The sequence below is a fragment of the Tenrec ecaudatus genome, chromosome 2 (genome assembly GCF_050624435.1).
Source record: "Tenrec ecaudatus isolate mTenEca1 chromosome 2, mTenEca1.hap1, whole genome shotgun sequence".
Lineage (NCBI taxonomy): Eukaryota > Metazoa > Chordata > Mammalia > Afrosoricida > Tenrecidae > Tenrec > Tenrec ecaudatus.
This window is the reverse complement of record NC_134531.1, coordinates 153,607,925-153,680,013: the sequence shown is the minus strand read 5'-3', so window position 1 is coordinate 153,680,013 and position 72,089 is coordinate 153,607,925. Positions and strand designations below refer to the sequence as shown.

At 41.7% G+C, this 72,089-nt stretch overlaps 1 protein-coding gene across 1 annotated transcript; it reads left to right on the top strand.

Moving 5' to 3' along the window:
* Positions 1-42,050: 42,050 nt before the first annotated feature.
* On the top strand, positions 42,051-68,461 carry GRXCR2 (glutaredoxin and cysteine rich domain containing 2). Its single transcript, XM_075543145.1, has 3 exons — positions 42,051-42,386; positions 49,803-50,030; positions 68,279-68,461. The coding sequence occupies exons 1-3, from the start codon at positions 42,051-42,053 to the stop codon at positions 68,459-68,461; spliced, it is 747 nt and encodes a 248-aa protein (XP_075399260.1).
* Positions 68,462-72,089: the final 3,628 nt, after the last annotated feature.

Genomic DNA, 72,089 nt, shown 5'->3' with positions numbered 1-72,089 from the left:
AATAATAATTTATAAATTATCAAGGATTCATGAGGGAGGGAGAGGGGAAAATGAGGAGCTGATACCAAGGGCTCAAGTAGAAAGCAAATGTTTTGAAATGATGAGGGCAACAAATGTACAAATGTGCTTGACACAGTGGATGCATGTATGAATTGTGATGAGTTGTATGAGCCCCCAATAAAATGATTTAAAAAAAGAAAAGAAAGTAGATGGTGCTTGGCTATCAATTGGAATGGTGTCTGGGGTCTTAAAGGCTTGTATTCAAACAAGCAGCCGTCTAAGTGGTGACACATCAACTAAGTCTACTTGGAAGAAACATACCAGCCTGTGTGATCCAAAGATGACGACAGCCAAATGCAAATATTATGAAGGGAGCAGTATTAGAGCTAAAATTGTGAACACCCCCTTTGTACAAGGCTATGGAGGACAGTGGGAGTCCAAAATCCATGTGCAGAGCATATAGTCAGCTGAAGCCTCTGGCAGCTCCCCTCTGGCCACAGGTAAGGGACTCAGACAGCTTGACTAGGCGGATTGAACCATGGTGTCACATGATACTTGGTAAGTTGACCACCCTTGACCCAACCTGAATTTGCTCTAGGCTGAAGTATTTCTCACCTGTTCTAGAAGAGAAATTTCTTCTCTGACCTTTTAAATATTGATGGTGGTCTTTTCCTTATTATGCTTTATTGGTATTTTTCTCTTTGTATTATTACTTTCTTCTTGCTGTTTTGTTTTTGTTTCTTATTGTTCCTGTTGGTTTCACGGTTTTCGAATCACAGAAGGAGTGGATGTATAGAGACTATAACTGATGCAATGCTTTATCATGGATGTGGAGAGGGGTGGAGCGTGGGGAGTGTGAGGGTGTTTTGACAGCAAACAATGAAGGCAGCAGAAGGGAGGGAGCGCTAGAATATGGATTGTGATACTGTATATACAACTCTTTTTTAAAAGTGACTTAATCTTCGAAGTGTATGATACGTGAATATTTATTGAGAAAACCACTTACAAAAAAAAAAAAAAGAAAGCAAACTTGACCAATGGTAATCATGGGTGAAGGAGAAAGGGTTGTTGCTTAGGGGGTATTAAGTTTATGTTGATGGTGGTGGAAGAATTTTTAAAAGGATATCAATAATGGTTGTACAACATGAAGAGTATAATCAAGGCACTGAATTATACATGTAGAAGTGGTGGAATTGAAGAATGTTTTGTTGTGTATATTTTTGCCTCAATTAGAAAAAAAATAATTACACAACTAAAAATGAGTACAAGGAAGAAGAATCTGTTCTAGTCAGTAAGGATTGAATGTGGTGAGAATTATACAACTCTTCTTGATATAATTAGATTATTGAATTGTATGCCATGTGGATGAACTGATTAAAACTTATAAACAAACAAACAAACAAATAATCCAAATGCCTTGGATGGTCTTTGCATGTTGGCTTCCTGTATGTACTATGTGCTCATTATTTGCATGGAAACATTATACATGAAACATATGGCAAATGTCATATGGTAGATGTAATGTTCTTCTGTGTCTGACTTCTTTACTCATAATGATATTTTCAAGGCATATTCACATTATAGCATGTATCATGATTCAATTTCTCTTTATGATAGAATAATATTTTATGTTATGTCGGTACCATACTATGTGAATCCACTCATCTGTTTTGTAGCTTGGGTTCAGCTAGTGTTTTGACTGAGATTTCTGTGAAGTTCAAGGGACAAATTCTCTACATGTCTTTGCTAATTGTCTTGCTTCTAGAACACCATTTGGCTGGGTTGCATTAAGCCCAAGGATCAGCCTGAGGTAAAAGAACTAGGCCTTCTCAGGTACTTTCTGAACACATGCGGTTTCTAGGCCTGAACTTGGGTGTGTGGTTTTCTGGATACTCCTTATTCACGGCGCTTTTGATTGCCCTACTTTCTGTAAGCGACTTTCTCCCATGTCGCTACTCTCAGTCTACAGGGTTCTCTTATGCCCTTATGGCAGTCAGCAGCCCCCAGCAGTCACAGCCTTAGGTCACTACCCTTCAGCCTTGCATGAGCTCTGCAATAGGACAAATCAAGATGAACACCTTGCTTCAGTCCTTTAGCAGTCTCCAGACAGAATAGGATAAAGACAAACAATAATTGCCTCATAACGTCTGTTCTGCTCTGTGAGAAGCAGAGAATGAGCTCCCTTTCTGGGAGGGAAGGTCGCTGCTGCTCTTTAAGATGGCGGCCCAGCCGAGAAGGAGGTGGGCCTAAGGCTGGTAGAAACCAAAAGCTTTCCTTCTGTGTATGCCTTTTTATTTTTTTCCTTTGATTCACCCATGACTTCTTTGTTGTGAGTTTTGATTGGGTTTCTGGAGTCCTGGAATTGCTTATTCTTTCACTTTCTAGTTGGGTTGTTGTTATTTTTGGTGGGAGAATGGGAACGTGCACATGGCTATGCTGCCATCTTGCTCTGGACTCCCAGAACCACCAAAATCATACTCAATGGGGGAAAAACTGAAAATATTTTCCCTGAAAATGGGAACTAGATAAGGCTGTCCTCTATTGCCACTTTCAGTCAACATCCTGCTGGAAGTCTTAGCCAGAATAATTGGACAACCAAAAGAAATCAGCAGAATACAACTGGGTAAAGAAGAAGAAATGCGCTCAATATTTGCAGACAATATGGTTTTGTGCATATCACGTAGAGGGAACCCTATTGATTCAACTATAGAAAACAATTGTGAGATTTGGTAAAGTGGCAGGACACCAGATTAACAAACAGAAATCAATTGGATTCCTATATACCAGCAAAGAGAGCTCTGGAGAAGACGTAAAGAAAATAGCACCACTTACAATAGACACACAGAAGATGAAGTACACAGGAAGAAAGCCAATCAAAGAAACAAAAGACTTCTACAAAGAAAACTTCAGAATGCTATTATAGGAAACCAAAAGAGAATAACCCATTCTCGTAGATAGGACGATTTAATATTGTGAAAATGCCAATACTACCTAAAGCAATCTACAAATACAATGCAGTTCTGGTTCAAATCCCAACTCCATTCTTGAATGAAATGGAAAATCTAATTTCCGACTTCATATGGAGAGACAAGAGCCCCAGGATAAGCAACTTTTCAAAAACAATAACCCCTCGCCCCCGCCCAAAGTAAGACGCCTTGGACTATCCATCCTCAAAATCTACTTGTGATAGTTACATAATCTGTTGTCAATTTGATACTCAAGAGTGTGGGGGTGAAGTTTAGCCTGTCAATCATGTCACAGCTTGATGACCTCATTTGGAGGTGCTAAGGAGATAAATAGCTTGTTGGAGGCAGGATACACGCTCACTCCCAGGGAGACATTGCAGCTGACAAGACACAAGGAGCTACGGTAGTGCTCTGAGCTGGAGGAGCCATGTGGAGACCCATGCCAGCACTGAGATGCTTCCACCACCACTGGATCCACAAGTCTTTGCACCCACTGGCCTGTGATCATCCTGCCTTTGGTCATTACATGTGCTGCATGAGTCTGAAGAGAAATTTATAGTTGGTACCAGACATATGGGCTAATATTGGACTTATGGACTTGCTCTGGACTGGGCTGGGATGTTTTCTTACTGTACAATTACTATGGTACATGAAGTTTTCTCATACACATATAAGTCTCCCAGGATTTGTTTTTCTAATCTACATGGACTAACACACTCCTATAAGGGCCACAGTAACCGAAACAGCCTGGTACTGGCACAATGATAGATACACAGACTAATGGCACAGGAAAGAAAATGCAGAATAAAAGCATCCACCAACAAATAACTAATTTTTGATGAAAAAAATTACACGGAAAAGAGAAACCATCTTCAACAATGGTGGTGGAAAAGTGGATCCCCATCTGCAGAAGAAGGAAACAGGACCCACACCTTACCTCATGCACAAAATAACCTCAAGATGGATTATGAACCCAAATGAAAACCCCAGGCATGTAAGGATCATCAATGAGAACATTGTGATATATCTAAGAGCCCATGGCAGGACACATGTGGACTAGCAAACATAATAAAGGAAACATACCCAGCGGAAGACAAACTAGATGACTGGGACCTACCAAACTTAAAACACTTATTCACATCAAAAGACTTTACTTTAAGAGTAAAATGCGAGCCCACACATTGGTGAAAAATCTTTAGCAATGACAATGGACAAGGGACTCATATTAAAATATATAGAATTCGGCAGCACCTCAATAAGAAAAAAACAAATAATCCAATGAAAAAGTGGTCAAAGTATATCAACAGACAATTCCCAAAGAATGGCACTCAAATGACTAACAAACACACCAAGAAATGATTGAGATCACGAACTGTCTGGGAGATACAAATCAAAAAACACCGAGATATCACCCGACACCCACAATACTAACACAATGCAGAAAAACAGAGCACAGCAAATGCTGAAGAGGTCGCAGAGCGATTGGAACTCGGATACACTGCTCACGGGCCTGAAACTACAAGCCTGTGGAAAGCAATACCTAAAACAATGGGGAATAGACTAGAAATATCACACGATCTGGCAATTCTTTTGCTGGGCATATACCCCAAAGACATAAGAGACGGAACACGAACAGATGCATGCTCTTCCATGTTCACAAAGCAGGAAATTGGAAAGAGCCCAAATGTCCATCAGTAGAAGAATGGATAAAGAAACAATGGTACACATGGGTGGAATAGATGCCTCTTTAAAAACCAGTAATGTAACCATGAAACACCTCATGACATGGATAGTCCTGGAAGCCTTTATGCTGGATGATGGCAACCAATCACAAAAGGACAAATATTGTCGGAGAACACTGCTGGAAGGGTGAATACGAAGGAAAGAGCAGGCTTCTGCTCCCAGATCCTGTAATCTTCTTATCCAGTCTCCCAACCACCTAGAGAGTCCGCCTAGTGCCCGTGAGCCATACATCACCAACTTTAATTATACCTCTTAAACCACTTCGACAGCACAGACCTCACCTCCGCTGGGTCAGCTGCTTAAGATGAGAGGAGAGGCAAAAACCATTGATTTGCTTCCACACACTATTGTGCTAAGGTCACCCCAAATCAAGACAGTCCCACCTGAGTGAGAAGTGAACCTTTCTGGAAAGGCAAGCAGAGACCACGGAGCGGGATGAGTATGCTTGGGAGGTGATTGCACTTCTGTTGGTGGATAAACTGGGTGGAGGGAACTCCCATAAGGAAAAATGCTTCACAAGACTTATAGAGAATCCAAAGGGAGCCTAGCATCTGTACTATGTTCAGTACAGATTGGACAGCTGGACCTAGTTTCTGTTCAGCCCATGGTGACCCAGGCCTTGTGCTATAGGCCACTGTGACTTTGCACTATTCTGTCTTGTGCTATAGATGACTTTGTCTTTTTGAGGTGTGCACTATCCTTCAAAAGCCACAGCAGAGGATTAAATGTGGAAGTCCCACTAAGTTAGCTAGGCTTTACCTCAAACTCACCTGTATCAAATTTTAAAAACCGATGTACTTCTTTGGACTGAAGGTGAAATGCCCCTGTGTGAGAAGAGGCAGATGACTGCTGTCCCAAGGTTATGGAATTGGTGGTCATTTGAATTGGCTGTAGAGCTCCTGTTTGAGGGTGCCCAATGAATGGTGGCCCAGGATTACCACATATTTACTGTTTTAACACCATCTTTGCTTTCTTATAGTAAGCATTAGTCTGACAGGTAGCATTTTCTCCTATGAGTGAGTGTTATTGAAAATTTTGTCCTATAACCGACCCTATTTTTAAAAACATTTTATTAGGAACTCATACAATTCTTATCACAATCCACACATATACATACATCAATTGTATAAAGCACATCTGTACATTCTTTGCCCCAATCATTTTTGAAGCATTTGCTCTCCACTTAAGCCCTTTGCATCAGGTCCTCTTTTTTCCCCTCCTTCCCTGCTCCCCCCTCCCTCATGAGTCCTTGATAATTTATAAATTATTATTTTGTCATATCTTGCCCTATCCGGTGTCTCCCTTCACCCCCTTTTCTGTTGTCTGTCCCCCAAGGAGAAGGTCACACCTTGTAATTGGTCCCCCCTTTTCAACCCACTCACCCTCTACTCTCCCAGTATTGCCTCTCACACCCTTGGTCCTGAAGGTATCATCCACCCTGAATTCCCTGTGCCTCCAGCTCCTATATTCCCCAATGTACAACCTCTGCTCTATCCAGACTTGCAAGGTAGAATTTGGATCATGGTAGTGGGGGGGGGGGGGTGAGGAAGCATTTAGGAACTGGAGGAAAGCTGTATTCTTCATCGGTACTACATCGCACCCTGCCTGACATCTCCTTCCCTAGACCCCTCTGTGAGGGGATCTCCAGTGGCTGACAAATGGGCTTTGGTCTCCACTCTGCACTTCCCCCTTCATTCAATATGGTAAGATTTTTTTTGATGATGCCTTATACTGATCCCTTCGACACCTTGTGATCGCACAGGCTGGTATGCTTCTTCCATGTGGACTCTGTTGCTTCTGAGCTAGATGGCCGCTTGTTCACTTTCAAATCTTTAAGATCCCAGACACTATCTCTTTTAATAGTCAGGCACCATCAGCTTTCTTCGCCACATTTACTTGTTCACCCGCTTTGGCTTCAGCAGTTGTGCTCGGGGGGTGAGCATCATAAAATGCCAATTTAATAGAAGAAAGTATTCATGCATTGAGGGAGTGCTTGAGTAGAGGGCCAAGGTCCTTCCGCCACCTTAATATAAACCTACAAATACAGACACATAGATCTATTTCCCCATTCTCATATATATATATTTGCATGTACATGTCTTTGTCTAGACCTCTATAAATGCCCTTTGCTTCCTAGCTCTTTCCTCTATTTCCCTTGACTATCCTCCTGCCCCACTATCATGCTCCATCCCCACCTGGGTTACAGCTATACCTCTTCTTTACGTTACCTTACCCTTGACCATTCCCTACCAGGCCTGCCACTCCCCCCTCACCACCAATTTGGATCCCATCCAACCCCTATTTTTAAAGTAAATAGTGTCCAGTCACTTTAGAGTTTAATCTGTACAAGTCAAGAATTCATGTTTCAAGGTCAGAAAAGCTAGCTGATATTGTATAATTTCTTTCCTTCAATAGTGTTTTACATTCTATACCATTGGCTAAATTAATGACACTATCAATATAGTTACCTTATACCCCAAGGAGATGATTTATAATGTTATCTATCATAAAGTGATACTGATGGACCTAAAATGAACCAGATATATAAATATATCTGGGCTTGCCCTTAATTCTAGCCCCAATCTAAGAACAATTAGTCCTTATGACATGGCCCTACTCAAAACTCACCCTCCCAAAGACATCACGTAAGATACACATGCTGTAACAAAGTGAATTGAAGGAACCAACTGACGCCCTGTTTTTAGAAAGATGTCATAAATGCTTGTCTTAAAACAAGCAGCAATCTAAGTGAAATATCAACTAAACCCATGTGGAAGAAGACCACCAGCCTGTGTGATCCAAGGATTCTTACTAATAAAGTCCAAATCAGAAGGAGAGAATCATATCAGAGCTGGAATTGTGAACGCCTGGCATGCAGAAGGCTATGGATAACAGCGGAAGCGTAAAATCCATTTGTCGGGTCCCTACATGGCTTAAGCCACCAGTGAATCCCCTCAGAACATAGTGCAGGGATGTGAGTACCCTCGTTACCAGACAGAGAGCGTTTTAAAGTTGACCATGTCGAGTGTACTTGTTGGTGCCATCGAGCCAGTTCCAACCCATGGTGACCCTATGCACAATAGGCCAAAACACTGCCTTGTCCTGTGCCATCCTCATAATTGTTCTTATGGTTGAGTAGATGCAGTTAGCTAAAATTTAACATCTTATAATCTGATCTCCCTTTTGACCCATTTTAAATTTGTTGCAGTTTTTAATATTTTAAGCTTTCTTTTTGAATGAGGTTTTTCTGTTTTGACTAGTCATTGTTGTTGGGTTTATTTTGGTATGATTTTCTGCATGTGAATCCAGGATAGGTAAATCTGTAGTGAAAGTAGAGATTAATAATTATCAAGGGGCATGGCAGGGGAGGGTGGAGGGGACTAGTCATTGGATTTCGTTTTTGTTTGCTTACTGTTTGTATTTTGTAAGATTTTCTGCATATGAATCTAGGAAAGGGTAACTGTGGTGATAGCAGGGATTAGTAATCACCTAGGGCCATGGGAAGAGAGGGTGGGAGAAATGGGGAGCTCACGAGGAGTAAAAGAAGACGATTATGGTGATAGTTATACAACTCTTCTTAATATGATTGAACTATTAAATTGTGTGATATCTGAGTATATGACAATAAAACTATTTTAAAAGGGAAGAAACTGAAGAAAAAGAAAAAAGACTATTGTGGCAGTTACATAATCAACTATCAACTTGAGTGAAGGGGTAGAGTCTAACCTGTCAATCATGACGCCTCTGTGGGGACATGGCCTTCTCCTGAGGATTCTGGGGACTCTTGTCTTCCTCCAAGGAGAGGGGACACACACCCTCTCTGCTTGACTTTCCTGTTGACTAGCCACGTGGAACTATGGTGATGGCAGCCAGAGCTCTGGAGCTGGAAGAGTCACATGGAGACCATGCCAGCGCTGAGATGCTTCCACCATCACTGGATCCACAAAATTTTCCACCCACTGGCCTGTGATCTTTCTGCATTTGGCATCATTGCATGTGTCGCATAAGTCTGAAGAGGACTTTATAGACTGATATCACATATATGGGCTAGTATGAGAATTAGGGACTTGATCGGGACTGGGCTGGGATGTTTTCTTAATATACAATTACTCTTGGATAGAAAGCTCTTTCTTACACAGATATGAGTGTCTGTGAATTTGTTTCTCTAGTCCACCGAGACTAACACAGCCATGCAGTCACTACCAAAAAGAACTAGTCAACATTCAGCCATTTCAAGAAGTAGTATATGAGCAAGAACCAACGATATTGAAGAAAGAAGTTCAAGTTGCACTGAAAGCATTGACAAAAAATAAGGCTTATGCCTCAGGGGGATGATTTATAATGGTATCTGTCATAGGCTCCAGGAATTGATGGAATACCAATTTTAATGTTTCAACAAATTGATGAAGGATTGGAAGTACTCATCTAGGCCAGAAAAATTTGAAGACAGCTACTTGGACAACTGGCAGGAAGAGATCCATATTTGTACACATTCCAAAGAAAGGCGATTCAATAGAATGCACAAATTATAGAACAATATAATTGTTATCACATGCAAATAACATTTTTGCCGAAGTGCACATTTAACAATGTTATGATGACAGCAGCAATGTGTTATAAAACTACTTTCTAATACAGAATTTTCCCACTCTTTTCTGTTTATGAGATAAGCCAAAACCATATCTTGGATTATATATGGCATCATGCAATCTCTGTGACTGGACTGTCCTCATGGTTATCATCCATATTTGTGTTGTGCCAATGGCTAGATTCATCTATACCAAATCCAGAGCTAAATTATTTGGGGCTGACTAGGTTGGAAACAAAGCAATATACAGTTGACTGACGGCGAGTACAGCACCACTCCCTCACATCGTTTGCACCATTAGTTTTGAACCCTAGACATGTATTCCGGTTATAGAACCTAGTTTGTTTTCCATCAGACACTTTTGGCATTGCTATTACCATTTCATTTTATCTGGATAAAAAATAATGTCACTTAAAATTTTGGGGTCTGCCTTAGCAAGTAAATGTGAATAATTTCTAAAACAAGTCCAACCTATAGAATAAAATTTACAGTTGAATTTAGGCATTAACACAAAATTTTATGCTTTAAAATCAGTACATATCAAATCAATTTGAAATATGTAATTTTGTTCTTATGGTTAAAGTCAAAAGAAATAGTACTTACAAAATAGTTGGAAATAATTAGATTTTTTGTTGTATATTTGTTGATAGGTCCTTCACAAGTCTCCACAAGTGCTTTTCATCTTTAAATAAGACCTAAAAGATGTGTGTACTCACGTTCCATCCTTTAGTGCTGCATTTTAACAGCAAATTGGGTCACTGCTGGTACCTAGTGCAGGTGGGAGGGATTCCGTGATACAAACACAGAGGCATGTTCAATTGGAAGATATGATTTTGTTTGCGTTGTATAGAACCAGCTATGTAATGAGTCATGAGATTATTGTGCTACCGCTGGTACATTCCTTTGTGGCCAATGAAGAAGAACTGAATGTTAGATTATACCTGATCCGTTCAAAATGAAATGAAAAATATAATTTTTATTGCATACAAAATGGATAAAATGTGCATTTTATTTTGTAAAATATAATTATTATTATATAAAATTCATAAAAGGCTCATTTTACTTAAATTAAACTCCCATATTCAGCTATATATACATAATTGATGTATCAAAGCTCCACTTGTTGAGAAAGCTTATTTTGCCAATTATAACAACAACAATCAATTTCTTAAAAGAAAATCAGTCTGAAGTAAAATGGGAAATGGAAATACATTTACATATTTTTAATTATGAAATATTCATTTAATTAATATCACCAAGGAATTGTACAACTTTTGTATGTGGACATACATACCCTAAAAAAACATAAATGTAATGTTCTGATAAATGCCCTTTGTTGCTTTCTTGGAAGACAGATTTATAAACACACTGTTGCAAAATATATTTTGCATAATAAATAAATATTGAATTTTGGATCTACTTAATGTTCATCTCACTGAGTCAATGTTGACACATAGCAACCCTCCTGTGGGTTTCTGAGACTGGAACTCTTCTTGGGAGTATAAAGCAGGATTTCTCCTGCAGAGCTGGTGGTTTCAAACTGCTGACCAGGAGGCTCACAACCCAATGAATAACCACTATGCTACCAGAGGCCCTGATCTTAATATTCATAGAACTTAATTTATTAGCACATATAAACTAATATCAAGAACCACATCATGTACAACAGACAATAAAAAACTTACCTGGTATGTATTGTTAGAATTTTTTGTTAGAAAAATACTTGTATTTCCAGTATTTTTTATGTTTGCTAAGTTTATATTACACTAAATTATTATCCACATTAGTATTATATTGAATGTATACTCATTTGCATTTGTGTATATATCAAATATATTTTAAAGATAGAGCAATAAATATTATTATTTGCAAAACTTAGAACATATCTTGATGGTTAACTGCTGTATACTAAGAAAGGATATTTTAAAGCAATAGTAACTTGATGGCTTTGCCATGGTTGACTTGGTGGAGTTCCTCCACTTTTGCATGTCACGTATGACTGAAATTTGCATTGGCTGCTTAGGAGGATGTATTTAAGAGCATACGCCTGTGTTTGTATTATGGCAAAAAGCTGGGTCAGCAGATGTGGGTGTTTAAGATGGTTCTCTCAAAATGGAACAGGGACTTTAAAATTTATCTATGTATATCAACATAATTTACCTTTGACTAGTAATTACTCATATTGTATGCAAGCAAGGTTTTCTTTTTGGGGGGAGGGGTTCATCTGCTTTTTATTTTTAATTTTTTTTTACATTTTCTTAGGGGCTCATACAACTCTTATCACAATCCATACATATACATACATTGTGGGGAGAGGTCAAACGCTTACAGACATCCTCCCCAGGGTAGTTAGTCACCAGACTACAGGGTAGGCCTCTAGGGCAGTTAGTCAACCAGACTATATGGCAGGCCTCACTCCCTGCTACTAGGGAAAATAAACTATTCCTCCTTGAGGCCTGTGGCCAAGCGTTCTCACCCTACCAATAATGATCAGGGAACAGGCCAAACTGACTCTGTGACATCCAAAGTTAAGTTATATGCCCATCTTATCAAATGTATACCCCCAATTCCTCCTCTTACTGTTGCATGTATGTCCCTAGACCACCCCTTCTCATTACTGTATTACCTATGGCACAACCCCTCCCTGTGACGTATGTACTCACCTGTGATTAGGGGACTTACACATCCCTAGAGAATATAAAAAGCTTGGGCTAACATTAAAGAAAAACTCTCCCTCCACGTGGACCATCATGCGGGGCTGAGGTGAGCATGCTACCATGAAACGTGTCTCACTCCCATTTATTTCAATACTTTTATCTCTCATGCTCTCTATGACTTTACTATGATCTTTACTTATTATCACCGTACAATTGCGCCTACCAGACCCGTAATGATGTGTTAGGGGCTGGCTTCCCCTGACAATACATCAACTGTATAAAGCACATCCGTACATTCTTTGCCCTAATCATTTTCAAAGCATTTGGCAAGCAAGGTTTTCTACATCATCCACTTATATAGGAAGTTGGCCAGACCCCCAAGGTAACTTCCTTTTAATTCAATAATTAATTACATAAGGGGGCTGTATTACACCTTGCTCTTCTTACAACTGATTGCCTAATAGCAGATACCATTATGGAGTTGGTTACATTTTGTTAGGTCACATCATGGGGGATTAGTCGTCTATAACTGTCAAATCCCACTACATGTCTGTCAAATCATTTATGTGTTGCCATAAGGCTAGAAGGTTTTCCATCAATATTTCAAATACTGGCAGTGTCACCTAAAGTGAACAAGTTTCAGGTGGAGTTTCCTGAATAAAAATAGACTATGAGAAGCAATTGACTATCCATTCCAGAGGAATTAGCCATGGAATACCTATGGACAGAATTGAAACATTGTCAGATACTGAAAACTGCATGAAAAGAAGCAAAACCACGTCAGCAATAGTACCAGCAGAGAGCCCCTGAAGTTGGAAGGCACTGAAAAGATGACTGAGAAAGAGCTGCCTTCTCACAGTAGAGTCAACCATAAGGACACAATGGAATAAAATCTGTGGGAGGAAAGCCGCCAGGACCTTCATTTGCTGATCTGACAGGATTCAAAATAAGAAAACAGTCACATGCATCAATTAATAATCAGAATCTGGAATAGATAAAGTATAAATCTTGAAAAGTAGAAGTATAAAATAAAATAGAATGTATAAAAATTGATATTCTATGCATTAGTGAGCTGAAATGGACTGGTATTGACCATTTTGAACCACAAAATCATATAGATTACTATGCTGTGAATGAAACAATCAAGGGAATTTCAAGAGCTATCTTAAAGTACAATGTTGTCTGTAATAAAAGTCTATCAGATACAAGGAAACCTAATCAATACAACTATTATTCAAATTTATGCACCAATCACAAAAATTAATGTTGACTCTTTCTTCACAAAAATAAGCTAACTGATTGCTAACTACAACAAAAAATTAGTGATGAAGAAATTGAAGAATTCCACCAAGGTCTTCAGTCTGATATTGATCCAACATGCAATCAAGGTATATTGATATTATTGGTGACGGAACGTAAAAGCCAGAAACAAAGAGGAAGGAACAGTGGGTGGAAAATATGGTCTTGGTGATAGAAATGAAGCTGGAGAGTACATGATAGACCAACAACTTTATCACTGCAAATACCCCTTTTTCAACAACATAAAAAGTGACTATACACATGGACTTCTCAGATGGATTACACAGAAGTTAGATAGACTACATCTCTAGGAAGAGATGAAGGGGAAGCTCAATGTCAGGAGCTGAAACCAGACCATGGACTGACTGTGGAACACACTATCATTCACTCATATATAAGTTCAGGTTGAAGTTGAAGCAAATGAAAGCAAGTGCACAGGAGCCAAAATACTACCATAAGTATACCCCACCTGAATTTTAAGAACATCTCAAAACATATTTGATGCATTAAACACTAATGAAAGAAACCCTGATGATCTATGGAATCATACATAAAGCTAACTGTCATTAAAAAGACAGGAAATAAATAAAATATCAAAATGCATGTCCACATCAAAGAGACTCTGAAACTTGCTCTTAAATGTAGAGCAGCTAAGGCAAATGGAACTAAACAGAAAATTTCAAAGGGTGGCTTGAGAAGATAAAGTCAAATATTATTATAAAATGTGCAAAGACCTAGAATTAGAAAATCAAAAAGGAAGAATACATTGAGCATATTTTAAACTGGAAGAACTCAAGAAAAAATTCAAACCTCAAGTTGCAATATTGAAAGATTTTATGGGAAGAATGTTGAATGATACAGAAAGCAACAAAGAAGATGGGAAGATTACAGAGTCACTGTACCATAAAAAAAATAGTCAACATTTCATTATATCAGGAGGTAACATCTGAGCAAGATCCAATGATGCTGAAGGAAGAAATTCAAGCTGCAATGAAAGCATTAGCCAAAAATAAGGGTCCAGGAATTGATGGAACACCAATAGAAATGTTTCAACAAGCTGACTGGAAGAGATCTATAATTTGTACCCATTTCAAAGAAAGGTGACATAACAGAATGCCCAAATATAGAACAATATAACTGCTATCACATGCAAGTAAAATTTTGCTCAACATCATCCAACAACAGTTGCAGCAGTACATTGACAGGGAGCTTCCAGAAGTTCAGGCTGGGTCCCAGGAGGTAGTTAGAATAAGTAAGGGATGTCATTGTTGATATCAGATGGATCTTGGCTCAAAGCAGAGAATACCAGAAAGATGTCTACTCGTGTTTCATTAACTATGCGAAGGCCTTCTCCTGCATGGATCACAACAGCCTGTGGACAGTCTTGAGAAGAATGGGGACTCTAGAGCACTTCATTGTGCTCATGCAAAATCTGTACAAAGATCAAGAGGCTGGGAGGAGGGCAAGATGGTGACTGAGTAACACATACCAGAGGAACTCCTCAGAGAGCAATACAGGAGAGCTGCTGAGAGGGATTATCCACTCTTCCAGGTCACAGGGGAAACATTGTAAAGATAAGTAGACTCCACCACCGTGACTGATTGGGGCTTAACTTTAGCCCTGCCACAGTGACAGCCAGCTCCGGGCTACCTCGGCTGGCCCAAGGGCTTAACTTCAACACAGCCTCAACTGCCACCACATTGGGCCTGTTTTTAAACCCCTCCACCCCACAGTTGGGTGGTCCGGCGCTCTTTTCTTTTTTGCTTTCACTTCTCTCTTTCCAAATACAGTCATGGCTGGCTCTCTCTCTCTCTCTTTTTTTAATCTCGCCACAGTTGGCCTCCAGGGCACTCCCCACTGCCTAGGGGTCATCCTACATAGCACTCCATATGACAGAGTGAACTTCCATCCTTCCTCTGAAATGTTCCATCCCACCTAAGGCAGCCCTGCCTGCTCTCTGTGGCACTCCACGTGGCTTGGGGAACTTTTGTCCGCCCTATGGGGTACTCTACTTGGCTGGGGGAACTTGTGTTCACCTTCCATGGCGCTCCACAGAGCTGGGGCAAATTCTACCCTCCGCCCACCCACCAGGGGTGATTTCCACTGCTTAAGGCAGCCATGCCAGCCCCTCCCCACCCCATGGCTCTCCATGTGGCTGGGGAAACATTACCTGCTGTGGGAAAACCTGCCTGCCCTACACAAAACTCCACACTGCTGCAGGAACCTCCACCCACCCTCTGTGGTGCTCCATTCCTCTATGTAAACCTCCCCTGTCCTTCCCAGTGCTCTACACCACTGGGGGAACCTCTGCCTGCCCTCTATAGAGCTCCAGGCCACAGTGGGCACCTTCACATTCCCTCCGAGGCACTCCATGACACAGTGGGCCATGCCTCCGAGGCTTCCTGTGACATCAACCAGCACAGCGCCACCCTCACAGCCCACAAGGATCCATCCTGCATCCCCTGAGAGGGTCATCCAATTTTCCTTCTAAATAAAAGAATACTGGTTGGCTAGGGAAAGAGTGAAATCCCAGTGGGATAAAGTTGTGGCCGAATCCCCAGTGCACTTGGCGACAGGGAGTCCCCAGAAGCATTCCTATAAGCCTCCCTAAAAGAGTGCAGTGTTCTTTGACTCTCTGGAAAATGGTGCCAAGCTCCTCTAAAATGACACGCAGACAGAAAACAGTCCAGTAACCTCAATGAAAAAAAAAAAGGAGAAACAAAATGCAATGTTGGAGGCAGTCCTGAACCTAACGGCATGCATAAAACCGGTGTTGATCTACCACAGAAGAAATCTTCAGAATGCTGCTTAGAGTCATACAGGATTTGAGGGAAGCAATACAGAAAAAAGGATGAAATGATAGAAAAGAAAACGGCCATGCCCCAAAAGGAAATACAAGAGTTAAGGGACAAGGTAACAAAAGCAAATAACAAGTTAACAGATGTCACCGACAGACTACAAGAACTGGAGAACCATACTAATGACCTTGAGGACAATGAGGCAGACTTTGTGGTAGTTACATAGTTTGTTGTTAGTTTGAGACTTATGAGTGCAGGAGTGGAGGTTAGCCTGTCAATCAGGTCACAGTTTGGTGATCTCATTTGAAGGCGCTAAGGAGATAAACAGCTTGTTGGAGGTAGGACACATGCTTACTCTCTGGGAGAAACTGCAGTGAGAAGACACATGGAGCTATGCTAGTGCCCTAAACTTGAGGAGTCACATGGAGGCCCTGCCAGTGCTGAGATGCATAAACCACCACTGGATCCATAAGACCTCCCATCCACTGGCTTGTGATCTTCCTGCATTTGGCTTCATTGAATGTGTTGTGTGAGTCTGAAGAGGTCTTTATAGATTGGTACCAGACATATGGGCTAATATTGGACTTGTGGACTTGATCTGAACTGGACTGAGATGTTTTCTCAATACTCAACTGCTCTTGTATATAAAACTCTTTCTCATACACATGAGTGCTATATGCACTGGACAAGATCACAAAAGAAGAGATCAAAAAGGTAGTACCCATCACAATAGCTAAGTACAAATTGAAATATCTAGGAATATACCTAACCCCCAAACAAAAGATTTATACGAGGAAAACTACAGAACACTATTACAAGATATCAAAAGTTAACTCCACAAATGGAAGAATATCCCATGCTTGTGGATTGGAAGACTCAATACGGTAAAGATGTGAATCACACCCAAGGCACTATGTAAGTTTAATGCTCTCCCATTACAAATATCAACATATTTCTTCGAAGAATTGGAAAAACTGACTACCAACTTCACACAGAGAGGGAAGAAACCCATAATTAGCAGAGAACTCCTCTAAGAGAAGGACAAAGTAGGAGGGCTTGGGTTACTTGACTTTAACACCTATTATACAGCTGCAGTGGTCCAAACAGCATGGTAGTGGTATAATGACAGGTACTCAGACCAGTGAAAAAGTACAGAAAATCAAGAAATAAAAACATCAGTATACATGATCTTTGATAAGGGCCCCAAAATATCAAATGGGAAGCAAACACCCTCTTCAAAAAGTGGTGCTGGAAAAAATGGATGGCCACCTAAAGAAAAGTAAAGCAAAACCCTCACCTCACTGCATATACAAGAATAAACTCAAGGTGGATCATAGACCTTGAGGTAAAACCCCCAAAGTATTAGGGCCATCAACGAGGGAATTGGGACAAACCTAAAACCTTTGGCACAGGGATTACATAGGCTAGCAAAAATAGGGAAGGTCACAAATACAGAGGAAGCATAGATTGACAAGTGGGATATACTGAAGATACAACACCTATGTACATCAAAAGACTTCACCAAGAGAGGAATAAGTGAGCCTACAGACTGGGAAACCATCTTTAGCAATGACACATCAGACAAAAGACTTATTACTTAAATCTACAATACTTTGCCAGCCTACAATAATAAAAAAAACCCCAAAAGACCAAATAGCTCACTGAGGAGGTGGGCAAAAGACCTGAACAGAAGTTTCACCAGGGCAGAAATCTAAATGGCCAATAAACATATGAGAAAATGTTTTTGATCATTAGCCATAAGGGAAATGCAAATTAAAACAACTATGAGATGCCACCTAACACCCTCAAAGATAGCCCAATTAAAAAAATCAGAAAGGAACAAGTGTTTGAGGGGGTATGGTGAGAAAGGAACTCTCATCCACTGCTGGGATGTGCAACCACTATGAAAATTGATCTGGCGATATCTAAAACCAATGGAAATTGAGCAGGCCCCCTACTGGGCATATACCCAGAAGAAGTAAGAAACAAACCACCGCCAGACATCTGTGCTCCCATGTTCATCGCAGTGCACTTCCCAATTGTGAAGAATTGGAAACATGTAAATTCCCATCAATTGACGATTGGACTAAAAAAATTGCATGTTATTTGCATGCAATTGAGTACTATGTAACCCTAAAAGGCAGTGATGAATGCAAGAAGCATTATCACCTCATGGGAACACTTGGAAGAATTTATGCTAAGTGAAGTTGGCCAAGCACACATGAGTCCACGGAGTTAAGCTCAAAAACTACAATGCACATGGAGGATAAGCTACTTCATGTATAATTCCCGGGTTGAAGTCCAGGCACTATGGCAGGGGCCAGACTCACCCCAGGGATGCATATGGAACCCAATTAAAAAAGGAGAGGAAAGGAGGGAAAAAAAGACTAGGGTGTTGAGGGAATAGGGTACTAATCCACCCACGGGGAGGGTATTGTTTATGTCCCCCCCCCAGGAAGTGGGGAGAAGGACCAGACATCATCTTAGAGTGCCAAGTCTTGAGGGCAACATATTGGCACGGAGCAGCGAACTAACAGAAATAATGATAGGGATAGACCCAAGCCAAACTATGTGGACTCCCCACCCTTCCCAGAAGAATGTAGCACAGAGGACAACACTGAAACTATAGCCCAGGGAGAGTGACAAGTCTGTCCAGCCACGGGCTCAAACTAAGAGAAAGAGAGACTGGACCTCATCATGGTCCTCCAACACCTGAGGATGACATCCCTGCTCAGAGCAGCCAATGCAGGGCTGGTCCCACCATGAGAAACAACATCACCTCAATGACCCACAATGATTTGGGGGACAGTACTGGAGACACTGTGTGAAAAGTATGAGCGGTGTGCGCCCCTCCCCCACTCAGTGGGACAAAACATGAAAGGAGTGCAACAGGGCAGTAAGGGAAGCAAAGCAATGAAGTTCCTAAGACATTCAGAAATAGACTTCTGACTCTGGGGACAGGGCTTGGCACCTCATGAGACCCGATTGGAAAAAATTCATAAGGGTCACCAGACAAGCCTGGAATGCTTTATAGGCTTTTTTTGTTAGTTTGTTTTGTTTCTCACCCCCCTCCATCGTTTCTTTCACTATGTTTATCTATATAAAATAGGTAGGCAAGAAAATAATCCCAATGATAAAACAACAGACTGGTGGTTACAGAGGGACATGGGAGAGGAGGTTGCAGGGCAGGAGAGCAGGGAACCAACAAACCCAGGGACAAGGGAAAAACAAGAGATCTAAAATTGATGGTGAGTTGGGCATAGAATGCCTGGTGGGGTTTGATGAAGTACAGTGTATCTGAGAGGAATTACTGCGAGCTGAATGGAGGGTGAGAATGATAGTGGGACAGGAAGAAGGTAAGAGGAAATAGAGGAGGCAAAAGCTATTTATAGAAGTATAGGTATAGGCATGTATATATCTAAGTATATTAATTTATAATGATAGAGTCATAGGTCAATGCACATATTTTTATATATTAAGTATTAAGAAAGAGATGGACTTTGGGCCTCTCGCCAAGGCTCCCCTAAACGCAAGAACACTTTGTTCTAATAACCTGACACTCAAACCATAAAACGAGATAAGGAGGGACACTATATAATGCTCAAGGGAATGGTAGACAAAGAACAACTGAGCATTGTAAACATCTATTCCCTGAATGAGAGACTCGCTGAATACGTCAACCAAACAATCCAAAAGATGCAAAAAGAAATCACAGCCTCAACAATTATAGTGGGTGACTTCAATACACCACTCTCTGAGAAAGATAGATCACAGGAAAAGAAACTCAACAAGGAGGCTAGAGATATAAACACTACAATTAGACAATTTGACCTAATAGATATTTACAGAACTTCTCATCCAAATATAAATAAATTCACATTCTTCTCAAGCTCACATGGCATAAATTCAAAGATAGACCACAGGCTGGGGAATAAGGTGAATCTACACAAATTTAAGCATATTGCTTTCCTACAGACTTCTCCCTCTGACCAATGTTCCATAAGGCTGGAAATCAACAAAAGGAAGACGAAGAAAACAAGAGCAAACAATTGGAGGATGAATAACTCTCTATTGCAAAAGGAGTGCGTACTGGCACAGTTAAGAGATGAAATTAGGAAATTTCTAAAAACCAACGAGAATGAGCACACGACACAACAAAACTTATGGGACACAGCAAAGGCAGTTATCAGAGGAAGTTTCATAGCAATACATGCACACCTGAGAAAGGAAGAGAGACTCATGATTGAATGCTGGCACAAAATTTACAACAATTAGAACAGAGTTAGCAGGACAATCCTACTAATAGCAAAAGAAAAGAAATTATAAAAATCAGGGCTGAGATTCAGGAGAGGGAAAATAAGAAAACTATGGAAAAATTAATGCTGCTAAAAGTTGGTTCTTTGAAAGGATAAACAGAATCGACAGACCACTGGAAAACCTTACCAAAGAAAGGAGGGAACAAATTTCAATAGCAAGAATAAGGTATGAAAGAGGGGACATTACAACAGACCCTAATGAAATCAAAAGGATAGTTACACAGTACTACGAAACAATCCCTCCCTAGACTATCCTCGATGGACGTCAAGAATCTCAACAGACCCATAGCAATAGAAGAAATAGATACGGTTATCAAGGGATTACCAATAACAACAAAAAAAAATCCCCTGACCAGATGGCTTCATTGGAGGATTCTACCAAGCATTTAGGGAAGAACTAACACCAATCCTCCACAAACTCTTCCAGAACATAGAAAAAGATGGTAAACTCCCAAACTCCTTCTATGAAGCTGGTATAACTCTGATAACCAAAAACGGACAAGGATCCCACAAGAACCGAGAACTACAGACCTATATCCCTAATGATTGCCCCTGCTCTGATCCTGCCATGAGACAGGGAGCTAAGGTGGTGCAACAGAACAGCAAGGGAATGGAGCGGCGAGGTCCCCAGGGAATGCTGAAGGTGGACTCTTTGAGCCAGGGCGTGGTGACCCAACAGACTGGACTAGAAAACACTCCTAAAGGCCAACAAACAATCCTTGAACTAACTACAAGCTTTTCTTTCTTGTTGTGTTTTTTGTCATTGGTTTATTGTTGTTTTGTTGTATATGATTGCTTGGTTTTGCTCTGTCTGTTTTTGTGCATGTTAGTATCTCCGCAGGTCTGTCTAAATAAGATAGCCTGGATGAACAATCTGGAGAAAAAAATGGGACCGACAGTTCCAGGGGGACATGGGAAAGAGGGAGATGTGGGGAATGGTAGTAGTGTTAACAAACCCAGGGACAAGGGAACAACAAGTGATCCAAATCAGTGGTGAGGAGGGTGTGGGAGGCCTGGTAGGGCATGATCAAGGGTAATGTAACCAAGAGGAATTGTTCAAACCGGGTGGGGACTGAGTATGATGGGGGTACAGGAGGAAAGGCAAAGGAAATAGAAGAAAGAGCTGGGAGGAAAAGGGCATTTATAAATTCTAGATAAAGACATGTACATATGCAAATATATTTATATATGAGGATGGGGAAATAGATCTATGTGCATATATTTATAGGTTTAATATTAAGGTAGCAGATGGACATTGGGCCTCCACACAAGTACTCCCTCAATGCAAGAATACTTTCTCCTATTTAATTGACATTCTATGGTGCTCACCTTCCCGACACAACCTCTGAAGACAATGCGGGTGAATAAGCAAATGTGGTGAAGAAAGCTGATGGTGCCTAGCTATCAAAAGATATAGCATCTGGGGTCTTAAAGGCTTGAAGGTAAACAAGCGACCATCTAGCTCAGAAGCAACAAAGCCCACAAGGAAGAAGCACACCAGTCTGTGTAATCACGAGGTGTTGAAGGGATCAGGTATCAGGCATCATCAGAACAAAAAATCTTATCATAGTGAATGAGGGGGTGAGTGTGGGGTGGAGACCCAAAGCCCATTTTTAGGCCACTGGACATCCCCTTACAGAAGGGTCTTGGGGAGGAAACTAGCCAGTCAGGGTGTGATGTAGCAACGATGAAAAATACAACTTTCCTCTAGTTCCTAAATGCTTCCTCTGCCCCCACTATCATGATTTCAATTCTACCTTACAAATCTGGCTAGACCAGAGGATGTACACTGGTACAGATAGGAACTGGAAGCACAGGGAATCCAGGGCATATGATACCTTCAGGAGCAGTGGTTTGAGTGGTGATACTGTGAGAGTAGAGGGAGGGTGGGTTGGAAAGGGGGAACCGACTACAAGGATCTACATGTGACCTCCTCCCTGGGGAATGGACAACAGAAAATTGGGTGAAGGGAGACGTTGGACATGGCAAGATATGACAAAATAATAATGGGTAAATTATCAAGTGTTCATGAAGGAGTGGGTAGCAGGGAGAGAGGGGAAAAATGAGGGCCTGATGCCAGAGCTTAAGTGAAGAGCAAATGTTTTGAGAATGATGAGGGCAATGAATATACAAGTGTGCTTTACACAATTGATGTATGTATGGATTGTGATAAGAGTTGTATGAGCCCCTAATTAAATGATTAAAAAAATAAACCTGGCACTCTTTGATACTCACCTTTCCCAACACAATCGCTGAAGACAAAATGTGTGCATAAACAAATGAGAAGAAAGCGGATGGTTCCCCGCTATCAAAAGACATAGCATCTGGGGTCTTAAAGGCTTGAAGTTATATAAGCAGTCATACAGTAGGGAAGTAACAAAGCCCACAATGAAGAAGCACACCAGCCTGTGTGATGATGAGGTGTTAATGGTATCGGGTATCAGGTAACAAAAGATCGAAAACACACAATTATATCGATGTGTAGACAGTTGGACATCGTCTTACAGAGAGGTCACAAGGAAGGGATGATTCACCCAGGGTGCGGTATAGAACCGATGAAACACTCAGTATTCCTCTAGTTCCTGAATACTTCCTTCCCCCACTATCATGACCAGTTCTTTCTGTCTTACAAATCTGGTACAGATGAGAGCTCTCAACACATGGAATCCAGGACAAATAAAACCCTCGGGAGTAGTGATTCTAAGAGGGTGGGGGATGAGAGGGGAGGAGGAAAGGGGAACTGATCACAAGGTGGACATACCCTCCCACCCCCTAGGGGGACGAATAATAGTAATGTGTGTGAAGGGAGACAATGGACTGTGTAAGATATGAAATAACAATAATAATATATAATTGATGAAGGATTCACAAGGGTAGGAGGGTGGAGAAGGGAGGGAGATAAAGAGGAGCTGATACTAAGGACTCAAGTAGAAAGCAAATATTTTGGAAATGTTGATGGCAACATATGTACAAGTGTGCTTAATACAATTGATTTCTGGATTGTTATAAGATCTTTAAGAGTCCCCCAATAAAATGATCAATTAAAATAAAAAAAGATCTAGAGGCAGTTGGGAGAATGGAACAAGGGAATACTGCATGGTTTAAAAGCAAGAAAGTGTGTGTCAGAGTTGTATCCTCTTACCAGACTTATTCAGTTTATATACTGTACAAATAATCAGAGAAACTGCTTATATGAACAAAAATGTGGCATCAGGATCGGAGGAAGGCTTCTTTTTAACTTGTGATATGCAGATGACACAACCTTGCTCTCTTTAAGGGAGGAGGATTTGAAACACTTGTTGATGAAAACTGAAGATTTCAGCCTTCTGTATGGATTATGACTCAATGTGAAGAAGACCAACATCCTCACAACTAGACCAAGAGGTAACATCATGAAAAATGAAAAGAGCATTGAAGTTGTCAATGACCTTGTCTTGCTTGCAACTACAATCAATGCTCATGAAAGCAGCAGTCAAGAGATCAATTGTCTCATTGGGCTCGGTAAATCTTCTGTGTAAGGCCTCTTGAAGTTATTATCATTTTAAAATAATTTTATTGGGGCTCATACAACTCTTATCACAATTCGTACATACATCAATTGAGAAGTTATTGAAAATCCAAAAATTTACTTTGAGACTTAAAGTGTGCCTGACCCGAGCTATGGTATATTTCGTTGCCTCATAGGCATTTAGAAGTTGGGCATTGAATAAGGAAGACAGAAGAAGAATGGCTGCATTTGAATTGTGGAGCTGGAGAGGAATACAGTAGCATGAACTGTTAAAAGGATAAACTGATCTGTCTTGGTTAAGTATGGTCAAAGTATTCCTTAGAGGCAAGAATGGTGAGACTTCCTATTATGTACTTTGAACATGGTGCCAGGAGAGACAGTCCCCGGAGGAAGACACCATGCTGGTAAAGTAGAGGAAACGTGAAAGAGAGGACGGCTCTCAAGGAGATGAACTGACATAGCGGCTCCAACGGTGGGCTCAAGCATAGGAACCATTGGTGAGACGGGGCAGTGTTTTGTTCTGCTGTGCATAGGGTCTCTATGGATGGGAATGGACTCGATGGCAAAGAAGAAAAACCCATGTCAAGGTATTCTCAATTGCATGTGAAAGTTGATCTTGATTAAGAAGCCCAAAGAAAACTTAATCTCTTTGAGCTGTGTTGTTGGCAAAAATATTGAAGGCACTATGGACTGCCAAAGAGCCAACAGCTCTGTCTTGAAGGAAGTACAACAAGTGTTTGCTCCTTTGTGGCAAGGACGGTTAGACTTTGTCTCCAGGTTTGGGATGTGTTGTCAGGAGAGAGCAGTCCCTGGAGAAGGACATCATGCTGGGTAAAGTGGAGGGGTGGTGACAAAGGGAAAGGCTCTCCGGGAGCTGGATTGACACAGCGGCCGCCACGATGGGATCCAATGGCAGAGTAGTGGTGAGGCTGGTGCAGACCTGGACAGCGTTCTGTTTCATTTTCCATGGGAGCACTATCAGTCAGAGCAAGAACCATGGGCTTAGTACATATCAACTGAACAAAGGAATGACTTCTTCGTCATAATCAGCAGGATTGAATTTTTAAATTAGTAAGGTATATTTTTCTGTATTTCATGGAGTGATCTTCAATATGTATTTTTAAGTATTTAAAACAAATTGAGTTGTAAATATTCCTCTGCAAACACATACACACATATATGTCCATTTGTATATGAGGGTGTTTCAGAAACTTCTTGGGAAAAATGTTCATGGTAAAAATGAAATGAAAAGATAAGATCCCAGGAACTTTTTGAAGGTCCCTTTCTATTAATACATATACAATGGTGGAGATAGAAAAAAATACATATACAACATAAAATGTAATTTCAGTTATGCTAAACAAGGAACAGAACTATTTATTTTTAACCACATACCTATGTATATAAATGCATAACATGTTGGAAGAGCATCTTCCATACGTGAAATACTGATTCTTTTAAAAGAGGGATGAAGCAGAACTTTGGGCTTATTCTTCGTGTTTTTAATTTATGAACACTATGTGTATATAGTACTTGTATAAGATTTTCTTTAAACTTTCTAAGTTGGTGTAAATACTGAAAAGAAAAATGAAATAGGTGGCTGGAAAATTGAACACACCTAGTGTATTGTCTTAGGTGCTCTGACCTGGGGCAAGCTGCTACCTGGGCATCTGGATAGGTCAGGGTTCCAGCATGACGGCCAGCGAATTATTCTTGTGCTCTTTTGTCTCACCCCATCTCCCAGGACCCACCCCTTCCCCAACTAGACCGTCAGTTCCTTGGCAGCAGGGTTGTTGTGCTTGCGAGGTCCCTGCAGTAGCCTCGTCTCCCTGAAAAGCAGGTTCAAAGTACACGTTCGATAATTCAAGCAGCTCTTTCTGGTTCTCTCCCTGTACATCTTCGGCTCAGTCAGCCTGAGTTCACTCTCCTCCCTGCAGGTGGCAGTCTTTAGGCTTGAACAAGCATGCTTCTTACCAGACCTGTTTACCTGTGCTGTCTATGTGATTCCAATGTCCAGTGACCTGATAGGACAGAATAGAACATACTCCCCATTGGGGTTTTTAATACTGTAATCTTCACAGAATCCAGATGCTACATCTTTCTCCCACGGAGCAATTGGCGGTTTCGAACAGTCACCTTTTGGTTACCTTAAACACGGCACCACTAGGGTTCCACGCTGCCTCCTACTTTGGTTCTCAATTCCCGAGACAATGCATCCTTTCAGTAACACACACTTTTCACACCCCTTTACTACTGTGGTATAAAATTATTAGATTAAATAATCTACCTAACATATAATGTCAAAAATGTCTGCCGTGCCATACAGAGAAATAAAAGAAAAATAATTGAGAATACAATACGGTGTATTTTAATAGGCAAGTGCTTGGATGTGATGTTCTTAGAAGATACCATGGAGTAGTCGATGAGAGGAAGATGTTACAGTATTGGAAACACACAGGGGCAGTTCTAGCCTGTCCTGTAGGGTGCCCCGAGTTGGGAAGGACTCAATGACTGTGACTGAGATGGGGTCATCAGATACTGGACATGTGGCAGCTAATGAGAAGTGACTTTTCAGAAAGAACAACTCTTAGTAGAGTTCTGAACAAAACGAAGTACTAACTTCCCTTGGTGTAGTTTGTACTTCCTGGTTTCCTCCAAATTTATCGTGTACTAACTAGATTTCTTAAACTCTCCCTCCTGTCTGACATACAAGTAAGAAATAGCATGGTTCTAGACACATGTCATTATAAACAGATGCTTTTCTCATATTAGACACTGAGCCATGGGACAATTTATTGGGCAAGATTGTTCTTTATAGCGTATGATGGTAAATAGTGCTCATTTCCTTCCTCCTGAATGTTGTTGTGTTCATTCATAGTGACTAACAGTATTAATAGAATGCTTCCACTAATTTCCATAAATCCCTCTAGGGGGCAGAACTACACCCATAAAAAGCTGTCACCACAGCCCTGACATGCTGTCCAAAGGATAGTCACAAGTTTCAGGTGGCCCGTGAGCCTTGAAACCGGACGAGTGCAATCAAAGGAGCAACATTGCAATTTAATTTTCATATAAAATTAAAGCTCATGCTAATTTAGCTATTGGAAAACTTTATGTGTGTAACAACTTTAGGATGTTAATCTCCTTTGTCAACAGTACATTTTATAAAGTCTGACTACAGATAATGCATTTCCAATGAAACAGGTTGCAGTGCACTTGACGTGTGAAATACAAACAAGATTGTAAAGCTTTACCAAGGGGCGGGGAAAAGTATCTTATGAAATTTTTTTTCCGTTGGATTACCATGTTGAAGGATAAAGCTTTGGAGGTATTACTCGTTTAAGTAACATACCCAAACCAAACCCACTGCCATCAAGGTGATTCTGACTCATATCAGCCCCGTAGGAGAACTGCTCCACAGGGCTTCCAAGACAGTTCATCTTTACCAGAGTTAACAGCCCAATTCTGAATGTATGTTGCCACTAGGGCTTCTTTAAATAGGATACCCACCCCACTGCCATCCAGTTGATTTCAACTCACAGTGATTCTATGTACAGTTTTCTAGACTATGTATCTTTATGGAAGCAGATAGCCTCCTCTTTCTCCCTTGGTGAGCTTGAACTTGTGACTTTGCACTAATGCCTAAGAAACAGCACTACCATGGTTTCTTTGAAATACATATATATTCAAATTAATTTAACATTTTATTTTTAACTTTTTGTATGTGACTATTAGAAAAATTTAAGTTACGTATGTGGTCAGCATGATATTTTGATTGGACAGCACAGGGATGGAGAAAAGTCAGGATCCTTTCTCAGCGCCGATGGCCTCACTTTCGTTGCAAGGGATGCGCAGTGAGTCTGACGTGAAGAGGAGTTAGAAAGCCTGGTCCTTTATTTTCTGGTGGGCAAGCCCGGGATCCCAGTATCTTTGAATGATAGTCATCCCGAGTGATTATTACTTTTTAATGAAGTCCCAGATTGTGGCCTCTGGTTCCTGGCATGGTCGATGCTTTTCCACTAAGCTCACCGTCCACTGGGTCCCCTGGGAACCTTCCCTTCCCATTCTGACGTGAGGGGTTGGGCCTGTGATTCAAAGGCCCATGCCAACTCTGCTCAGAGGCAAGGAGTCAAAGGCGCTTCGAAGTGCAAGGCTGATGGCCTATCTCTCCATCCTGGTGATTTCCAGATAGAGCATGTAGCTCAGTTTCATAGCGAGCGGCGAGGCCTCCGCTGAGGCAGAGCTTAGTGAGCCAGCTGCGCGGGTGGCTAAGGGACATTGCGGTTACAGAGAGGCTCACTGACCAGTCAGTCACAAGTCCATTATTATGGGTTTTAGATTCGGTAAAATCATTTTCTATCCAACTTTTTAAAAGATTCATCTTTCTTTATCCGAATGGTCATTTTCATATTGTAAGATCTAGGCCTTAGCGGTAAGAAGCGGGAGCTTTAGCATCCGTCCTGTGTTGTTCTGAGCCGGAGCGATCTATGTACAACAGAACAAACATATCTCCCGGTCCTACGCCATGCTCACAATTGTTCTTATGTTTCAGCTCATTGTTCAGCCATTGTGTTCATCATTGCACCGATGCTCCACCTCTTCTTTGCTGCCACTCCACTTTGCCAAGCGTGATGTCCTCCGCGAGGCCCTGCTCTCTCCGAGTTCCCTGGCCAAAGGACGTGAGATGAACTTTCTCCAGGCAGGAGCATTCTGGCTGCACTTCTTCCAACGCAGGTCTGTTCGTTTCGCCATCAGTGGTAATTTCAGTATTCTGTATAATACCATAGTTCAAATGCATTAACTTTTCTTCAGGCTTTCTTATTCAATGTACAACTTTCACATGCACGTGAGGAAATTGAAAATATCATGTCTTGGGTCAGGTGTACCTTAGTCCTCAAAATAGCATCCTTGCTTATTAACACCTTAAAGAGGTCTTGTGCAGCAGATTTCCCTAATTCAGTGCACCGTTTGATATTTTTACCTGCTGCTTCCATGAGCATGGATTGTGGATTCAAGCAAGAAAAAATATTTGGCAACTTCAGTTTCTTCTCCATTTATCATTTATCACCTATTGATCCAGTTGTGACCTATTGACCTAGTTGGGATCACCTATTGGTCCAGTTGTGAGGATTTTGGTTTTCTTTACATTGATCTTCATCAGCAAATGCTCTAAGTACTCCTCATTTAAAAGTAAGCAAAGTTGTGCCATCTGCACATCTCAGGTGGTTAATAAGCCTTCCTCCCATCCTGATACCAATTTTACTTGCATGTAATATCAATGATATTGTTCTAAAATTTGAGCATTCTGTAGAGTCGCCTTCTTTGGAATGGGTAAAAATGTGGATCTCTTCCAATCATTTGGCCAAATTGCTCTCATCCAAGTTTCCTGGCATAGATGAGTGAGCGTTTGCAGTGTTTCAGCAACTTGCTGAAGCATTTCAGTTGGTATTCTGTCAATTCACAAGGCCTGGTTTTTGGCTAATGAATTCAGTGCAGCTTAAACATTTTCCTTCAGCAACATTGGTACTTGCTTATACACTACCTTCTGAAATTGCCAACTAGTGCTTTTTGGTAAAATGACTCTATGTATTATTTCCATCTTCTTTTGATACTTCCTGTACCATTCAATAATTTGTCCAAAGAATCTTTAAAAAATACTTTTATTGGGGGCTTGTACAATGCTTATCATAATCCATACATCCATCCATTGTGTCAAGCACATTTGTACATCTGTTGCCATCATCATTCTCAAAACGTTTACTTTCTACTTGAGCCCTTGATATTAGCTTCTCATTTTCCCCCTCCCTCCCCACTCTTCCCTCCCTCAGAAACACTTGATAATTTATAAATTATTATTATTATTTTAAGCAAAAGGGAAGAAATTTATTGGAGCCCATTTGGGAAACCCTAGCAGGGCCCAGTATACCCTACTGTGTAGGCATGCCCAGCAAAGGGTCATACCATTCACTGTAGCCTCATGTCCCAGAGGGACTCCCCTTGAGCCAAGCCCCAAGGTCCCATGAATGGCTGGAGGTAGGGATGATAATTTATAAATTATTATTACCTAGATGGCCACTTGTTTATCTTCAAGCCTTTAAGACCCCAGATGCTATATCTTTTGATAGCCGGGCACCATCAGCTTTCTTTGCCACATTTGCTTATGCACACATTTGTCTTCAGTGATCGTGTTAGTAAGGTGTGCATCATGGAATGCCAATTTAATAGAACAAAGTGTTCTTGCATTGAGGAAGTACTTGAGTGGAGGTCCAATGTCCATCCGCTGCCTTAATACTAAACCTATAAATATATGCACGTAGATCTATTTCCCCACCATCCTATATAAATATATTTACATATATACATTCCTGTATTTAGACCTTTATAAATACCTTTTGTCTCCTAGTTCTTTCCTTTATTTCCTTTGACTTTCCTCTTGTCACACTATCATGCTTAGCCTTCATTTGGGTTTCAGTAATTTTTCTGTTATATTGCCCTTGCAGAATCCCTACCAGGCCTCTCACACCCTCTGTACTACTAATTTTGGATCACTTGTTGCTCCCTGTCCATAGAATCTTTCAATATTGCAACTCAAGACTTAAATATTTTCTTTAGTTCTTTCAATTTCAGATATGCTGAGTGTGTTCTTTTTGGTTTTCTAACTGTGGATCTTTGCACATTTCATGATGATATTTGATTTTGTCTTCTCAAGTTACCCTTTGAAATTTTCCGTTCACTTCTTTGACTTCGCTATTTCTGAATTTGCCTTACAAACACAAACAAGCACATCCACTGCCACTGAGTCAATACGGACTTGTAGCACCCCCCCGTGGGTTTGAGATGAGAGCATAATTGTTGATGGGAGTGGAAAATCCAGTCTTCCTCCTGAGGAGCTGTTGGTGGTTTCAAGCCATTGACCATGTGCATCGCAGACTAAAGCTTAACCACTCTCCCACCAGGGCTCCTTCCATTTGCTTTAGCTGCTCCACAATGAAGAATAAGTTTCATAATCTCTTTGATCCAGACATTCACTTTGATCTTTTCTTTCTTTCCTGTCTTTTTAATGACTCTTTGCTTTCTTTCTTTGTGATAAAATCATTTTATTGGGAGCTCTTACAGATATTTTAACAATCCATAATTCAATTAGATCAACATAGTTGTGCAATTGCTGCCACCATCATTTTCAAAACATTTTCTTCCTTTTTGAACTCTTCGATATCAGGTGCCCTTTATTCAACCCTTCCATCCTCCACCCTAATCCCCTCCACAGCCTGTTTGCTTTCTTTACGTGTGATGTTTTGATGTAATTTCAAAGCTCACCAGGTCTTCTGTCGTTAGTTTAATACATCAAATCTCTTTTGCGATGTTCTCAAAATTTGGGTGGGATATGCTTAAGGTAGTATGTTGACTCTTGTGGACTTATTTTCATTTTCTTCCACTTCACCTGAACTTTCATATGAGCAACTGATGGTCTGCTCCAGTCAGCCCCTGGCCTGGTTTAGCTGCTGACATTGAGCCTTTCCATCATCTTTTCCCACAGATGTAGTCATGTTGATTTCTGTGCAATTCATCTGTGATAAGGAGTTGTTAGTCTTGAGAAATTCTATCATGTGATCTCCAGCTTCACTTCTATCACACAGACCATATTTTCCAGTTATAATTTCTTCCTCTTTATTTCCATCTTTTGCATCCCAATAATTATCAATGCATGTTGATTGTATGTTTGATCAATTTCAGAATAAAGAAGTTAGTAGAATTCTTCAGTTTCCTCATTACTAGCTTTTGTGGCTGGTGCATCAATTTGAATAATAGTTTTATTGACTAGATTTCTTTTATGCAGATAGACAATATAATACACTGACAACTTTGTACTTTAAGTTATTAAAATGTTTTCTTTGACACTGATTGCAATACCATTCCTCTTGATTATTGCATTCCTGGTATAGTGAACATTTTGATTTTCTGATTCAAAATGGTCAATACCAGTCAATTTCAGCTCACTAATGTCTAGTATATTGATATTTATGTATTCAATTTAATTTTGAAGAATTGCACATTTTTTCTAGATTCACAATTTAAACGTTCCAAGTTCAGATTATTAGTGGATTTTTGCAGCTCTTTATTATAGTTTGGGTTCATGCCCCACTAGCAAACACATGTCTCGATGGCTTGACTACAGCGGCGTTTACTCCATCCATGTGATTATGGTCAACTCTACTTTGAGAAGGCTTCTTCCTCAGTCATATTTTGAGTGCCTTCCAATCTGAGAGGTTATCTTCTGGCACTATCTCTGACAGTGTTTTGTTTCTATTCATTAGGTTTTTGTTAACTGACATTGTTTTTGTGCTATCCATAGGACTTTCATTGGCTAATTCTTTGAAATAGATAGTCCGTTCCGATTAAGAACAGACTACAGTCTGTTCTTAAACTGGAAACTCTGCTGAAACCTGCTCACTTTGGGACACGCTTAGTGGTATTTGAAAATCAGTGGCATAGCTCTCAGTGTTATAGCAACACACAAACAGCCACAATATGACAAACTGAGAAATAACTGGTGGAGAATCAGGCCTAGGTTAGAATAATGAGTAGTATTTTATAGATCTGGGACTCTGGATAAGTGACTTAATCTTCCTGAACTTCACTTTCCAGCTTTCTAACTGTGAAATACCAATGTCATATATGTTGTTTTGGCCACTATGTACCTTGAGTGCCATCTTCCAGAACAACAATGAACAATATTCTGTTGTGATCCATAGTGTTTTCATGGACAGTTTTTTGGAAGTGGATTATCAGGTCTTTCTTCCTACACTCACTCAACCTGGAAGTTCTGCAGAAACTTATGCACCCTGGGTGGCTGTATTTGCTGTGATGCTAAAAGTTAGGGTGGCATCACTTCCGGCATCACAACAGGAGACAGACCACCAGAGGAGAACAAACTGACAGAAGACTGACAGATTGCATATACTTGTAAAACTGCCCAGTAACCAGTTGCTGTTTTCATAAAGTTGGCAAGGGTGGGAGGTGTACAGAATGTATAAGCAGGAACACATCTGAGAACAACATCTCCCTGACTATTCTACTCAGAATACTGTTTCCATAAAATATAACCCAAAACATAAAGAGCTTGTGGTATACTTTTTGGAAAAGAAATCCTGGTGGCACAGTGGTTAAGCATTGACAGCTGAACTAAAGGTAAACAGTTTAAGTTCCCCAGAAAGACTAGACTTTCTGTTCCTCTAAGATTTATAACTTTGGAAACTCCCCGAACAGTTCTGTAGGGTTGTTGTGAGTCAGAATCTATTTGAAGGCATTGGGTTTTATTTTGGAAATGGAATTGCTACTGGTGGAGATTCAACTAAGTACATTAGTTTTCATATGTCAAATGTTCTATAGCAAGATCCTATACTAAGGACGCAAATTTACCTTTGCTTAACCCAGAATTTCCAAGGTTTATTTTCTTAGGGCTATATTTTCTTTGAGAAGTAACTATTAGCTCTCTGGTCCATACTTTGGGTAATAATGTCATGGGAGAGAATGTCTTACCTTTTAAACAGAGTCAGTACCACCCTTGGGGTTGACTTTCCTCCTTATCAGATTGTTGTGTCCATGGCAGGGTGGGAGGATATCAAGTGGGACAGGCCACCAAACTCTTGCCCATGTAATCAAAGCTTATAAAAAAAATCCACTCCAAAGGAAACTTAAACAACTTTGAGAAAAAATTAAAATGGTGATAATGACATATGGTAAACTCTTGAAGCATTGCCTTGAAAATTCATTTTCTTGATAGTGGTAGAACACAAGAAGCCTAAAAACTTTGATTTTATTTTTCATGCTTTCTTAAAAAATAAAGTCCAATGAATGCAAAATTCTTTATGAATGATTAATGGTTTAAGTGTACACATGTGCACAAATACAGAGTGTAATGCTTCAGCAAATTAGAAAGATATGTTTAATTTATAAGCTTTACTCTGATTAGAAATGATAGATGTGGAAAGATTACTAAAGGATAATGTTCATAATCAATTTGCGATAATTGCACATTTCTTCCATCACAACACATATCTAATATAATCTCCCAAATCCCAAAGTTCACATAAAAAATAAAGTCCAGTAAATGATATCAGACAGGACAGGATGAAAACGTTTTATGCCTAAGAAGATACAGAATACTCTAGGGTCTAAATCAAAATTCATACAGGCAAATATAGGTATCTGCAAACATTTTTATAAGAATTGTTTGCCCATGATTTTTATTGCAAACATCCTAAACATAAAAATTGGAAAGAATAGTAAAGTGGACATCCATAAAGAATTGGTACTTGATTAAGGGCAATGTAGCCAAGATCAATTACTGAAACCCAAATGAAGGTGGTACATGACAGTGGGACAAGAGGAAAGTACAGGAAATTGAGGAAAGAATTAGGAGGCAAAGGATATTTATAGAGGTCTAAATAAAGGCATATACAAAGGTAAATACATTTATATATAATGATAGGGAAACAGATCTATGTACATATATATTTATTTGTTAAGTAGTAAGGCAGCAGATGGACATTGGCCTCCATTCAAGTATTCCCTCAATTTAACAACATTTTGTTTTAATAACCCGGCATTCTGTGATGCTCATCTTCCCAACAGTATCGCTGAAGACAAAGTGTGTGCATAGCAAATGTGGTGAAGAAAACTGATGGTGCCTGGCTATCAAAAGATATAGCATCTGGGGTCTTAAAGGCTTGAAGATAAACAAGCGGCCATCTAGCTCAGAATCAACAAAGCCCACATGGAAGAAGCACACCAGCCTGTGTGATCATGAGGTGTCAAAGGGATTAGGTATCAGGCATCAAATACCCAAAACAAAAAATCACATTGATGTGAATGAGAGGGAGCATAGAGTGGAGACCCAACGCCCGTCGGTAGACAATTGGACATCCCCTTATCGAACGGCTACAAGGACGAGCCAAGCCAGCCAGGATGCAGCACAGCACCAATGAAACACACCACTTTCCACTAGCTCCTTCCTGCCCACTGTCATGACCCCGATTCTACGTTACAAATTCACTGGATCAGAGCATGTGCACTGCTACAGACAAGAGCTCACAACACAGGGAATCCAGGACAGGTAAACCCCTTAAGACCAATAATGAGACTAGCGATATCAGGACGGCAAGGGGAAGGGGGGCGGGGGGAGAAAGGAGGAACTGATCACAATGATCAACATATGCCTCCGCCTCCCTCTCAGGGTGATGGACAACAGAAAAGTGGGTGAAGGGAGACAGTGGTCAGTGTAAGACATGAAAAATAATAAAAAAATTTGAGGGATCATGAGGCAGGGAGGGAAGATGAAGGATGAGCTGATATCAAGAGCTCAAGTAGAAAGAAAATGTTTTTAAAATGATAATGGTACCCATAGTGCTAGGGGGACAACACTGGAGACACAGTGCGGGAATTATGCTCAATCTAACCCCACCACACTGAGGCGAAACACTAAGGGCATACAACAGAACAACAAGGGGAGCAGAACAGCAAAGTCTCCAGGCAATACCCAAAATAGACTTTGAGGCCAGGGCGTGGCACCCCATCAGACATGACAAAAAACACTCCTAAAGATCAACAAACAGACCTGGAACTAATGATAGGCTTTTCTTTTTTGCTGTTGGTTTTTGTTGTTGTTGTTTTGTTGCTTTGTTTTGCTCTGCCTTGTTTTTGTGCATATTATTATCTAGATAAGATAGGCAGGATAAACAATCTGGAAGAGATAAAAACGGGACCTATGGTTGGTGGGAGGGCCATGGGGGATGGGGGAGCTTGGGGAAAGGAAGTGGGTGTTAATGAACCAAGGGACAAGGGAACAACAAGTGTTCTAAAATCGGTGATGAGGAGGGTGTGGGAGGCCTGGTAGGGCTTGATCAAGGGCAATGCAACCTCGAGGAATTACTGAAACCCAAATGAAGGGTGAACACGATAGTGGGACAAGAGGAAAGTAAAAGGAAATAGAGGAAAGGACTAGGAGGCAAATAGCACTTATAGAGGTCTGAATACAGGCATGTACATATGTAACTATATTTATATATGAGGATGGGGAAATAGATCTATGTGCATATATTTATAGGTTTAGTATTAAGGTAGCAGATGGACATTGGGCCTCTACTCAATGCAAGAATACTTTTTCTATTAACCAGGCATTCCATAATGCTCACCTTCCCAACACGATCACTGAAGACAAAGGTGGTGAAGAAAGCTGATGGTGTCTGGCTATTAAAAGATATAGCATCTGGGGTCTTAAAGGCTTGAAGATAAACAAGCAAGCATCTAGCTCAGAAGCAACAAAGCCCACATGGAATAAGCACACCAGCCTGTGTGATAATGAGGTGTCGAAGGGATCAGATATCAGGCATTGAATGCCCAGAACAAAAAATCATATCAACATGAATGAGAGGGAGTGCGAAATGGAGACCCAAAGCCTATCTGTAGGCAACTGGACTTCCAATTACAGAAGGGTCAAGGGGAGGAGATGAGCCAGTCAGGGTGCAGTATAGCACGGATGAAACATACAACTTTCCTCTAGTTCTTTAATGTTTTCTCTCGCCCACTATCATGATCCCAATACTACCTTACAAATTTGGCTAGACCAGAGCATGTCCATGGGTACAAATAAGAGCTGGAAACACAGGGAATCCAGGACAGATAAACCCCTCTGGATCAATATCGAGAGTAGCCATACCAGGAGGGTAAGGGGAAGATGGGGGGAGATAGGTGAAACCGATCCCGGTTATCTACCTATAACCCCCTCCCAGGATAGATAACAGAAAAGTGGGTGAAGGGAGGCATCTGTCAGTGTAAGACATGAAAAATATTTTAAAATAAATTATCAAGAGTTCATGAAGGAGAGAGGGAGGGTCAGGAAGGTAGGGGGAAAATGAGAAGCTGATACCAAGGCCTCAAGTAGAAAGAAAATGTTTTGAAAATGATGATGGCAACAAATGTACCAATGTGCTTGAAACAATGAATGGATGTATGGATTGTGATAAGAGTTGTATGCGCCCCCAATAAAATGATTAAAAAAATGATGATGGCAATATATGGTAATGTATGGATTGTGATAAGAGCTCTAAGAGTCCCCAATAAAATGATTAAAAATAAAGAATTGGTCATTTTTTCCATTTCTTTATCTTTATATCTATGTTTCTATATAGACACATATTGAGATATGCATCAATATTGGGAGGGAAAATATTTTAATAATAAATTATAAACACCAAGATATTCACCTTAAATGCTTCAGAATACATCCTCTACAAAAAGACATTCTCCTACATAATTATATATCATATCATGGCTAAAAAACTCAACATTCTCTAATTATATCTGCCACTAACATTTTAATGTAGGACAGTAAGTCAAAAAGTATTGCTACAAATGATAGAAACCTTTATTAAACAGCAATATTATCAAACTTTGAGGCTGCTGTTTCTTACCATACCCTTTATCTAGGTCTATAAACTTCTGAAAGCAGTGTTTCCATCTCTCCAACCCTTCCCCGAAGAATTCTGCACTTTGATTTGCACCATGTCAAAATGGCCATTTTGGCATCCTTGGTCATTCAAATTATGGTTTTTTTCCCCAATGTTCTTTGAGTTTTGGAAACAAAAAAGGGCGAGAGGAAGAGACCCGATTTGGGCTGCAGGGTGGGTGAGGTGAGCTATTCTGTGAAATTCTTGGCGTCTGGCCCTCGTTACACTTGAAGACTGAATAGGTGCATTGTCATGAAAAGTTCTTTGGCACAATTTTCCTGACCTTTTCTCTCATGCAGTTTTCCATTTTCTTAACACTAACTTCGCATAAGTCCCCGTAGTTGTCCTGTGTCTTTTGAGAAACTTTATCAAGATTACCCCTTGAGAACCCCCCAAAGCAGCCACCAGAAAACTTTTCTGCTTTGAATTTAACTGGTTCTGCAGGTCCCTTTAGAAGACACTGCTTGTAGAAGTCTCTGTTTAGAAGGCACCCTGTGTTAGATAGGGTTCTCTAGAAAAACAAAACCAGGACATTTATGATTTTGTACACATTCATATAGCTAGATAACATAAGAGGTAAACAGTTAATCTATAGAGCAGGGCAAATGGCTCAGTGCAACTTACTTCCGGGACATAGCTAATACACTGACAGTCCTTCAAGTCTTGAGGATTGCTGGGTAGTACTCTGTATAGCAATTCAGGCTATCTGGCCACAGGCAGCAAACAGCAAGGCAGGTCACCAACAGCCAGCCAGATGACAGGGTCCAACAGTCCCTAGCTCAAGCGATGTATATTCCAGTAGCGTGGTGAAGCAGGTTTTGAAGGAACCTCAAACTACAGTGACACAGTCCACGGGTTAGGTGTCCCACAGGTAGTGCAGCTTGCAAACTGAGGCAGAGAACAAGCAAGGCAGCTGTGCACTGTCCCAATCATCAAAGAGCAAGAGACTAGAAAGGCGAGGCTTGCTGAGCCATTTATTTCTCCACTCTTCAATTAATCCCACATGTGTTTATTGGCCAGGTTGGCAAATAAACCTATCACACATCCAAAAGAGACTAATACACAGAAGCATGAGAGAATATGTCGGTAGGCACCCACTGATTGCACACAAATACTTCAACCTTTTGTTTGGCATAAGCCTGGGTATGCATAAACTAGAGCCCTAGTGGCAAGAGTTTTATTGCCTTACCTAAGCATTTACTTTCTTTGCTTACACATTTTAAAAAATGTAGTATATTTTATATTACAGAAAACATTTTGTGCTAACCTTTTCCACTTAATTTGTACCATAAGCATTTTCATATTATTTCAAATTTTGTAAACTTTATAAAAGGACTGCACAATATTTCATTTTGTGGAATTCATACTGTTTAAGTGGTTTTCAATTTTTTTTCCTATTGCAAGTAATATTATAGGGAACATCTTTATATAAATCTTTGTCTCCATTTTAAATTATCTCCTTAAGAAATATTCGTAGAAGAAAAATGATTAGGTTGAAAGAAATGGAATTTCTGATTACAAAAGTAGATAACTCGGCATAGACAATTAAAATATAATGAATTTAGGAATAGGAAAAAAAATCATTCCGAGTGTCCCACCCAGAGGCAACTGATGTTAACCCTTAGACATAGTCATATCTTTTTCCATTTTATGCAGGTATTTTCTTGCTTAGCAATGTTCTGGGATATGAACATTTTGAAACCTTTTGATAATGTAGTCAACATTGCTTTCAACTTTGTAATTTATCTTCCTTATAGAAGTCTAGGAGTTGCGGCTATGCCGGGAACAATAACATCTAAAAGTTAGCATGCATGCATTGCTGCTTCTAAACCTCCCATGGTTTTGATCTGGATTACTGAAAATCTACCTGCGAACATAGAGGAGGGCAGCAAAACGTCTTTGAACAGATGTTACTTGGAAAACTCATAGGCAGCTTTTATTTCTTTATACAATTTAAGATTCCTTTTCATAGGCAGGACCCAATTCAGTTTAAAGTTGTGACTGTAGTTCGTAATTCTAACGTCATATCGTCACGTAGCAGTAACACGATTATTTAGAGTCTGGTTTAAGTCAACCCTTCTGCAAGGCCATGCTTGTTAATAAAGGAGTCCTGGCAGATGAGGAGGAGCACACATTATTAAGCAATTACCTATTAGCTGAAAGGTTGGAAGTTCAACCTCACCTAGAAGATCCTTGAAACACACATCTGGCAATCTGCTTCCGAAAGTGACAGCCTTTCTACTCTGCATGCATGGGTCCTATAGAACGGATGGGAAACACCAACAGCAACAGTAATGCGTGTCAATGGTGCTCATTTCTTAGGCAGTTGAAAATATTTATTTGACAAGTAGTTGTGAAACTCAGTTTACTCGCCTTGTAGATAAAAGTAGATCCACTGGATATTTACTAATAACTTGTTTCCTGAGATGAATATAAGAAAATATTCTCCTATTTAGGGCTTCCCAATATTTTTCCATGTCATGGCACATGTAGAAAATGATACTATGCTTCCTGTGCATTGGAATAAATGAATGAGCAGCTGGGAGGCTCTAGACCATATTTGGCTGCCCTAAAAGCTAAGGGATCAGGCCGTATAATCCATTCTTGGCACTTCGTGGGCAACTCTACATCCTAAGAAGCCCAGTTAAATGTGTCATCTGATGTTATAATGTTTTTTAAAATTCTGCTTCCTTAGATTACCCCCTTAGATTACCCCCATCTTTCCTGTACAAGCACACAGGGACCTTATAACGATGAAAACCTACTAAAGAGATGTAGGTGTTTTTTCCTTTATTGCTTGTCACAAAATCTGCTCAATTCCCATAGCCAAGGTTTAAATTACATCTCTCGCCTGGAAGTAATTTGTTCCACAATATTGAGAGTGCTGCTGTGCACGAGACATTGTGACAGACACTGGGGACGGAGAAATGGCAAAGAAAGCCCTGCTTGTCATGTTGCCAGTTTAATGGAGGGGAGGGATGCGTTTAATGGCAAAGAAAGGGACACACACTTGAATGGCAGTGGGTTCACAGCTGCCCTTCATTCTCCCAAGGAGCCTTCCATCATTGTCTCCTTAGATGTGGCGATAGTCATCAAATGGCTGGTCCGAGAGTCTCAGTGCACAGTCGTCATTTCATTGGATTAGTCCTGCCTTGGTTTTCAGGACCGATTTCGTTGTGTCCCACACCTCATGTCTCTCTGATATTAATCCTAATCTGATATTAATCCTCACTGTGTTGGGCACTTACTAGGTCTTGTGCACAATAGAACATTTGTATGCATGTTGGAGGAAAGGAGACAGTAGTGCTTACAAATAAAATCTTAAGTATCAAATAGATGCAAAGTCTAATTACTCTGGGTAATCATGAGCAAGAGTTCAAGATACCACGCTGATGACTAAGTGCACCTGACCCAAGCCTCCTATGCAAGGAAATCTGGACAGTGAGAATGGCAGACTTAAGGAGAATTCATAGGTTTGAATTGTGGTGTTAGTGAAAAATATTGCACATGGACTGCCAGAAGGATGAACAAATCTGTCTTGGAAGAAGTATAGCCAAGAACGCCTGAGGATCAAGGATGATGAGATTTTGTCTTGTTTCCATTGGATGTATCATCAGGAAAGTTCAATTGCTAGGAGCGGTCATGCTTGGGAAAATGGAAGGTCAGTGGAAATGAGGGAAAGCCTTCACGGGATGGTTGGCACAGTGGCTGCAACATCAGAGGGCAGCACAGGAGAGATTAATGTTTCATTCTGTCATACATGAGCTTGCCATGAGTCAGAGCTGATGGGACAAAAACTACCAACAACATAAGGGCCTGAATGCAGGACCCTTGTCCTCCTCCTGCTCCAAGCAGAAATTCTAGGTATCAAGTTCTAGAAACAGGGTTTGAAAATGTTTGGCTTAATGAAATGATAATGGGTTTGGAATCAGACAGATCCGTGTTTGAGTCTTCCCGTTACGATGCTATAATAAACTCCAAACCAAGTTTATTGCCGTCAAGTTAATTCTGACTCACAGCGACTCCAGGACAAGGACACACTGTTCTTGTGGGTTTCTGAGACCATCGACCTCTACCAGAGTAAAAAGTCTTATCTTTCTCCCACAGAGGGGTTGGTGATTTTGAACTACCGACCTCGAGGTTAGCAGTTCAGTGAATGGACAGGACAAATGTGGGAAAGCCTCAGTTTGCTCCTCTGTAAAATGGAGATAATTGCTCTTTGTACAGTTAGTGGGAAGTAAAATAATGCATGTAACAAAAATCCCTGGGACATATTCAGTGTTCAATAAATCATAGCTATTATTAGCACCAATCTCAAAACACTTTCTAACTGATGATCTGATTTCCATTGAATCCATACTTTCTCAGTCTGAATAATGCCAGCCATGTTTAGGTTAAGGAAATTACTAAGACTGGGATCAGGGAAGGGTTCAATCTTGTCTTACTTACGCTTCATCCACCCCATAAGCCCACAATCGCCTACCTCTTCATGTGGGTCTATCAATATTTAACGTGCGGGTGTCAGTTGCTGTAAGCTGAGCATACTCCAGCATCAACTTGAATTAATTATATGCACGAGGAGAGAGAATAAAATGCCCTTTTTCTCAGAGTCCCAGGCTTCTCTGGCGACACTGGCTTCTGGAAGCGACAGGGTGATAGACCAGATGATGGAGGACCCCGAGAAGAAGCTGACCAAGAAGAGTGACAGCAAGCCCCGGAAAGTGCGCTTTCAAATCTCCTCCTCGTACAGTGGCCGAGTGCTGAAGCAAGTCTTCGAGGATGGGCAGGAACTGGAGTCGCCAAAGGGGGAGTACCCTCACAGCTTTCTCCAAGAGTCCCTGGAGCCAATGGATGGTGTTTATGGGTCTGGGGAGGCCCCCAAGCCACGGCTGTACACCCCTAGGCTGACAGCTCAGAGGATCAGCGTGTTCAGGGAGGGCAGTGCTTATACTCTGGCGGGCAGCCAGCCTCTCTTCAACGATTACAAGATGAATGACCACAAGGTTGGTATTATGCATGGAAAATAAGCTTTGTGGGTAGCACTTCCTAAAGAGGTGTTTACCTGTGGTCGTTAGCTGCAGTCGAACGGGTGCCTGACGCTGATGAAAACTAGAAGAAATACTGCCCTGTGCCCTGGCATCCCCTCGCTCTTTGAGGACTGACTGCTGTGACCCATGGGTTTTTGCCCGCTGGCTTTCCACAGTATATCACTAAGCCTTCTTCTAAACCCGTTGCCATTAAGTCAATTCTGGCTCACGGCAATCCCACGTTCGTTTAGAGAAATACTTAAATGCTTTAGATTTGTATCTTGCTCAGACTCAGGTACCATGCAGAGCTATAGATGTCAGCAAATAGGAAGCTGGTATGAGAATAATATTTCTGAAACCAGAGTAAAATACTCATTGCGAGCTTTTGGAACGTGCCGTGAGCATATATGGTATTTAAGTGCCAGCCAGGGTGATGCACTGTTATTGGGTCTTTGGCTGGTCCACTATGTCAGTGAATCGAGAGGACGTCGTTTCCAGGCTGCTCGGCTGCCGTTTTCGAAAATCATGTGGCGATGGATCCTTTTGTTTCTTGAAAGAGCTAAGTGTTTAAAGGTGCACATTTTATTCCAACCAATTATTCTGGGATGGGTTATCCAGCTTGTGGTTTGACATACTATCCCCCCTTTCCCCCCTCCCTTTATAGTTCCCTCCTGCTGCCTGCTTTACAAAAATGCTTGCTTACGTATTTTGCCCTTCTACTGCTTATTAATATGAACACTAGTTGCAGTCCTGGGAAGAGATGGTGAAAAACAAATCAACCAGAGGAAATGGGACTTGGGGAAGAAGTCTGAGCTAATGGCGAAATTGAAGCAAGCGTTATTTGTGAGTTTCAATTATATACTCCCTATACCATGAATAATCAAAAAGCCCATGCATGGTTTTATTTTAAGAGAGAGCAATATGGGAAATGTTCACTGATTTTCAAAAACACACACGAGATAGGTATATGCACTGTTTCTGGTGGGCCCTTGAGTATCTTTTCAATTTTTTTAAGATTAAATACAATTATACAACATCCTAGGTTATTAATGAATAGCACACCAGGATATGTTTTCATCTTTAAAATGTGAAATTCAGATAATTACTCTCTAATCATTTTCATTGTTAGTTTCCTAAGGGAACAGGTAATATAGTACATCCACTGGAGACAAATGTATTGGCCTTGCTGGCATTGGTAAAAGTGTAATTATGGGTATGGACACATTTATCAAATATAATACTGGGAATCTCGTTGGTATTAAAAGGAGCTGGAATTAACGCCCTCCTCCCCATATTAGAATGCCCTGGTAGCACCCTAGGGTAAGTGCTAACTACAAGGTCAGCCATTTAAAGCCACCAGTTGCTCTGTGGGGAGGCCTTCTGCCTTGCTAAGCACTTTCACACACCCCCTCAAAACGCTTTTACCACAACCCTAGGGAGAGAAGCAAACTACAGTCATTCCCATTTTTCAGATTAAGATTCAGTGGCAAGCTGTTGAAGGATGGACCCAATCTTAGCGGGTCAGTAATGCAGAAGAACGGAGTGGCTGCATAGTGAGATCTAACTGCGAAGCTAGCAGCTTGAAGTCACCAGTTGCTCAACTAGAGAGAGAAGGAGCTTTCTACTCCTGTAAAGAGTTACAGGGGTGGTTCTCCTCTGTCCTGTAGGGTCTTCACCAGTGTCCATCAGCTCGATGGCAACGAGTTTGGGTTTTTTTCAATACAGAGTTAGAGTAAGAATCTAGGGTTTCTGATTTCCTGTGCTTTTTGCCCTGTGGCTCGCTCTGTTTATTGCATGATGATCATAATGATATTAATACCATAAAATCAAAATCAAACACTGCAATTGAGTGGATTTGGATTCATAGCTGCCCTGTAGGACAGAGTAGACCCGCCCCTATGGCTTTCCGAGTCTACCAACCTTGACAGGGGCAGAAAACCGCATCTTTCTCCCACAGAGGGAAATGCTGATCTGGGTTAGCAATAAACCCACTCGCACCACCAGGCTCTGGTGAAAATGCTATCTGCCATGTATTGTATGTTTTATTCTTGACTGTGCCTTACATCGACAGTACTTCTTTTTGTGTATATCTAATTTGTAGGTACAGCATTTACAAAGATGTTGTTCATCCCAGCCTTGTACCAGGCCATTGCAGATACCTCAACCTTTGAAAGTGTGTGCCCAGTTTGGCATTACATAAGTGTAGAGTTCCACATATTAGGGAAACTCTTTGTATAATGCCAGACACACGAATCTGGCCATATGACTCAGTTGGTCAAAACATAGTATTTATACTTGAGGCCAAGTTCAAGGTTTGATTTCTCATGGATCTGGTAATGCTTGCTTTCTTTGTTGCCTGATCAAATGCCGTGTCCTAATCTTAGGGAACTTCCCCAACCTTAGCCAGGGTGGATTCTGGGAATTTCACCCAATGATTATGAAAAGCAAAGCAAAAAGGAGCTTGGAGGTCATAATTTTGCAATCGCACGTCACTCATTGCTGTAGAGTCCATTTTGACTGACAGTGACCCTATAGGACAGACGAGAACTTCCCTACAGGGTTTCCAAGGCTGTCGTTTTTATGGAGCAGACGGCCTCTTTTCCTCACCAAGCAACTGCGGGGTTTGACTCGCTTCTTTCTGGTCAGTAGCCAAGGTATTAGCCACTGTTTCCCCTTGGGATCCTTACTTGTGAAATTACCTCTGGTAAATAAGGACTACTTTTCTGAGTGTGAAAATAGTTGACTCTTGACTATGAACCTAAAGGTTAGTGGTTCAATTCCCCCCTGCAACACCACAGAAGAAAAGCCTGGCCATCTGCTTCTGGCACGATTGGAGCCCGGACTCTCTGTGGGGTGTGCTGCTCCATCACACGATGTTGCCATTAGTTGGAATTGACTTGACGATAACGGTTTGATTTGGTTTAATTATTGACAATGGGGGCATGATGCGTGGCAGTTCGGTGCATTGATTAGAAGTGAAGGATCTGATGTCAGACAACCCTGAGCTTCATGTCCCATTCTACTTAGTTATTGCGTGAGCTTACCAAAGTCACGGAACCTTTCTGAGCTTCTGTGTCATCATTTGTAAACAAATAATAATCAAAAACCTCCTTAAGGGGGTTGATGTGATGAAATAGATAGTCAACAGAACACAGCCCTTGGCACTGTGCCTGGCAAATTATGAGTGCTTAGTGATCCTAGCTGCCATTTTCATCATAATTAAATCCTTACCAAAGAATGTTTGAATGTGTTGAGTAGAGAAAATGGTTACAAGTATGTACATCACTTCAAGAAAGTGAAATTCAAGTTATAAGATTTGTAGTATAGGGGAAGGAAATAGGAAAGAAGGCAACGTGCTAAGCACTCATATTATGCATACATTTCATGTAATTCTATCTACACAACAATTTATGATAGTTTCATAAATTGGAAAATGGAAGCTCACAGAGGTGAAATAGCCTGAAAATATCACAGAGCTGGCAAACAATGTTTGAATAAAATTGGAGTTTGGTCTGCTGACTCTAAAGGCCATTTGGTCCCTCGTAACCAGTTAAATGAGCCCTGCTAGCACAGTGGCTTGTGTGTTGGGCTGCTAACTGCAGACTCTGCAGCTCGAAACCACCAGCCTCCCCAAGGGAGAAAGACAAGGCTTTCTATTCCCGTAAAGAGTTACAGTCTTGGCAAAACACATGGGCAGGACTACCCTATCTTGTTGGGCTGACCATGAGTTGGTATCAGCTCGATGGGAGTGAGTTTGGTTTGGGGTTGGAGGCAGTGATACATTTCTGTTTAAAAGCAAAGCATTTCAGTGGTGCCTGAAGAGCTGTCTGTCTTCAGGCATGTTGCTACCACGGTCACTGCCTTATCTCCAAATGCTCAGTCGGATGTGTCTGCACACGACACTGTGAAAGGAAATGAAACATCCCTGGCTCCATCCCGGCACTCTATAATGTAAGAGTGGTGTTTTTCCCGGGCAATCAGATGTAACCAGATAATGTGAACTTTGGTTACACAAGAGTTTCCTTAGGCACAAGGAAGAACTTGGCTGTCAGGGTTACTGAAACTTAAACACTCCTTATAGTGATTTGAGCCCCTCTCTCCTTGGAGAGCATTCAACATGAATGTTCTATCCTGGGCCTCTTAGACACTGGCCTGTTAGAGACGAAGGCGTGGAGCAGGGGGTAATGGCTTCTGTTAGCATATTGAGCGTTCTGCAGAAAAGCTTCCTAGTAACTGAACCTCTTTGGCCCTTACTGGGAGCAGAAATGGAACCTTCCAAAAGTACCACCATCCTTATCTTCTGAGAGTCAGAAACTGATAGTCCAGAGTGTGAAATAGGAATCCGGTGTGCAGAAGACAATAGGAAATGGAAGCTGCCACATGATCCCTTGAAGAGAGGGAGAGAAAACGGGGACGGAGAGGAAGCCTGGGGCTTAGGAATGATTATGGAACTCTCCGTGGGGACTGGGTGGAAGGGAATCAAAATGCGGAAGCTCCGCCCACACAAGGAGGGCCTGAATGAGTGCACAGAAGTTCACACAGGAAGCGGCTTACCTATGTAAAGCACATGACTAGATCTAAGCAGGTTTTACACAGGTCTGTATAGCTTTATAAGGCGTCCTCGAGGCATAATAGCGATTTTCTGAGCCGCTAACTGAAAGGTCGGCGGTGTCGCGGGTCAGGCATTGAACGGTGAACTGCAAGCTCTGCAGTTGGAAAACACCAGCCTCCTCAAGGGGTAAGAATGGTTTTCTGCTCCCGTGAAGACTGATGGCCTCGGAAACCCAAAGGAGCAGCTCTACTCTGTCCTAGGCTTGCTATGAGTCAGAGTCGACTTGAAGGCAGTGAGTTCATTGTGGTTCTGCTAAGGAGCACTGACGGCACTCCCAGATAAGTATTGGACTACTAATGGCAAGGTCTGTGGTTCAAACTTCCCAGCTGCTCCACTGGAGAAAGATAGAGCTACCTTCTCTCGCAAACCCTATATTTTGTCACTATGAGTCTGCATTGATGGCGGAAGTTTTATTTAGTTAGTTATTTCTAGTGGCTCAGCAGGGGACATGCTTTTGCAAATATTTCTGCCTAGAAAACTCTCGGGGGGCAGTTTTCCATTGTCACAGGGTGTTGTGAATTGAAGCAGACTCCACAGTACCTAGCAACAATACATAGTTGTACAAACAGCGCAACTGTATGCTGAGGCTTTTGCTTGTATAACCCGAGCGTGTGTACACTACTGAAGAACAGTTTTAAATAAGAAAACCTGTAACAATATCTACCATCTTCATAGCAACTTCAGATTTTTCCAATGCGGCTTTGTATATTCATCTTAATATATCCTCCCCTAGAAGTTGATGTGGTTTCTTTCCGAGATGAGAGTCAAAATCTTAAAACACAGGACCATGGTCCAACCAACATGGAAGATGGCAGAGTGCTGTGGTAGTGTCTGAGACCTGGGGTTACAGGTACTACTTCTGAAATTGCTGGGTGGCACAAGTGGTTCCCCGCTTGCCTAGAAAACAAAAGATTGGTACCTTGGGATGTCTTGAATGAAAGGCCTAGTGTTGTACTTTTGAAAGGTACAGTAATGAGAACCTCGTGGGGTGCAAGTGTTCTCTGTAACATGTGGTTTGAATCAATATCAGTTCAATGACAACTGATTGGGTCTTGGGGTTTGGGGGATGCTAGACCCTCCCTGAGGGGGGAGTGGGTTAGCAGAGGACATTCCATAGCAGCCAGTATGGAAATACCTTGATAATTGGAATTAATAGCTGTGGTAATATCTGCCAGGTGGATGTCCATCTGTTTGTAGATGAGCAAACCGAGATTCTGAGAGATGAAGGGACTATCTTACTTCTCACACAAAGTAAGCAGTTGATTCAGGATCCAGTGCGGTTTTTCTCTAAGTGGTCCTTACCCTGTGTAGAAATATGCGTTCTTAGTCAATGAAACCGTAACTACCTACTACCTATGCTGCCCTGCTCTATCGTAAACCACTGCCATCGGGTTAATTCGCACTCTTAGAGACTCAACAGGACAGAGTAGAACTGCCCTTTTCGCGTTTCCTACACTAAATCTATACGGGAGAAGATAGTCTAATCTTTCTCCACAGGACAGCTGGTGGGTTAGAACTTGCTGGTAATAGGCCCATGTGTAACTCCGTGTGCCCCCAGAATTCCTCACCTGTATTGTAGCACTCCGCCCATTTATTTTGTACATATACAAAACAATTTAGTGTCACATGATAAATAAATGAGGGTATGGGTTCTCTGTAACCATGCTTTAAAATATATTTATTAAAATAAAAATCCATCTGATTTGAAAACCCAGGGTGGGGAACACGGTACAAACGGATATATGAGGGGGTATCCCCAAAAAACAAAATTAGTTTTTCAAAGCTGTGTATTTAATTTTAAAAAAATCTAAACAACCGTATCACCTTCAAAGTACTCTTCATTATGCTGAATACATTTGTCAAATCTGTGATTCCATTCTTGGAAACATTTTTCAAACTCACTTGTTCGGGTGGCTGACAGCACCTCCCTTGTTTTTTTCTTCACCTCTTCTACATCATCAAATCGCTGCCCTTCCATGTTCCTCTGCATTAGTGGAAACAAAAAGAAGTCACATAGAGTGAGGTCAGGTGCATGGGGAAAGAGAGTCATGCTGTTTTTTGCCCAAAACTGGTGCACTTAGATGGCTGTGTGAGCAGGTGCATTGTCATGGTGGTAAAGCCAATACCCCATATGCCACAACTCAGGCCTTTTTGTTGCACATGGTTGTGCTATCTGTTCAGAACCTTTAAGTAGAAAGCTTGATGAACAGTCTGAACAAACCCCAACTCCACTACAAGTCGACATGACAGACATCCAGAACGAACTTTGCCATCAATTGACATTTCACCTCTTTTGAAATGATGAAGCCTCTCGTACACTTGAGTTTTCCTCATAACGCTGTCCTTATAAGCTGTGTTCAACATCACAGCAGATTCTGCAGCATTTTCCCTAAGCAGGAAACAAAATTTCACAGCTACATGCTGTTCTTCAGGGATGTTGGGGAAATTCTGTGAGATAATGTTTGCACAATGCTGGACCCACAAATTATGCTTAAAAATTGTATCTAGTCTTATTATAATAAAAAAATACAAAGCTGTTGTCTACTATTATAAAACTAAATAACAAAGAATTATAATAATATAATACAATAATAACAAGCATAACAGAGGTTCTAAGCCCAGTGTGAAATTGCCATACTTTTTAATGTAGCTACACGTTATTTTCCATTGGTCATGGTGGAAATGGTTGCTCTCCTGTTTACTGGGTTGTCTGGCAGATTCTGCAGCCTGTACTTGGTAGTTGGTGGTGAAGGTTCAATGCTCATTTTCTATTTCTCTAGCCCCCACCGATTATAGATTTTGGAAAGATAATCATCTACACGAATAACCTGAAAATCATCCGGACTCCGATGGACAAGAGAGACTTCGTGAGGAAGATCCTCCAGAAGGAAGAGGAGGCTGAGGAAGAGTCTCTGACGAACAAAGAGGAGAGCTATAGAAACAGCACCCAGAGCCCGGGGCCTTTGCCAGAGATGGAAAGCCCCTTCCCCCAGTCCCCGTATGCACAGGTGGGTCCCAGGGGCCTCAGTGCCCCTGGCAGGGCTGGTCTGGCAGCAGCGGGGCTCCAGGTGATTTGGGTTGTGGCTTCCTTAACTTAAAAACAAAGGAATAGGAATGCTCAGAATGCTGAGGTGTTAAAGATGTTGAGAAAATTGCAGGTTTAGTGCATTTAGTGAGGCTTTAGAAGAGTAACAATTTAAATAATTTTATTGGGGGTTGGTACAGCTCTTATCACAATCCATACATAAATCCATCGTGTCAAGCACATTTGTACATATGTTGCCATCATCCTTTTCAAAACATTTTCTTTTTTTTGCTTGAGCCCTTGCTATCAATTCATTTCCCCCCTACACTACCCTCCCTTGTTCATGAGCTCTTGATAATTTATATATATATTTCTTTTTATAATCATTTTCTCGGGGGGACTCTTACAACTCTTATCACAATCCATACATTCATTGTGTCAAGCACATTTGTACATTTGTGGTCATTATCATTCTCAAAACATTTGCTTTCTACTTGAGTTCTTGGTATCAGCTCCTCATTTTTCCCTTCCTTCCCCGCCACCCCCCTCATGAATCCTTGATAATTTATAAATTATTATTATCATTTTGTCATGTCTTACATGATGTCTCCCTTCACTCACTTGTTTGTTGTCCATCCACTAGGGAGTGGGGTATATGTAGATCCTTGTGATTAGTTGCCCCTTTCTCCCCCACCTTCCCCTTACCCCCTTGGTATTGCTACTCATATCATTGGTCCTTAGGGGTGTATCTGTCCTGGATTCCCTGTGTTTCCAGCTCTTATCTGTACCAATGTACATCCTCTCGTCTGGCTGGATTTGTAAGATAGAATTGGGATCATGATATTGGGGTCGGGGGAGGAAGCATTAAAGAATTAGAGGAAAGTTGTATGTTTCATCGGTGCTATACTGCACCATGACCCTTCTGTAAGAGGATGTACAGTTGCCTACAGATGGACTTTGGGTCTCCACTCTACACTCCCCCTCATTCACAATGATATGGTATTTTCTTCTTTGATTTCTGATATCTGATCCTATCGACACCTCATGATCACACAGGCTAGTATACTTCATCCATGTAGGTTTTGTTGCTTTTCAGCTAGATGGCCACGTGTTTATCTTCAAGTTTTTAAGACTCCAGATGCTATATCTTTTAATAGTCAGGCACCATAAGTGTTCTTCACGACATTTGCTTATGCACCTGCTTTGTCTTCAGCAATTGTGTTGGGAAGGGGAGCATCATGGAATGCCAGGTTAATAGAAAAAAAGTGTTCTTGCATTGAGGGAGTACTAAACCTATAAATATATACACATAGATCTATTTCCCCATGCTCATATATAAATATATTTACATATGTACATGCCTGTATTTAGACCTCTATAAGTACTCTTTGACTCCTAGCTCTTTCCTCTATTCCCTTTTACTTTCCCTCTTGTCCCACTATCATGCTCAGCCTTCATTTGGATTTCAGTAATTCCTCTAGGTTACATTGCCCTTGATCAAGCCCTACCAGGCCTCCTACACTCCCCTCACCATCAATTTTGGATCACTTGTTGCTCCTTTGTCCCTTGGTTTGTTAACACCCACTTCCTTTCCCCAGCATCCCCTCTCCCATGTCCCACCGGAACTGTTGATCCTGTTGTTTTCTCCTCCAGATTGTTTATCCTGCCTATCTTATCTAGATGGACCTGCAGAGATAATAATATACACATACAAAAAAGACAGAGCAAAATAAAACAACAAAAGAAAAAACAACACCAAAAAAACAATGACGAAAAAGAGAAAAGCCTTTAAACAGTTCCAGGTTTGTTTGTTGATCTTTAGGAGTATTTTCCTGTCGAGTCTGATGGAGTGCCATGCCCTGGTCCCAAAGTCTATTTTTGGTATTCCCTGGGGACTTCATAGCTCTGCTCCTCTTGCTGTTCTGTTGCACGCTCTTAGTATTTTGCCTCAGTGTGTTGGGGTCAGATTGGGCAGAATTCCCACACTGTGTCTCTAGTGTTGTCTCCTGTAGGACCATGGGTCAGTGAGAGATGTCATGTCTCATAGTGGGGCCGGCCATATGGTCCTCTCTGTGCATTGGCTGCTTGCTCTGCAGGGATATCGTCCTCGGGGCCTGGTGGGCCAGGAAGTGTTCCCCTCTCTCTTCCTCCCTCTTCTTTTGCTCCCGTGTGCTCTGATCAAACATATCCCTCTCCCTGAGCTGGAGCTTTAATGCTGTCTTCCAAAGTACATTTTTTTGGGGGCCGGTGGGAGTTCTTTCTACATAGTTGGGATTGGGGAAGGCCCCTTAGACCTCTCTATTGGTTCCCTGGAAATGCTGGACATTTTTAATCTTTTATTTTGTGGTTGTTGAGAAGATGCAGAGCAGAGCATGCGCCGATTCCACCCTGAACACATGTTTCTGCAGGGACATGGATTGCATTGTGCCGTGTGCAGCTGCTTGCTCCCGCCTCCTTCCACTTGTCCCTCCACCAGTGACTTAAGCTCCCTGGCCCTCGAGTGTCCTTTCTCATCTTTTGGCTGTTGTCAGTTTGATTCCCCCCTAGATGGATCTTAGAAGAGCACAGGGCTCGAGGCTGATATTCTTTAGCAAGTAAGCCAAAACGATTGTTTGCTTTTTGAGAACATATGGGGGAATTTTTTTGGTGTGAGGTTTAAAGCTTAGCTCGTGCATAGTTTTGCCTTTATTTGTTTGGGGGGAATGACTTCTTTAGCCCTGATGAGATATGCATGGTTTTCATGTTGCAGTGAGGCTTGTGAACAGTTTGAGTGAAGGAAACAAAACAAAACCCCAGCCCGCTCTGCCCTTTCTTTCTGTTAGAGTTCTCCTCCACCCATCCTTCTCAGGAGGAAGCCCCCGTAAAACCACAGGGCTGTTTCGTAGGGGTTAGCTTGGTTAACCTCTGCAAAATCACCTGCCAGGCACAAGTAAAGGGAGCCGGCGCACCACCATCACCCTTACTGAGTTCTTGCTGAACCCCCGAGCCTCCACCTCGGCTCTTTGCCTCGCCCCACCCTCGTCCAGAGACTACCTCCTGATCTAAGGAGGGCACCCCTGTCCACTCCTGTATTACAAATGAGTATAACAATTTCTTCCTCAAATATTATGAAAGTTTGATTTCTTGCTTATTTTTACCCCCCCCACCCCCACCCCATTTTCTTGGGAGCTAATACGGATATCATATCATTCCACAGTTCAGCCACATCAAGCAGAACCACAATCAGTCTCAAAATAGTCTTTTCCTTCTTCAACTCCTTGGTAACCACTCCCTTTTATCCCGCCCCTCCCTCATTGTGCCCCCCCCCCCCCGGGACCATTATTCTACTTGCTGTCTCTATAGGTTCATCAATCTTGGGTTCATATACTGAAAAAGAGAAAAATATATAACAAAGATCCAAGAGGGTCACCCCAATGAGAAAATACAACTGAGAGAAACCCCAATATGAGAATAATACACAACACACAACATTTGGAAAATTTTGAAAACCAGATCAGGCCCAGTGTGCATTAGAGGGGAAATCAACTGACAAGGTTTTAACCATTCAAGTCAAGTTGATCATTTTGATCTCCTATAGTCATCTCTCCAAGGCACTCTGTTTGGTAACCAGTTTCTTCCCATTACCTCCATTACGGATAGAGGGAAATCACTGGAGGCTCATTTCCTATTAGACCCCACCAATGTATCTTGGGCTCCCACTGTTGTCCATAGCCTCCTGCAAACCTGATTCTCACAATGTAGGCTCTGATACTACTCCCTCCTTTGGCTTTGGCTTATATGATTTACAATCATTGATTTTGGTGTGCCTCTTCCATGTGGATTTAGCTGACATCTCACTTAGATGGCTGCTCATTTGGAAACAAACCTTTTAAGGCCCAGGTATTATATTATCTGATAGCGGGGGACCGTCTCATTTCTTCACTGCATTTTTCTATAACACCCTTATTATCTTCCGGGCTCCCTTCCTGAGGGCGAGTATTGAACAGGGTCATGATGTAAGCATGGATTTTTCTTAAATTGGAGCTAGGATTTAATGTAAGCCCCAAACCCATTTCTGGATCTAGGTTTTTTTAAATCTGCTTTTGGCTCGCTTTAGAGACCTCCTTGTTAATTTATGGTATAGAGTCTTATTGATCATGATCTTGGAGTATAAATATCTTCTGTTATACTATCATTGATTAGCCCCTCATACTAATTTTTAAAACACTGCTGAGAGAGGTATATTAAGTCAGTGCAGGCTAACTCTATAGTACAACCCTTGAATTGTTCACTTGTACAGAATAAATCCTTTAGTGTCAGGGTGCTGTTCACACAAACAATCAGAATTGGTTTTCAGGGAGATTTTACAGTAATATTCACTGAGAATGTCAGTCACAGGTTTCCTGGAATAAGATATATTTTAATACAGTACATAGGGCATTGATGTAGTAAGTCAATGAATATCTGCCTACCAATAGTTCAATAATACTGGTTTAGCTGTCTTCTGCTTCTTCAAACACTATGAATTTTCAGTCTTAAATTCTCAGCTTACAAGTGTGTTTGAAGCCGACTCCAGTTTACCTAGTGGAGTTTCTGCATCAGATCTCTCTGGTGTGGCCTTTTGAGTCTCTATTGTTCCTTGAAGATCCAGGATTCAATGTCCCAGTGTTCTGTGGTATTTGACCTGGGTCCCCAGGATGTACCCAGAAAATCACACCAAGAGGCTTCTTCAGTGCATATAACCAGGGAGACTCCTCACTTAGGGTCCTTAGAAGTAATTTTATTCATTTTTCTCCCCAGTTGGAGGTTGGTCTTCCTCCTTTTTCTACCAACAGCCATGCACTTGTTTTCTCCCAGGTGTGTCTGCTCCCTTTCCCCTCTTGACTTTCCCATCAGATCCCTCATCCTTTGACAGAGATGTCTACCTGTCCGAAGGGACCTCATCATAACTTTGCATGGCAGCCACTAAGTAGTCTACACCCGCTCCCTCTATCTTGACAATTTGATCCCAGCTGATATGACAAGCCCTCTGCCAAAGTGACCTTCAAGATACATCCCTAGAGGAGATGGTGATGATTCATTGCCACCAGTCAGGCTCTGGACCAGGCTGTCTAGCTACCCTGGCCAGTAGACTGGATGCCCTTCATCTGGCTTATTTTTAGATAAAAGTCCATATAAATACGAGCGCTCAGACACTCCTATACACTTCCCCACTTTATGCCCCTCAGAAGTGTGTCTTCCCCACCTTGGAACCCGTTGCTCAGATGGCCCACTCTGTCGAGGAAAAGTGCTGCCCTTTGTTCGGTCACAGTGCAGGAGCCAGGGCAGAGGACGCAATTCTGATGAATTTAAGCTAAGAGATTAAAGTGAGGTGATTAAAAGCTTGAGTTTCCGCAGGATGAATTCTATCTCTTGGGATTTGAAGAGCTCTGTGGGACTAGCTTTCATCTCCTGTGGGTTGTTGGGGGCAAAAGGGCTTCCTTCTACGTGAGAGATAGCTCCACCCTGGAAGGTGATGGCCTGGCTTTGAGTGAGGGCCTTAAGATGCCTATTATCTCATCTTTCTCATTTAATAAATGCACCTGCTTCTGGACAACTTCTGAGCAATCCAGTCCCCCGCCCCCTTTTTGGTTCTTTTGCCCCTACTCTGGAACACTGGCAACCTGAATCCCAGCAAAAAGCTCCCAAAAGTCTGCTCACAGCCATTCACTCTGGTCTCACATGCTAAGATATTTTTGAGAGGCAAATCTAATTGTATACCATCTCCTCTCCTTGAGCTTTTAATGGCCTCCCATTGCTTGGGATAAAGTTAAAACGCCTACTTGTTCAGGTGTTGACCCCTGCTGGCTTTAACACATCTCTCTCTTCACTCACTGCATCCAGGTGCACTGCCCACTTTTCTCATCCTTCATGGGTCCCTTGCCCTTTCCTGCCAAAGACAAAGCTCTCTGTCTAGAAAGATCAACAAGTTCTTGCCTCTGTGCCTCTAGCCTCAGTGGAAACTTCTGCCACAGCACCAGAAGACTGCTAGAGAATTCTGATTGAGATTTCTCACCGTTGCAGACTTATATTCATTTGTGTGCTTACTTGGCTAGTGTTTGCCTCCATCTCTACTAGGGGTTGGGTCACCTTTAGAGCAGCTTATGTTGTGTGAAACCTTGTTTCAATATAATAGGCATATATTTGATGTGTTAATTAAATGCTTATGGAAGGAACGTTGAAATTTGTGGGCAATGAGTCTGCTGGTAGGAACCCTTCTGTCTTGGCTTCTCCTGCTTTCTGTAAAGCACTCTTAAGAGCCTTGCAGGGCAGCAGGCAGCACAGATCAGACATTTTGATCCAAAATGCTACCTTCCCACTTTGAGATTCTTTAATTCTTTTATTTCTCATACCATGGTGAGACTTCTATAAGCATGCATTTTTCAGATGAGGACTAGACCTAGTAAAATGCAGGTCACACTGCAGACCTGAATGAAAAGCAACAGTGGGCCTGACATGATAATTATCTTTACATTCAATTCACAGGGAGCTGCTGGGTTTTTTTGGCTGTGATGCTGTAAACTAGGACAGAGGTGTGCACTAAAAGTTTACCGTAAAAGGTTTTACTTCCCTTGCCTGTCCTTTGAACTCTACTTTAAATTGCTATTTGTTTGCCCATGCAGTAAATGCCTGGACACATTTTACTCTAAAAGAGAGGGCCAGGGAACATCAAGGAGCCCCTCCTGACCACAAGGCTCTTTGTTCTGTTATATGGAACAGGGAAGCGGCAGGAACCTTGATGAAAGAGCAGGGCCAGGAATAAAGCCAGGCCCCACCTGAGCCTTTATATTAACTATAAACGAGAAGGAGAGGAATAATTGGCGCCGCAGTGAACCGTGGAAGGGCAAGGCACCCTGGCTCTGTCCTCCATGGATTTCATCTGGGACTCGTCAGGCTTTGGTGATCTTTTCTTTGGAACAAGAGTAACAACAACAGTAAGGGTGACCTAAAAACAACCCAATTTACTGTCATTCAATGATTCAGACTCATAATGACCCTATAGCAGGGTAGAACCTCCCCTTTGGCTTGCCAAGACTTACATCTTTATAGGAGTAGACAGCCTCATCTTTCTACCATGAAGTAACTGGTAGCTTTGGAACCACTGACCTTGCACTTAGCAGTTAAATGTATAACCCACTATTCCACTGGGTTCCTAAATCAAACACATTATTGTCAAGTTGATACCAACTATATATGGTTGACTAGACTATAAACCTTTCCAGGAGCAGAAAGCATCATCTTTGATAGTTTCCATTATTGGAGAGTTTATGAAACCCAGTCACCATGCCCAGAGGTGTGCATATAGCAGTTCGGTTAACCCTCAAAAGGATCCTGTAAAGTTGTTGTTAGGTGCCACCCAGTTGGTTCCGACTCATAACAACCCCACGCACAACAGAAGGAAATGCCACACAGTCCTGCGCTATTCTCACCACTGTTCCTACACGTGAGCCTATTATTGCAGCCACGATATCAATCCATCTCCTTGAGGCCTTTCCTCTTTTTCTCTGCCCCTTCAGTTTACCAAGCACAATGCCCTTCTTATAGGACCGATCTTCCCTGACAGTATGGCTGAAGTACGCAACACAAGTCTTGCCATCCTTGCTTCTAAAGAGCACTCTGGCTGTACTTCTTCCAAGACAGATTTGCTTGTCTGTTTAGTATTCCGTAGTACTTTCACTTTTCTTTCCCAGCACCACAATTGACATGTCTTCATAAGGACCCTGTGAGTATATGTGATCCATAGTCCCACCCTGAAGTTGAGGAAGCTGAGGCACAGAGAGGGTAAATAATTCTGTAGTGGTCACTAGAGCCAGTACTCAATCCCGTCCTACTGAACTTCCAATTCCCTAACCATAATCACTCCACTCTATACCGTATACACTCAAGTATATGCTGACCTGAATATCAGTCATGGCACCCAAGTTTACCACAAAAACTGCATTAAAAAGTGCTGAAAAACTTGGCTTATACACAAGATATACCATCTTTAGAATTCCATAAACCTTTTGAGTCTGCAAAGACATCTAAGGTTCTGATCTCTGGTTACTGAACTTGTAAGAGATGGAGGAATGGGTCTTTTGGATTCTAGATCTTAAGCAATGCTTTGTAATTATGCTCTATGTCCTTTTACTAAATGAGAACATGTAAAAATCCTTACCATGGAAGACGAGAGGCATATGCCATGAGTGGATTGCACAGACTTATTTGTTGCTACAGAATCATTTCTGACCTAGCAGGACCCTGTAGCACAGTCCTACAGGACCACCAAGGTTGTAACCCTTGGGAAGCAGATAGGTCCATCTTTCTCCAGCCGAGTGGCCGCTGGGCTAACAGTCGGATTCTTAACCGTGGTGCCATTGTGCCTCCTTATTGATTGGATAAAGAGTGTCGGTGGCACCATGGGTTAGATAGGGGGCTGCTACCTTCAAGTCAGGGGTTTAAACCCACTAGCGGCTCTGTGGGAGACAGATGAGGCTGTCTGCTCCTGTAAAGATTTATAGTTTCAAAACCCTAGATCGGGTCTCTGTGAGTCAGAATGGACTCCATGGCAGGGAGGTTGGTTTGGCTTTCGTAAATATTTATTGGCTTAATTGAACATAATTTGTAATTCATGAGAATTACAAAGATCATGTTGAAGATGAGTGCTTGGAGAAATGGTGATAATCCAGGGCCAGAATGGAACTACCATTGAAACCCCTACTAATGTAGGCTGTGACCATGTGCATTGGATGTGATTTGACTGCAGATTTGTTCTCCTCCCCCGCAGCAGGCTCACCACATCACTTTGTTAACCTCTCAACATCTCACTCAGCATTTCATGCAACTGGAATTTTGTATCACATGTGTAGCAGAATGGTAGGATTTTGCTGTTTTCTTTGTCAACATTGATTTATATTATTAACATTTCACTGGGATCAAGCACAAAGCATACAACAGAACAAATATGGGAGAAAATTTGACCATGGCAATTTGCTTTAAGAATATTTTGGCAAACAGATTTATTTGAAATATTTTAAGGGAAGAATACATTAAAATATGTCAGCCACCAATGAAATTTTAACAAAAGTTTATATACCCATAATTTGAGTTTTTTCCATTTGGGAAATCACTTCCATTCCCTAAATCTAGAATAAATAAAACACTTCTTTGGCATTTTGCAGCAGGATGGAGTGATTTTTCAGAAAAAAGTATGCTTCCCTTTGCAGAGATTATTTTTAGTCTTGGGTTGTGAATGGAAGCTGTGTCCACTGAGGGAGTTGCCCTGTGAACTTCGGCTGTGTTCTTAGTGCCTAGAATTTAAGAACAGGAAGGGCTCCCCAGATACCATGATCTTATTGGTTTATTCACTCAGCTAGTCTGTGAATAAGAAATATTGGACCAGGCATTACACTCAATGATGGAGAAGCACAGTAAATCGGCAGTGGCCAAAAAATGCTTCCTATTTCATCAGCAGGCACTTTCCACAGAGCATGAGACTCACCTTGAGGTGGCAGCCTCCTGTTGAGCTGCCATCTGGCAAAAAGCAGAAGCTGACTGGCTCAGGAGTGAGCAAAGGTCATTGGAGACCAGGTGCAGAGTGACCTAAGGGCAAGAGCTTGATGAAAGAAGTGATTAATGATTGCAATCAGCTAAGGACATAGGTTTTATCTGGAATGCAAGTGTTCAGTAAGAGTTCGCAGGCATGAGTTCATTCATGTTCTTGCTCAACCAATGTTTCTCAAGAGCCTTCTCTGTGCCAGGTACTAGTGTATGTCACTTGTTGGGTCGGGCATCAGTGGGAAGAACAAGTGCTGAGACCAGAGGCAGGGGTCTATGCCACAGTTGGAGGGTGTCCAAACTTGGATTTGGGTTGTGGGGATGAAGGAAACTGGATGGATTTGAGGGATGTTTGGAAATGGAAATCGACAGTCTTGTTGGACCAATCTGGTATTGATCTGGTATTGCCCCGGATGTCTTGGAAAGGTTCACGGTCTACACACAGTGCAAGCATTGCTAATTTCCTTGAGCTGGATTAGAGGGAGATCAAGAACGTAGACAAGAGCCATTTCTGGAGAATGGCAGTAGAGGACTGGAGGCTCATTGTCAGTGCTTAGAAGTAAACTAACTCATAGGGAGAGTATCATATGTCAGTTGATATGTTAAGTATTTATATAGACCCCTCATTTAATATTATAGACACCGGCAGAAGGAACACGTTCTTCCCTGTTTCATCATAAAGAAATTCATATATGAATTCAAATTGGATGGAAGGTTAAGAGATTGTCCATGGGGCACAACTGACGTCAGAGGCAGGCCAGTTCTAGGCTACTGAATCCTGAGTTCAGAGCTCTTAATTGCTGAATTTTACCACAGTTTTCAAAAGAGCCCTAGTGGAGCAATAGTGAATTACACAGCTGCTAACCAAAAGGTTAGTGGTTCAAACCCACCTAGCAGGTCCGTGGAGAAAGATCTGACAATTTTTCTCCTGTAAAGATTGAAAAACAAACTCCAAAGCAATAAAAAAAACTTAAAAACAAAACAAACAAACACCCCCCCCCCCAAAAAAAACAACCCTCAATTGCCATCGAGTTGGTTTTGACTCAGCATGACCCTATAGAACAGGGTAGGGCTGCCTCTGTGGGTTTCCGAGACTGTAGCTCTTTATGGGAGTAGAAAGCCTCCTCTTTCTCCCATGGAGTGGCTGGTGCTTTCAAACTGCTGACCTTGCAGTGAACTGCCCAATGTGTAGCCATGATACCATCGCGAAACCTACTGTAAAGATCAGATTAGAAAGACTCTTGCAGCAGCTCTACTCTGTCTCATGGGGTTAGTAAGAGTCCAAACTAAGTCAGTGGCAAAACGGCAATCAGTTTTTTCAAGTGGAATAAAGAGAATGCACTGTGAAAATGTAGAGCTAATCTTGTTGTTGTCGTCAGGTGTCACTGAGTTGGTTCCGCCCTATAGAGACCTTATTATACACAACAGATGAAACACTGCCCAGGTCTGCCACATCCTCACAATTGTTCCTATGCCTGAGCCCATTGCTGCAGCCAAGAGGTCAATTCACCTCCTAGAGAAACTTCCTCTCCTTTGGCTGCTGCTCTGTCCTCCCTAACATGATGTTCTTTTCAGGGACCAGTCTCTCCTGACACCATGTTCAAAGTATGGAAGACAAAGTTTTGCCAACCTTGCCTCTAAGGAGCACCCTGGCCGTATTTCTTCCAGGACAGATTGATTTGTCCTTTTAGCAGTTTGTGGTACTGTCACTATTCTCCAGCACCACCATTCCAATGCATCCATTTGATTTCAATGCCTTCTTTATTCTAAGGTCTTCTTTATCCAATGTCCAGCTTCCACATGCATAGGAGATGATGAAAAATACCATGGTGCACGCCCTGGCCCCAAAGTCCCCCTTTGGCATTCCTCGGGGACTTCATTGCTTTGCTCCCCTTGCTGCTCCGCTGTATGCCCTTACTATTTCACCCCGGTGCGGTGGGGTCGGATCGGACACATCTCCCTCACTGTGTCCCCAGTGCCGACCCCCTTAGTGCTATGTGTCAGTGAGGGATGTGCTCATGTCTCCTGGTGGGGCTGGCCCTGTGCTCCTCTGTGCATTGGCTGCTCTGAGCCTGAATATTGCCCTCAGGGCTTGGTGGGCCGGATGTGTGTCACTCTCTCTTTCCCTCTTCGTTTGCTCCTGATCAGATGGACCCCCTTTCCTGGGCTGCAGCTTCAGCGCTGTCCTCTGAAGTGCATCCCTCTGGGGTGGGGGGTCGGGTGTGCCCACGTACTTGGGATTGGGGGCCGGCCCTGCAGACCTCTCTATTGGTTCCCTACTTCATGCCTGTATGTTGCATTCACATCTTGGTATGCTGGGTTGAAGTCTGGTCCCGCTCTAACTCTCCTGTGGAGATATAAACAATACCCTCCCCTTGGGTGAGTTAGTGCCCATGTCCCCCTCTACACCTGTCTCCCCCCCCCCCTTTTTAGTTGGCTGCCGTATGGATCCCTGGGTTGAGTTTGGCCCCTGCTGTGGTACCTGGGCCTCGCTCTGGGAATGGATGGAGTAGTAGCTTTGCTCATGTGCCCCTTTTTACTTTTTTTTTTGCTTACCTCAGCACACTCATGTTGTATTTGTGCTTTTGTGCCTGGCTTACTTCATTAGCATAATTTCCTCTAGTTCTTCCCGTGCAGCGATGTGTTTCATGCGCTCATCACTACTTTTGGGGGTATGCGTAGTACTTCATTGTATGTATGTACCACAGTTTTTAATCCATTCATCTGTTGGTGGAAATTTGGGCTGTTTCCAACTCTTGCAGTTGTGAACTGCTCCCCGATGAGCACTGGAGCACAGATGTCTGGCTCTGGTTTGTTTCTTGCCTTTTCTGGGTATATGCCCAGTAGGGGGATTGCTGTGTCGTATGGTAACTCGATTTCCATCTGTTTTAGATATCGCCAGATTGATATCCATAGTGGCTGTACATACCTCCAGGTCCACCAGCAGTGAACGAGAGTTCCTATCTTACCATAGCCCCTCCAACACCTGTTTTTTTTTTCTGATTTTTTGAGTTGGACTATCTTTGAGGGGTTTGGTGGTATCTCATAGTTGTTTTAAAGTGCATTTCTCTTGTGGCTAAGGATCTGGCACATTTCTTTTTTTTTCTTTCTTTTTTTTAACATTTTATTAGGGGCTCATACAACTCTTATCACAATCCATACATATACCTACATCAATTGTATAAAGCACATCCGCACATTCCCTGCCCCAATCATTTTCAAAGCATTTGTTCTCCACTTAAGCCCTTTGCATCAGGTCCTCTTTTTTTTTTTTCCCTCCCTTCCCTCTCCCCTCTCCCTCATGTGCCCTTGGTAATTTATACATTGTTATTTTGTCATATCTTGCCCTATCCGGAGTCTCCCTTCTCCCCCCTTCTCTGCCATCCATCTCCCAGGGAGGAGGTCACATGTTGATCCTTGTAATAAGTTCCCCCTTTCCAACCCACTCACCCTCCACTCTCCCAGCATCGCCCCTCACACCCCTGGTCCTGAAGGTATCGTCCATCCTGGGTTCCCTGTGCCTCCAGCTCCCATATGCACCAGTGTACAACCTCTGCCCAGTCCTGCAAGGTAGAATTCGGATCATGGTAGTTGGCGGGAGGAAGCATCCAGGATCTGGGGGAAAGCTGTGTTCTTCATCGGAACTACCTCGCACCCTGACTGACCCATCTCCTCTCCTAAACCCCTCTATGAGGGGATCTCCAGTGGTCTGGCACATTTCTTATATGCTTATTGGCCATTCAGATTTCTGCCCTTGTGAAACTTCTCTTCTGGTCCTTTGCCCACCTCTTCAGTGGGCCGTTGGTTTTTTTCTTGTTGTAAGTTAGCAGAGCATTGTACAATTAGTAATAAGGCTTTTGTCTGGTGTGCCATTGCTAAAGATGCTCTCCCAGTTCATGGTTTTTGTAATTACTCTCCTGGAGAATTCTTTTGATGTACACAAATGTTTTATCTTCATTATATCCCACTTGTCAACTTGTGCCTCCTCTATGTTTGGGTCTTTCTCTATTTCCTATAGCCGATGTATTCCCTGAGTTAAAGTTCTCACGTTTGTCCCAATTCCCTCATTGATGGATCTAATAGTTGGGGGTTTTACCTCAAAGCCTGTGATCCACCTTGAGTTTATTCTTGTGCATGGTGTGAGATAAGGGTCTTCCTTCATTTTCCTGCAGGTAGATATCCACTTTTTCCCCAGCACCAATTGTTAAAGAGGGCATTTGCTTTCCATTTGATATTTTTGGGGCCATTATCAAAGATCAGTTGTTGATATGCTGATGATTTTATTTCTGGGTTTTTAGTCATTTTCCATTGGTCTGAGTATCTATCATTATACCAATACCACGGTTTTTACCACTGTGGTTGTATCATAGGTGCTAAAGTCAGGTAAGGCAAGCTCTCCAACTTTGTCCTTCTTGAGGAGTTCTCTGATAATTCTGGGATTCTTCCCTTTGGAAAACACTCATAAAGGTCAATGGACAGAACTGGAACTATTTGAGGTCTTTTCAGTTTTTGCTGTTGCCTATTGATTTATTTGTTTGTTTATTTTTGTTTTATTAGCTGTTGATTTATTATTTGTCTTCTTTTTGGGGGGTTACATTTTGCCTTGTGTTGTTTTTGCCTGTATTATTGTCTGCCTGTCTATCTGGACAAGATAGGCGAGATGAACAAGCTGGAGGAGAGAACAATGGGACCAACTGTTAGGGGGGACATGGGAGAGGGGAAGGTGGGGAAAAAGGAGAGGGGAGTCAACAACCCAGGGACAAGGGAAGACTAAGGGATCTAAAATTGATAGCAAGAAGGGCATAGGATTCTTGGCGAGGCTGGATCAAGGGCAATGTAGTCAAGAGGAATGACCTAAAAGGCAAATGAAGGCTGAACATGATAGTGGGACAGGAGGAAAGTAAAAAGAAATAGAGGAAAGAAATGCGAGGCAAAGGACATTTATAGAGATCCAGATACAGTCAGGCATATATATAAATACATTTATATATAATGATAGGGGAATAGATCCATGTACATATATTTATTTATAAAGTATTATGGCAGAGATGGACATTGGTGCTCCACGCAAGTACTCCCTCAATGCAAAAACAATTTGTTCTACTAACCTGGCACTCTGTGATGTTCACCTTCCCTGACAAGGTCACTGAAAACAGAATGGGTACATAAACAAATGTGGTGAAGAAAACTGATGGTGCCCAGCTATCAAAAGATATAATGTCTGGGGTCTTAAAGGCTTGAAAATAAACAAGTGGCCATCTAGCTGAGAAGCAAGAAAGTCCACATGGAAGAAGTACGCCAGCCTCTGTGATCATGTGGTGTTGATGGGATCAGGTATCAGGCATCAAAGACCCAAACCAAACCAAACCCCAAAATCCTATCAATGGGAATGAAGGGGAGGGCAGAGTGGAGACCCAAAGCCCATCAGTAGTCAATTGGGATACTGTCAGAGGGTTACAAGGAAGAGACAAGCCAGCCAGGGTGCAGTAAAGCACCGATAAAACACACAACCTTCCTCTAGTTCTTTAATGCTCACCCCCCCCACCCCGCCCAATACCATGACCCCAATTCTCTCTTACAAATTTGGCTAGACCAGAACATGTGTACTGGTATAGATAACAGTTCAAAACGCAGGGAATCCAGAACAGATAACCCCCCACCCCCCGGACCATTAAGGGATACAGAGATACTAATTGGGTAAGGGAAGGTGGGGGAGTAAGGGCGAACTGATCACAATAATCAATGTATGGCCCCCCCTCCCAGGGGGATGGGCAGCAGAAAAGTGGGTGAAAGTAGAAAGCAGTCAGTGTAAGACATGAGAAAAAAAGAATAATTTATAAATTATCAAGGGGATATTGGGGAGGGAGAGACAGATAAAAATGAGGAGTTGATACTAAGGCCTCAAGTAGACAGAAAGTGTTTTGGAAAAATTGATAACAACATATGTACAGATGTGTTGGACATAATGGATATATGTATGGATTTTGATAAGAGCTGTAAGAGCCTCCAATAAAATAAAGTAAATAAAAAATACCATGGCTTGGGTCAGGTGCACCTTTGGCCTCAAAGTAACACCTTTGCTTTTCAATACTTGAAAGCGATTTTGTGCAGCAGATTTACCCAATGCAATACATTGCTTAATCTTTTGACTATTGCTTCCATAAGCATTGATTTGGAACCAAGTAAGACAAAATTCTTGATAACTTCAACATATTCTCCATATATCATGATGTTACCTAGTGGTCCAGGTGCAAGAATTTTGGTCTTCTTTACATTGAGTTGTAATCCACATTGATGGCAACAATCACAATCCTTGATCTTCATCAGCAAATGCTTCAAGTTTCTCTCCCTTTCTGAAAGCAAGGTTGTGTTATCTGCATACCTCAGGTTGTTAATAAACCTTCTAAAAATGTCTCATTATTCTTCATATAATACACCTTCTCTGATTATTTGCTGAGCATCTAGATTGAAAAATAGGTGAAATGATACAACTCTGATGCTCACCTTTCCTGATATTCAACCATGCAGTATTCCCTTGTTCCATTCACATAACTACCTCTTGGTCCATGGACAAGTTTGTCATGAATATAATGAAGTATTCCGGAATTATCATTCTTCTCCGTGTTATCCATAGTTTGTTGTGATCCACACATTTGAATGCCTTGGCATAGTCAATAAAATACAAATTTTATTGGTATTCTGTTCTTTCAGCCAAGATCCATCTGACATCAGCAAGGACATACCTTGTTCCATACACTCTTCTGAATCCGGCCTGGACTTCTGGCAGCTCCCTGTCAATCTACTGCTGCAACCATTGTTGGATGATTGGAAGCAACATTTTACTGGCATGTAACACCATTAATATTGCCCTCGTTTGAACATTCTGTTGAGTCATCTTCCTTCTGAATGGGCACAAATATGGATCTCTTCCAGTCAGTTGGCCAAGTAGCTGTCTTCCAAATTTCCTGGCACAGACAAGTGAATGCTTCCAGTGCTTCATCAGCTTGCTGAAACATCTCGATTGGTCTTACAGCAATTCCTTGAGCCTAGTTTTTGGTCAATGCCTTCAGGCTAACTTGGATTTCCATTGGCATCATTGGTTCTTTCTTATGTGCTACCTCCTGAAATGGTGGGCTATCTACTAGTTCTTTTTGGTGCAGTGACTGTGTATTCTTTCTATCTTCTCGATGCTAACTTTCAAAGGATTTTAATGTTGATTGATTAATTCCATTAACATAGAGACAATCTTGCTTGAGCATCTCCCATCCGGTGACCATAATGAGGGCCATGCACATGGACATTAGGATCATGAAGTCTTAGCACAACTCCCTGACATCAAGTGGACAACTCCCTGGCATCAAGACCTACATATTCCTTTTCCAAACTGACCTTTGGCAAATGGTCTAACTTCTGGAATTTTAGTAACAGAGATGATAATCATCATGCTATTTCATTGGGTTGTGAGGATACGATGATAGTAAACTCTTAGAACAAAACCTGGTACCGATTAAGCATGGTATTGTTGTTGGGTGGTTTCTAGTTAGTTCTGAATCACAGCAACCTCAGTCCAGCAGTCCATCTTGTGGAGGGTCTCTTTTCATTTGATTCTATACTTTATGAAGCATGATGTCCTCCAGGGATTGGTATCCCCTAATAACTAGCTAATTTATATCAGGCAGTCTTGTCCTCCTTACTTCGAAGAAACACTTTGGCTGTACTTCATCCAGGACAGATTTATTTGTTTTTCTGGCAGTTCATGGTAATTTCAATATTGTTTGCCAGTATTACAATTCAAGTGCATCAGTTTTTCTTTGGTCTTCTTTATTCATTATCCACCTTTTGTATGCATAGGAGGTGATGGACAGTATCATGGCTTGGGTCAGGTCAACCTTAGTCTTCAAAGTGATCGATTTGCTCTTTAACATGTTAACACTGTAAGTGTTCATTGTTTGCTTTTGGTAATGAGGGAAATAACAATCCTTGTCACTCTGGAGCTGTCCTAGTTTTCTACTGATACCACAATAGAGGTGACTTTGAAGAACAGAAATTTCTTTTCTCACAGTTCAGGAGGCTAGAAGTGCATGTTAGAGTTTGGGCTGTGCCTCTTCTTTTGTTCATAATAACCCCACATATTCTTTTGTTCCTATGCTTATAGAAAGTCTAAACATGGTATTTGTGTTTTTCCCACCAAAACCTCTGTCTTGTGACTTTGCTACTCTGTATATAATTCAGAAGTGATTAAGTTTACAATCCACTTTCCACTAGCAGGACCTCACCTGTCGGCCCCATTACATTAGATCGCCTTATAGAAAGTGATTACATTATGTTAGGTCAGGTTACACCCATGGGTATAAAGGTTCGGATTCCAACACACATTCTGGGGACACAATCCAATTCATCATAGAGGAGCTTACAGAAGTAACGTGTCAGCTGATGACAAGGGCTCTGAAAGAACATTAACCAGCAACATGCAAACAGTGGTGGCAGAGATGCTGCCTTAGAGTTCAGGCGGGTCTCAGCTAAACTTGTTCTGTGCACTCAGCTCTCTTGGTCAGGACCCTCCAATTTTCCTCCGATTCTACCCATGCTTTGCCGTACCCCTGGGCTAGTTTGCCCTCCGTACATGTGATGGATGTGAACTACTGCCATGACTAATGCCTGGCTTCTGTCTTGCAGGAGGGGGAGCTTCCCGAGGACAACTGCTCTCACTGCCGAGGGTCGGGCAGTGCCACCTGCTCTCTGTGCCATGGCAGCAAGTTCTCCATGCTGGCCAACAGATTCAAGGAGTCGTACCGGGCCCTGCGGTGTCCTGCCTGCAACGAGAATGGCCTACAGCCTTGCCAGATATGCAACCAATAGCCCACGACCTCTGCATGTCCACTTCTACCGTACCCTCCCCAACGTTGTTTCTAATAAACTGCCCCTCCTCCTCTTATCTCGCCCAGCAAGGAAGCTTCAGCTGCTGCATTTACTTCCACCACTGGTGAAGCTCAATTACTCGATGACATTTTGTGAGGCTGGTAACAACTCCATGTGGGTGTAAGTGGCAGGGACATTTTCAAATTAGAGTCAGCTTTGCCACGGGGTTCTAAAATTATCCTTCCAGGGACGTGCGCTTGCATCTCACTCGACTTAGCTCAGCGTCTCCTTGCGCTAGTGAACAAGTCAATGTTGCAGCAGCAGGTGGAAGTCATTTTCTGGTTGGGAGTGGCTTTGTAAAATTATGCAGTGGGAAAAGAATCCAAAGGTAGGGTCCTGCTGATCTGAATTCCAGTTGGTTAGAATGCATTTCGAAGCAAAATTGGTCAAATAGAATTTCTAATTAAACTGGAGGAGAGGACACCGAACACGGAGGGCACGGCAGACACAGCAAGCAAACAGGATGCAAGCGCCTCCCGCCAGAGAGAGAAACGCTGTGAAGGCTTTGCTTTTTGAGTCCCGAATCTCTCCTGGTTAACGTAATTCTGTAATATTCATGTGGCAGCGAGGAATGCTACTTCTTTAGGATGAGATAAGACATTTTTGCAAGCCTCTAACTACTGAGGTTATAAGCCAAGTCAAAGCTATTTATGATAAATTTGGTGCTTACAGATGTCTGCGTGTATGATATGACTTCTCAGACCTTGAATTGTGACTAGGTTGATAAATCTGTGTTAAGTCTAAGAGCTCTTCATAAAGGCTGTGAGTATTTTATAAATAGTCAATGGAAACATCTCAAAGAAAAACTAACCAATTTTTAGAAATTATAATTTGACCATGCACACACATAGTAAATATAATTGGTTCCTCTTCGAGTTATAAAATTAGAAAGATCCGTTTCTTAATAGACTTTCATAGCTGTAACACCCACTCCACATGCCCTTGAGAAACACTAGCACCTGTACCTGTTGAGACAGCTGCCTTACTATGATTATTATTTTGATTTTAATAATTTTCCCCACAGTTTGTTATTCTCCAGTACACATAGAGTGCTTTCCACCCAATACAAGCACTTCTAATAAAAGGTTTAAAGTGTTTTTTGAATTCATGATAATTTTTTTCTGTCCTGTTGTAACTGGGTTTTATTACTGCTCACTGGTTCTTGAGTGCTTCTTCAGTAAACTCTTCCCGCCTCTGTTTGTGTTTTACTGATGTCCATTAGCTAGTGTCCCCTCTGCTTTCCAGAACACCAGAGGGAGGAGCAACCTTTACAAGTATCTTCTGTTTTCTGATAGGAACTTGGTCAACAAGCATTATTTGAGCACCCACTGCATGTAGGCCAATTTAGTTAGATGTTTTGTGTAACTGTTAGCCAGATGGGCACCATGGCTTTGGTATCTCAAGGAACTTACTGTAAAAATGGAGGAGACAAACATATAAACAATGCTGGGGTAGGGAAATTACAAGAAGCAGTTGAAACACATTGATATAGAGAGGCAAGTAGATAAATACATAGATAGATACACATATATAGGTAATTATAGATAGCAGATGTTGGTTGTCAGTTCAACTCCAACTCATGGTAACCCAAGGCACAACAGAACAAAAGGTTGCCTGGTCCTGTGTCATCCACATGATAACCATCATGTTCCAGACCGTCATTATTGTGCCAGTCCATCTCCCTGAGGGTCTCTTTCACCTTCATTGAATCTCTCTTGCACCCAACATTTTATCTTCTTTCAGTGATTGATGCCTTCTGATGATGTAGCCAAGGCAAGAGACGCCGACAAGGTGGCTGTGATGTCTTGAGGGTGTACAGCAACAACAACAGCAGTAATTTTCAGAAGTAGATCACCAGACCTTTGTGTGTGTGTGTGTGTGTGTGTGTGTGTGTGTGTCTGTCTGTCTGTCTGCCTTTAGTGTGAAAGCTCTGCTGAAACCTGCCCACCAGGGGCTAATCTACTGGTATTTGAAGTACTGATAGCATAGTGTCTAGCATGAGAGCACATACAAGCCACCGCAGTATGGCAAACAGACTAGATGAGCAGAAAGACACTCATAGAAAGGGCACCCAACTTGTTTAAGAAGGATTATGAGCTTTGTTGGCTATATTTCTCTGAACTCGTTCTCTGTCTTTGATGCTTTGTATCATAAAACAACACTTTACTAATGGTCACATCCATTTGTTCATTCAAAGCATATTTGCTGAGCACTGATGGAGTGGATTATGTGTTGGGTTGCTAACTATAAGGTCAGTAGTTCAAACCCACCAACAATGCCTGAAGGAGAAAAATAAGGTTTTCTGTTACCATAAAGATTGGCAGCCTGGAAAACTCAAAGGTGCAGCTTTATTCTATCCTATAGTGTTGCTATGATTTGGAATCGACTTGGTGGCAATGAGTTTGGTCTTTTGATTAAGGGATATATTAGTAGACAAAAGAGACAAAATTCTGCCTCTATAGAGATTACATATTTGTGGAGGAAAATAGACCATTTTTATAACAAATGTATACATTCATATAAAAATAAAACTATATCATGTAGAGTACATTGGACAGTGATAAATGTTTTGAAAAACTACAAGTAAGTGGGATAGGGATCTGAAGAGTGTTGGGGGGGGGGGGAAAGGCCAGCCCAACACAACTAATTGCAGATTCGATAGGTGCAATTGTATAGTTCAAAATATATATAAATATAATAAAGTCATAGAGAATAAAGAGCGATAGAAGAGAGATTGAAATAATGGAGTCAGACACATTTCATGGTCGTATGCTCACCTCAGCCCTGCTTGGTGGTCCACGTGAAGAGAGCCAGAGAGAGATGTTTGTTGCTAACCAAGGCTTATATCTACTTAGGGGTTGTGATTACAGGTAACCACACACATCACAGGAAGGGGCAGTACAATAGGCATAAGTGTAAACAGGAAGGGGATAAGCTAGGATGTACACATGATAGGAAGGGGGGAGGGTTAGATGTATACATGTGACTAACAAGAAGGGCAGACCCTAGATTCATGATGGCAGCCTAACCTTGGTCACCCTTGAGTGGGCTTGACCTCCTTCAGGGAAACTACTACTCTCCTTATCAGGAGGCAGTGGGCCCTACTTGTTGTGGGATAAACAGTGGTGTCTACTTGCTCTGGATGGCTGATAACCTTTAGGGAGAACAACTCCTGACTTACTTCTGCTAACCAAGTGTATAGTCATTTGCCATATGTAGCAAGCATATGAGTTTGGGATATATTTGGGGGAGACAACTTGGGAGAAAACCTTCTCTTTCCCACAGTGTTGCAGTTTTAAATAGAGGGAATCAAATGGTGTTATTGAGGAGCTGTCAGGTAAATAAAGACCTGAAAGAGATAAAAGAGCAATCTGTGAAGTATGTGGGGTCAGATCATTGTGGCAAGTTTGAAGCAAAGACGCCAGTGCAGCTTGAATGGAGTGAACAATAGCAGGGAATGAAGTAGAAAAGTAGGGGTGTACGTGGTGTATGTATGCGTGTTTAGGGTGATGCGCTTGGATGGGATGTGGGTTATGTAAATGATGTGCTTGGGATGATGTATGGAGGC

What these genes read in the sequence shown, in the direction of transcription:
- GRXCR2 (XM_075543145.1), top strand. Translation starts at nt 42,051, where the DNA reads ATGGAGGACCCCGAGAAGAAGCTGACCAAGAAGAGTGACAGCAAGCCC. An exon ending in ACAAGATGAATGACCACAAG is followed by an intron (nt 42,387 to 49,802) that starts GTTGGTATTATG and finishes CTATTTCTCTAG; the next exon opens with CCCCCACCGATTATAGATTT. An exon ending in CCCAGTCCCCGTATGCACAG is followed by an intron (nt 50,031 to 68,278) that starts GTGGGTCCCAGG and finishes TCTGTCTTGCAG; the next exon opens with GAGGGGGAGCTTCCCGAGGA.